Source organism: Coffea eugenioides, chromosome 1, assembly GCF_003713205.1.
Source record: "Coffea eugenioides isolate CCC68of chromosome 1, Ceug_1.0, whole genome shotgun sequence".
Lineage (NCBI taxonomy): Eukaryota > Viridiplantae > Streptophyta > Magnoliopsida > Gentianales > Rubiaceae > Coffea > Coffea eugenioides.
In genome coordinates, this window is record NC_040035.1 from 5,803,866 (window position 1) to 5,875,954 (window position 72,089).

General features: G+C 34.8%; 4 protein-coding genes and 2 pseudogenes across 4 annotated transcripts; all 6 read right to left on the reverse strand.

The window, feature by feature from the left end:
• Nucleotides 1–8,094: 8,094 nt before the first annotated feature.
• LOC113766327 (disease resistance RPP13-like protein 4) lies at nucleotides 8,095–10,527 on the reverse strand. The gene is made up of 3 exons (XM_027310531.1): nucleotides 10,396–10,527; nucleotides 8,571–9,587; nucleotides 8,095–8,376 (listed from the first exon to the last, which is right to left on the reverse strand). Exons 1-3 carry the CDS (start codon nucleotides 10,525–10,527, stop codon nucleotides 8,095–8,097), a joined length of 1,431 nt encoding a protein of 476 aa, XP_027166332.1.
• An 8,066-nt stretch (nucleotides 10,528–18,593) lies between these two features.
• On the reverse strand, nucleotides 18,594–22,340 carry LOC113766334 (putative disease resistance protein RGA3). Its single transcript, XM_027310541.1, has one exon. It carries the CDS (start codon nucleotides 22,338–22,340, stop codon nucleotides 18,594–18,596), a length of 3,747 nt encoding a protein of 1,248 aa, XP_027166342.1.
• A 21,718-nt stretch (nucleotides 22,341–44,058) lies between these two features.
• LOC113766343 lies at nucleotides 44,059–45,090 on the reverse strand (annotated as a pseudogene).
• A 57-nt stretch (nucleotides 45,091–45,147) lies between these two features.
• Nucleotides 45,148–45,600, reverse strand: LOC113766351 (disease resistance protein RGA2-like). Its single transcript, XM_027310553.1, has one exon. The coding sequence runs from the start codon at nucleotides 45,598–45,600 to the stop codon at nucleotides 45,148–45,150; it is 453 nt and encodes a 150-aa protein (XP_027166354.1).
• A 19,455-nt stretch (nucleotides 45,601–65,055) lies between these two features.
• On the reverse strand, nucleotides 65,056–69,163 carry LOC113760095. Its single transcript, XM_027302928.1, has 6 exons — nucleotides 68,890–69,163; nucleotides 68,599–68,739; nucleotides 67,383–67,472; nucleotides 67,005–67,234; nucleotides 66,197–66,244; nucleotides 65,056–65,547 (listed from the first exon to the last, which is right to left on the reverse strand). The coding sequence occupies exons 1-6, from the start codon at nucleotides 68,984–68,986 to the stop codon at nucleotides 65,371–65,373; spliced, it is 783 nt and encodes a 260-aa protein (XP_027158729.1). The 5' UTR covers nucleotides 68,987–69,163; the 3' UTR covers nucleotides 65,056–65,370.
• A 2,375-nt stretch (nucleotides 69,164–71,538) lies between these two features.
• The window catches only part of LOC113766356, a 5,691-nt pseudogene continuing 5,140 nt past the window's right edge, over nucleotides 71,539–72,089 (reverse strand).

The window sequence follows — 72,089 nt, forward strand, 5'->3', positions numbered from 1 at the left end:
TTGATTTCAGAAATTCAGAATGAATTCCAAATTCAATTTTCTGATTTAGAATATGAGTTTTCTGAATGAGAAGATATTACTGATAGTACTCTTTTGGTTTTGCAGGTACCAGAAGAATTTTTTCAATCAAACCTTTATAATCAGCAGATACTTATCCCCAAACACTTGTTCATGTTTTTATGAATAAGTATTCTAAACCTATTCCGGTCATTACTTTCTTTGATTTAGGAGCTGCCATATCCATTTTAAAAAAGGATATTTTACCTGATTCATATTGGATCAAAGAAACCCATGAATTCAAAGCATAAATGGGAAAGTTTTTCAAACAAAATTTGCGACAAAAAACCCCATTATCATCAAAATACTTCCAAACTGTCAAATTCAAACTAGAATTTTGGGAGCAAATTTCACAGGGAAAGATCTCATTCTTGGATTTGATATTTACAGAAAAAATCAGTATCTTTTGACTCCTTCTGGAATTAAGTCCAAAAATTTTTTCAAAAAGTTTAGTAATATTTCCCATATGCACTTGCTTCATGATGCCCAATCCTCTCTTCCAAATTCAATTCTTTCAATTGATGAACAAGTAAAGGAATTTCAAATTCATATCGTTCGTCAATCTTGTGCCCAAAATAATCAAGAGTTCTGGGCCAAATGTGACCATCCTCTCTGGCAAAAATCTGATTTCTTCATTAAACTTCTATTCAAAAGTGTAAACTAAGAAAAAGGGAGAGAAAATACTTTTCTTCATATCTTTGGACTACACAATATACAAATATATATACACAAGTGTAACCTAATTTAGATCCTAAAATCATGCTAATCTAAATCAATCTACTACCTAATTAATATATGATACTATAATCATATGATACCTAATTAATACATGATACTATAATCAAATCTTTCCTAATATTTACAATATCAAATCTTTCCATAATATCAGATCACATATCTTCAACACTCCCCCTTAAGATGGAGCATAGATGTTAATCATGCCCATCTTGCCACAAATGTAATCAATTCTCAGACCATTTAGAGGTTTAGTGAAAATATCAGCTAACTGTTCTCCAGTTCTCACATGACTGGTTGAGATCAAATCTTGCTGAATTTTTTCACGAACAAAGTGGCAATCAACTTCAATATGCTTTGTTCTCTCATGAAAAACTGGATTTGATGCTATATGAAGGACAGCTTGATTGTCACATCATAATTTCATTGGAAGTGAATTATTGATTCCCACCTCACACAATAATTGATGTATCCATATAAGCTCACAAGTGGATTGTGCCATAGACCGGTATTCAGACTCTGCACTAGAGCAAGATACTACACTTTGTTTCTTACTTTTCCATGATACCAAATTACCTCCAACGAAGACACAATATCCAGTTGTAGATTTTTCATCAATTTTAGAACCTGCCCAATCCGTATCTGAGAAGTATTCAACATGAGAATGGCTATGATTACCATATAGTATACCACGTCCTGGAGCTCCTTTAAGATAACATAAATAAGATTTACTCTAAAACTGTCCAATGGGTGGTTCTTGGTGAGAACATAAATTGACTCACAATACTAACCGGATATGCAATATCCGGACGAGTCACGGTAAGATAATTCAACTTCCCCACTAATCTCCGGTATATTTTAGGATCTGAGAATAACTCCCCATCATCTGCTGCAAGTTACATGTTGGGGATCATTGGTGCATTGCATGGTTTAGCACCTAGCTTTCCTGTTGCTTTCAAAAGATCATGAACATACTTCTTTTGGCATAAGAAGATACCTTGTTTACATCTTGTAACCTCAATGCCTAAAAAGTATTTCAACATACCCAAATCTTTTGTCTGAAAGCGCAATTGAAGAAAATTTTTAAGAGGTGCAATACCTGCATTGTTACTACCAGTAATAACAATATCATCAACATAAACCACTAATAGGATAATACGAACTTCAGATTGTTGATAAAAGACAGAATGATCAGAATTACACTTCTTCATGCCAAACTCTTGAACCACCTCACTGAATCTTCCAAACCAAACACAAGGACTCTGTTTTAAACAATATAGTGACTTTTGGAGTCTACAAGCCTTACCAGACTCCCCCTGAGCAACAAATCCAGGTGGTTACTCCACATAAACTTTCTCTTGCAAATTCCCATGAAGGAATGCATTCTTAACATTTAACTAGTACAAAGACCAATTATTAGTAGCAGCAAGGGAAATAAATAATCGAACAGATGTGAGTTTTGCTACGGGAGAAAATGTGTCTGAGTAATCCACCTCATATGTCTGAACATATCCTTTTGCAACAAGGCGAGTTTTGAGGCGAGCAACAGAACCATCAGGATTGACTTTTACAGCAAACACTCATTTACAACCAATAGATTTCTTACCTGTTGATAGATGAACCAAATCCCAGGTACCATTATTATCTAGGGCCATCATTTCTTCCTCCATAGCAGCCCGCCAACCAGGATGTTCCAAAGCCTCAGATAAGCGTTGAGGAAGAGATATTGAATCTAAGGAAGCAGTAAAACAATGCAAGGAGGGAGACAAATGGTCATATGAAACAAATGATAAAACTGGGTAAGTGCACTGTCTTTTACCTTTTCTTAAAACAATAGGCAAATCAAGACTGGAATCTAGAGGCTCAGGAAGCGGTGGATCAGGACTCGGATCTGTAGACAGAGAAGGTGGTGGAGAATGTGAGTCTATGTGTTGAGGGCGATGAGAATACACTTGAGTGATCGGTGGTCTTGTAGAAACAGTTGTTGTAACAGTGTAGACTAGAATATCATCTCCCTCCCCCTGACTACTATAGACATTAGACTCAAGAAAAAATGGATGCACCTCAAAAAATGTAACATCAGCAGAGACTAAATAACGATCTAAACTTGGAAAATAACATCTATACCCTTTTTGAAGACGTGAATAACTCAAAAACACACACTTGAGAGATTTGAGATCTAATTTAGACACCTGAGGATGGGTATCATGAACAAAACAAGTACACCCAAATATGCGTGGCTCAATGGGGAATAAAGATTGGGTTGGAAACAAAATTAAATAAGGAATCTCACCAGCAAGCACAGAAGATGGCATGCGATTAATTAAGAAATAGGCTGTTGAAACCGCATCTACCCAAAATTGCTTAGGAACCTTCATGTGAAATAGAAGGGGCCTAGCAATTTCTAATAAGTGCCTATTTTTCCTTTCAGCAACACCATTTTGTGGTGGTGTGTCAGGACATGAAGATTGGTGAAAGATTCCATTTTCTGACATATATGAATTAAAAGATTTAGAAAAGTACTCTTTTGCATTATCACTTCGCAAAATGTGGACAGACACATTGAATTGTGTTTTTATTTCAGAACAAAAGGAACAAAAGATATTAAATAAATATGAACGACTTCTCATTAAACTAAGAAAAAGGGAGAGAAAATACTCTTCTTCATATCTTTGGACTACACAATATACAAATATATATACACAAGTGTAACTTAATTTAGATCCTAAAATCATGCTAATCTAAATCAATCTACTACCTAATTAATATATGATACTATAATCATATGATACCTAATTAATACATGATACTATAATCAAATCTTTCCTAATATTTACAATAACAAATCTTTCCATAATATCAGATCACATATCTTCAACAAAAAGAAATAAAGATATCAATGAGTCTTGAAAGCTCTAACTTAGCTGAAAAAGAATGCTTTGAACTTCTAAAATTTGATCTAATTTTTAGATTCCCAATGGGCATACCAAGCATTCTATGTGAACAAAAGATCTGAACAAGCATTAGGAAAAATGAGTCTGGTTATAAATTACCAGCCTTTAAATATTTTTCTTCTTGATGATAAATTTTCCATTCCAAATAGGTTCACCCTTTTTGCTCAAATTGCCAAAGCTAAATGGTTTTCAAAATTTGATCTTAAATTAGGTTTCTGGCAATTAGGCAAATGTCCTGAAAATAGGCATAAAATGAAATTTGTATCCCAAATCATCATTTTCAATGGATAGTGAAGCCTTATGGCCTCAAAACAATCCCATCTCTTTTTCATAAAGCCATGATTAAAATTTTTTCAACCCATATTGCATACTACTCTGGTTTACATTGATGACTTTCTTCTTTTTAGTCAGGCATGGGAGGAGCATATCGAATTGCTTTATCAATTCTCTGAAATTGCTAAACAATATGGAATTATGCTTTCTAAGAAAAAAATGATTTTGGCAAAAGAAGAAATTCAATTTCTTGGAATGAAAATTTCTGAAGGAAAATGTACTCCTGAAAATAATGTTGGTTAGTCTCTTACAAATTTCCTTGAAACAAATTTGACCAAACAACAAGTTCAATAGTTTTTGGGAGTCGTCAATTATGTCCGAGAATTCCTTCCTGATGCAATCAAGCTTATTAGTCCTTTGACTAAAATGCTTAAAAGGAAACCTCCTTCATGGGGACAAAGCAATTCAGCAATTGAAGGAACAACTCCTTAACCTCCCAACCTTGCACATTCCATCTGAAGGCAAAAGGATTTTGCAAACAGATGCCAGTGACAAATATTGGAGAGCAGTCCTTTTTGAAGAAGACTCAAAGGGTGAAAGACATTGCTACGGATTTGCTAGTGGCAAATTCAAAAACTATGAACAGCATTATCATTCTTAATTCAAAGAAATTTTGGTTGTTAAAATGGGAATTAAGAAATTCTTTTTCTTTCTAATTGCTCATCATTTTCAGGTCGAAATGGATATGGGTTCTTTTCCAAAGATGCTGCAATTCAAGCAAAAAATCATACCTCACCCACAACTACTCAGATGGTCAGCCTAGTTCTCACAATGTTCCTTTGACATAAAACATATCAAAGGTAAAAACAATGTTGTTGCTGATTTCTTCTCTAGAAAAAAAAATCAATCAAACAAATCTCATCATTTGCCATGTTTTCACCCGTCTTCCAAAATCTTCCTGAAATTATCCTTGGCAAAAAGAGGATATAGAAAGAATTAGAAACACTTATGCACTAGAAGTTTTTGGTTCGCATGGTGGTTCTATTTTGAATCCATTTGGAACCAATCCAAAATATCCTTTTTATCAAATCTTCATAGCCCAACCTCTTGATTTCCCAGAACCTCTCTTATGGTATTTTTGGTGCTTATGCCATCAATAACATATCCCTATGGAATATCAAAACCCATTTTTTTAACCAATCTTTAACACGTAATCTTCAAATTTTCCTGCAATGGTTCAAACCCTTATCTTTCTGGCATAATTTGTTTTCAAAAAATTCAAATGATATTATCTTCCATTTCCATAAACCAAATCATCTATCAGGAAACCAAATCCAAACTCTTCCAAGTGCAGTTGTCTATAGGGAATTTCCCCATACTATTTTAGACATTGATGAAGTGTATGAAGAAACCCAAAGGTACATATTCCAACAAAACCAATGCATCCCACAAGAAATTTGGACAGGACATTAGTGTCCTTGAAACTATTGTACCAATCATCCCCCTTGGAATGCAGTTCAAAAGGCCAAGAAAGAATATCTGGCAATGGTGAATGATAGTGTTATGCAAGACTCACAAGATCTTTTTGATCCAGGAGCAAGTTCCTCTACACCCTCTTTCAAAGAAAGGACAGAAAAACAAAGAAATCTCAATAAAATACGGAATAAAAGAAGACACATGGACCACATTAAGATATACAACATCACTGATCCAGATAGAACTCCATCAGACACACTAGATGATGACATTTACTACCCCACTCATGTCTGAGTCATTTGTCTTTTACTTTTCCAAAGAGTCGTCTTACTGTTTGAAGAGTCGTTTGTTTCTTACTTTTTTGAAAAGTCATTTACTGTTTGAAGGGTTGTACTTTACTTTTTTGAAGTGCCATTTGGCTTTTGTTTTGAATGAAAGGTCATCTAATACCTTTCGAAAGGCTTGAATAGCCGTCTTCCTTATGTATAAAAGTTGGAATGAAATGGAAGAAGGGCAGATGGCAGTTTGAATAAGTCTAGTAGTTTTCCTAAAATCATGAAAGCCTAAAATCATTCCTATTCCCTTTAGACAGGCAATGATCCTTATGAATGAGTAAGCTCTTGGTTGTTTCATAAAAGTCCCTTGAACTGTTTGAAGCCATGATCGTTAAGTGTTGTTCGGGAATACCTTGGAAAATCTTGAGCTGCTCTGAAAGTTTTTTGAAGTTTGAAAAAGGGAAAAAAGAGAATCTCTTGATAAAAATGGTGACATTTGTTGTATACTTGATACTTTTTGTCTTCTATTTGCTCCCTTGTAGTAATCTCATCTCAGGTAGCCTAGTACGAGGAATTGTTTTCTTACTCATCCTGTATATCATGTCAACTGATTGACCTATTATACATTTTTGATAATGTCTATCCACAAAAATAATCCAATGTTCTGTCTTATTACTGAAGAGATGCTGAATTCTCAGGTAGTAGAACTATTACAAGTTCAACAAAGTCAGATCTTTGCACATCTCCATACTGAGTACAAGGTTAGAAATTGTTGCTGATGGTTGCCTAATAATCCTTCAGGAAATGTGTAGTATTCAAAGAGAGAAATGATGATTCATTGGCAAAAACCTAGTTACTAGATACTCATATGACCAAATTAAATGCATAAAATTGACAAAGATGCCAACATACGGTTCTATCATGTTATTGGTCCTTTCTTAATTTTCTATTTACGTTTCATAAAATTGTGGCATTAACAAAAAAATAAAGGTTAAAATTATCCCATTGCGGCAAAGAGAGAGTGGCATATGTTGTAGCCACTTGAGTCAACAAATCACTTTGAACTTGGTGGCCAATGAAATTCACAAGCTTGGCAACAGTCTAAGGAGGATAGCTCAAAATTTTGGGGCCTGACTAAAGATAATTGTCAAAGAAGACAGACCAGCTTCATTGGGAATTTGGTCATTGACACTGTTATTGCAGTGACATATCTTGTTAGCTGCTTGTTTATTTAAGAAATTTGAAATTTTCCCTGTTAATCTATCAAAGAGGTGAGAAGGTAAATCCATTCGCTATCAGGAGATGGATCTCAACTGAATTGGAAAAGGTCAAGAGTGTGCTGTAAATGATACATAAGATTCTAGTTTGGGGCAGATATGTGTAAGACACGGATACAAGTGCCGACAGAAATGCTGAAAAACACCATTTGGAGAGCTTATTCAAGAAATTGCACCTGTGAAATATGGAGACATTGACAGAGGACAGCATTAGATTGAGTGATCTTATATTTTGAAGGGCAATCATCCAATTTAACCACAAAAGATAAAAGGTTTTCAGTTGTAGAAGAAGAGCATCAACTGATTAATGAGTTCTTCTGTTTGACTCTACTATCCTGTTTTTCTTTTCCATCCACACAAAAAATAAAAGATAAAAATTCTTGGGTCAAATTGGCATGTTGAAACAACATGAATACTCTTATTCAAGTAAGAATTTAAAGCAAAAGGAATTTTCCACCAGCAATGTATCTTTCTGCCCACTCTGCAGACCATGCATGTAGGAATAGTTTTGTAAGACCAAATAAAGAATAACAGTTATCACGTCATTTCCACCAGATTATTTCTCTCCTCTACTAATCAATTTTTAGGATATTGTACTTAAGCATATAGATGAGAAGCATCTTGCTCTGATAAAGTGGAGTTTGGAAGCATCATTCTTATGAGATTGAAAGAGGAGATTTCAACACTAACAAGAAAATTTTCAGTTACTTCTTCTGGCAATTCTATGCATAAAAAATTCATTAAAAAAAAGTCCTTGAGACAATAGTAGGGGGAAAAAGGATTCATACAACACCAACTGAAATAGAACACAAATCATGGTCTGAAACAACAAAAAAAATCTGCTTATACTAATCGAGTAATATAACTTGTTTTGTAATGGGAGTTGGACAGAGAAGAGAGACACCAGGAGCTATTAGAATGAAATAGTAAACAAAAAGTAACAGAAAAACTTAGTCAAATTGCTGATACAATTGCTTTCTCATGCTATGTTTTGTTCCATATAATATCTGGATCATATCTGTTTGGACCAATCTTGTTGTAATTGACTTACTCCAAGTACTCCAGCTCAGGAAACATTTCGTGTAATTTTGGCTTGTCAACTTTCAAGTTCTTCAGATACTTCAAAAGTAAAATTTTAACTTTCCACTTTTGTTCATCTTGGAGCTCTAAGCTGCTGAGTTCACCTCCCCTAATGTATAGTTTTTCCAAAGATATCAATCCAACAGGCTCTAGCCAGTTAGGCCTGGTCGTTATGGGTAGACACCTGAGATCAAGTTTCTTAAGATTTGGTGGGACTGAGAAGGACCTCAGAGCAGCTTCTGTACTCAACTGCAAGGAAATTATTCCCCATGATATTACCAGAATTTGAAGGGCCCTTAAGTCTTCAAGTTTGAAAATTCCCCTTCACCTAAAACTTCACTCCCAATTTGTATGCTCAATTTCCTTAAACTTTTCAACCGAGCAAGGTCACTTAGCTTGCACGGATTTCTTCTGACATTTCCTATCACAAAACCCTTAAGTACTTGGAGAGCAGAGAGCTCTTCAATACCCTTTGGCATGCTTTCGAGCAGGTAACACTCTGATACGTCCAAGTGAGTAAGGTTTCTAAGTGCTGATACATCGGAAGGCAGTTTCTCCAGACTATGACATGCTCGTAAATCAAGAATCTCAAGGCTTATCAGGTTAAGCACCGAACGAGGTAGGGCAGTCAATCTGGAAACACCTCTGAGGCTTAGATATCTTAAGGATGTCTGAGTTCCCAAACCATTCAAAGATACGTCATATTCCACTTTCTTTTTCTTCTTCAAGTCGACTACCAAATTTTCATTTTCCACTTCCATATGGTGTTTGACAGAGCTTTGCCAGCGGCCTAATTGAAGAACCTCAACAGTCTTCAATTTGGAGAGCCAGTCAGATTTAAATCCAAGGTATTGCTCAGTTACATTGAAAACTGTAAGAGTATCCTCAGTCATTGCACTATACGAATCACTACTTCCCGCCAATAAAAGTGCACGATGATGGCCAATGCTAGGCTTCCATGTTGCAACCACGATCAACATTCTACGGACCCAAGGATGCACCATACAACTATTTATATTGGGAGAAGAGTTCTCACAAATTGGAATTATGAATCCTTCGTTTATCAAATCTTTAAATACAGATTCTCCAACCTCCTCCGATGTCCTGTTGTTAGTTTTAGTGACCATGCCTTCTCCCATCCACCAGTAAATAAGGGGTCTTTTCTTTATGATGCTGTTCTCTGGGAAAATCGAAAGACACAAGGAGCATGCTTTTAGCTGACAGCTCTCGAGACAGTCGAAACTTTTTCGAAAATTTGACATTGCTTTGCTTGCATATATTTTCTCCTCCACACCAAGTCTCAACCACTCTTCAGATGATGCCTGATCCTCGCCAACAACCTCCCCAAACGGGAATTGCATTCCAGAAAACGACATTGTACGTGCTCTATCCATCAGCTGCCTTTCAACTGCTGAAAAAGCTGTTTTATAGACACCACACTCCCACTGATGTGCTCCAATCTTTCAAGAATCTCATTAACATTATTGTGGTGCTTAAATACATCATCATCATCAATTTCTTGCTCCAAACCTCTGAATTGTTCCACAAGTATTCCTTTCCAATGTTTGATCCTAGGGAATAAATGTTTCATGCTGCCTAGTTCGATCTCAATTTCTTTGAATTTCAAAACTAAAGGGTTGTCAGTGTGGCTTTAGTCCCACATCGCTAATAGCAAAGGAAATTCTTTCCTTTGTTATCTATAAATATGGAGTCCTATGATAGGATTAAGTGCATCAAATCAAGAGAGCATTAGTGGGCTATTTGGGCCTTTGGGTCATTAAGCCTTTTGTTCAGTTAAATATTTTGGACTCTCTTGTGTTTTAGTATTAGGTGTTGTGGGTCTGGGAACACTTTCCTAAGGCATTTTTGTACTCTCTTCTTCATAGTAAAATATTGTTTCTCCTCCGCTCGTGGACGTAAGTCAATTTGACCGAACCATGTAAATTTCTGTGTTCCTGTTTTATTTATTTCTGCTTTGTTATTTGTCTTTTGGGTTGCCAAAAATTCTTTCGTCAATTTCCTGGGGTCAGTCCTAACAAACTGGTATCAGAACTTGAGGTTATTCTGAATATGCTCTGTGGTCGCAGTTAAATCTGATCTTCCACATCGAAAAAGATATCCTTGGACACTGGTCCATTTGTGGGGTCCGCCTGTGGGACCAGTAGGGCCTGTTTGTAGGGTTCGTAGGGTCCACTTGTGGGGTCAGTGGGGTCCTCCTGTAGGACCAGTAGAACCTGTCTGTGAGATCAGCCTGTCGGGTCCACTCACCTTGTGGGGCCTACTCATTGTTGTTCGAAAGCTTTGGATTTTTGTGGCAATAATGACAATAACAAAGATTGTCGTCGAGAAATTCGACAGGAATGTCAACTTCAGGATGTGACAGCTTAAGATGGAGCCCATTTTGGTTCAAGACGGAGTTAATCTAGCGATACACGGAATCGAGAAAAAGTCAGGAAATGTGATAGATGCAAATTTTGCTAAGATAGATAAGAAGGAAAGGCAAATCTCTCTGACGAGGTTTTGCAAGAGGTAGCCATTGAGACTTCGGCAAAGGCCTTGTATATGAAGAAAACAGTTGAGAATTGGCTTTATTTAAAGCAAAGTCTATGTATGCTTCGCATAACTGAAGGTACATCTATACTCTCACATCTTGTTAAATTTGATTCCATTATTATGAATTTGGAGAATATAGATTCAAAAATTGATGATGAGGATCAGGCCCTGTTACTTTTGTGTTCTCTTCCCCAATCTTTTAAATATTTTCATGATACTATGATTTATGGAAAAGAAACAATTTCGTATCAAAAAATTAAATGTGCATTAAAATCTAAGGAGTAGATAGACAGGGATATTATTGAAAAATTTAATGGAGGTTAGGCAGAAAGTCTGGTTGTTAGGGGCAGAAATGACAGAAGAAAATTTGACAAAAATAGATCTAAATCTAAATCCAGACATAGAAATATGAAGTGCAATTATTGTCATAAAATGGGTCACATTAAGGCAGATTGTTTCAAATTGAAAAATAAATTGAAACAAAAGGGAAAACCTGGTGAGAAAAATATTGAGACTGCTGAAACTGGTGTTGCAACTGATGAGAATGAAGGAAATATTTTCTTTGTGACTGATGACAGGACAAGGTCTAAAAATGAATGAATTTTAGATTCCAGGTGCTCTTATCACATGTGTCCCAATAGAGATTTATTTTTCACTTATAAATCTTATAATGGTGAAATTGTTTTGATGGGCAATAATGCCGCTTGCAATATTGTTGGTATGGGTACAATTCGAATTAAAATGCATGATGGTATTGTAAGGATGTTCACTAATGTTAGACGTGTTCTTGATTTGAAAAAGAATCTCATCTCTTTGGACACCCTAGAAGCTCTTGGGTGCAAATACACAGCTAAAAATGGCGTTATGAAGGTTTCTAAAGGTGCTCTCGTTGTAATGAAAGCTTGCAGGTTTGATAGTTTATATGTTTTGCAGGGATCTGCTGTCACAGGCTCGGTTGCAGTTTCGTCATCATCATCATTATCTGATTCTGACATCACCAAATTGTGGCATATGCGTTTGGACATATGAGCGAGAAAGGCTTGGGCATTCTAAGCAAAAAGGGACTTCTTTGTGGTCAGAGTACTGGGTCATTGAAATTCTGTGAACACTGTGTCTTTGGGAAGCAAAAAAGAGTTAGCTTCCGTTCTCCAGCAATCCATAAGACGAAAAGTACTCTTGATTATATTCATTCAAATCTTTGAGATCCATCTCGTGTTCCGTCTAAGGGTGGTGCTAGGTATATGTTGACTTTCATTGATGATTATTCAAGGAAAGTTTGGATTTATTTTCTTAAACATAAGAATGATGTTTGCCTCACTTTCAAGCAATGAAAAGTTTTGATTGAGAAACAAACAGGTAAACAGATCAAGTTGCTTAAAACAGATAATAGCATGAAATTTTGTGAAAGAGAATTTAATGAATTTTGCAAGAATGAAGGAATTGTTCGGCATCACACTATCAGGATGACGCCTCAACAAAATGATGTGGCCGAACGTATGAACAGAACACTTTTGGAGAAAGCAAGGTGCATGATATCTAATGCAGGGTTGACAAAGGATTTTTGGGCAGAGGCAATCTATATGGCTTGTTATATTGTCAATCATGCTCCTTCTGCTGCTATTAATTTCAAAACTCTTGAGGAAGTTTGGTCAGGTACTCCTGCTAATTATTCTGATTTTAAAATTTTTAGGTGTTCAGCATACATGCATGTAAATAATGAAAAATTAGAACCTCGAACTAAAAGGTGTATTTTCCTTGGGTATGCTTCTGGGGTGAAAAGATACAGATTATGGTATCCTGATTCCAAATCTCCAAAATTTATAATCAGTAGAGATGTTACTTTTCATTAATTCTCTATATTATCGTCCAAGAAGGAGTCGTCTAATTCTTGTCAAACAGATGATAATATGCAGAAGCAGGTGGAGCTTGAGATTGGTAGCTCTGATCCTTCTATTCAACAAGTGCCAGTAGATACATCTGAATCTACTGATGAAAATAATTCAGAAAAGGAAAAATATTTCATTGCCAGAGATAGACCAAAGAGGGATATTCGACCACCACAAAGATATGCAAATTTGGTTGCATATGCTTTGTCTGTCAGAAGAAACTGATGTAGTTGATGAGCCTACTATCTATTTAAATGCGATTTCTTGTGATGATTCTACTAAGTGGTTGGTTGCGATAAATGAAGAAATTGAGTTTCTCCATCGAAATGCTACTTGGGTTCTTGTGAAGCCGCCTCCAGATAAGAAAATTGTTGGATGCAAATGGATTTTCAAGAAAAAAGAAGGTATTCCAAGGATTGAAGATGCAAGGTATAAAGCACGATTGGTTGCAAAGGGCTATAGTCAGGTACAAGGTGTTGATTTTAATGAAATATTTTCACTTGTTGTTAAACATAGCTCTATTTGTATTTTGCTTGCTTTAGTTGCCACGAATGATTTGGAATTGGAGCAGCTTGATGTTAAGATAACTTTCTTATATGGTGAACTTGAAGAGAAAATTTATATGAAACAACCTCAGAGATTTGAAGTTGAAGGAAAGGAAGACCATGTTTGTTTGCTAAAGAAATCCTTATATGGATTGAAACAATCTCCAAGACAGTGGTATAAGAGGTTTGACACTTTTATGTTGAGTCATGGTTATTCAAGGAGCATGTATGATAGTTGCGTTTACTTGCGAAAGTTAGATGATGGTTCTTTCATTTATTTGTTGCTTTATGTTGATGACATGCTCATCGCTGCCAAGAATTTGTCAGAAATTCATATTTTGAAGTTGCAGTTAAGTAGTGAGTTTGAAATGAAACATTTGGGAAAAGTTAAGAAAATTCTTGGTATGAAAATCAAAAGAGATCGAGGAGCTGAAAAATTATTCTTGACTCAAGAAAATTATCTTGAGAAGGTCTTGGAGAAGTTTGGTATGAAAGATACTAAACCTGTGACTACTCCTCTTGCTAGTCATTTTAGACTATCTGCAGCTCAGTCACCACAGTCAGTTGAAGAGAAAGAATATAGGCACGGGGTCCTTATTCCAATGCAGTTGGCAGCATTATGTATGCAATGGTTTGTACTCGTCCAAATATTGCACGAGCAGTCAGTGTGGTTAGCAAATATATGTCTTGTTCTGAAAAAACACATTGGCAGGCTGTGAAGTGAATTCTCAGATACTTGCAAGAGACTTCAAATTGCTGTTTGGAGTTTAAGAGAAATTATAACACTTTGGTTGGTTTTGTAGATTTTGACTATGCTGGAGATCTTGACAGGAGAAAATCACTCTCAAGTTATGTATTTTGCATTGGCGGTTGTGCAGTTAGTTGGAAAGCTACTTTATAACCTGTTGTAGCTTTATCTACTACGGAGGCAGAATATATGGCCATAACTGAGGCAATCAAAGAAGCCTTATGATTGAAGAGTCTGTTTGGCGAACTTAGTCTACATCAAGGTATTACCACTATTTACTTTGATAGTCAAAGTGCCATTCATTTGACTAAAGATCAGATGTATTATGAGAGGACGAAGCACATTGATGTGAAATTTCATTTAATTCGAGATACTATTACTAAGGGAAAAGTCCTTGTTTAGAAAATCAGTACCAAGGAGAATCCTGCTGATATGTTCACGAAACCTCTTCTGGTTTATAAGTTCAAGCAATGCTTGAATTGAGTTGGTATTCGTTGTTGGTGATTTAGGCCCATTGGGCTTATATGGAGAAGGTGGAGCAGTTTTTTGCTATTGTCGATATTGGGGACACGCCAATGTAGAGATTTGTTAGTGTGGCTTTAGTCCCACATCGCTAATAGCAAAGGAAATTCTTTCTTTTGTTACCTATAAATATAGGGATCTTATGATAGGATTAAGTGCACCAAACCAAGAGAGCATTAGTGGGCTATTTGGGCCTTTGAGTCATTAGTCTTTTGTTCAGTTAAATATTTTGGACTCTCTTGTGTTTTAGTATTAAGTGTTTTGGATCTAGAAACACTTTCCTAAGGTATTTTTGTACTTTTTTCTTCATAGTAAAATATTGCTCCTCCTCCGCCCTAGGACGTAGGTCAATTTGACCGAACCACGTAAATTTTTGTGTTCCTATTTTATTTATTTCTATTTTGTTATTTGTTTTTTGGAATTGCCAAAAATCCTTTCGCCAATTTGCTGGAGCCAGTCCTAACAAGGGTCCCTCTCATTGCCCTCACCGATTGTTCCTACTGCGTATTTTCTAGCTTTTTCTAGATGAGCCAATAGTATCGGGACAATTTCCTCTGGTCTTCTTTGAAGTGGCATTCTCAACTACAGAGACAAGAATTCCTTACAGCTTAGAAAAAATTTGCACTCAAGTCTTCCAATATAATTTTTTTTATGAATATATAACTTCTATATAGTTAAAACAAAACAAGAATTATATTATACTGCTGATTAATTAAGATTTCTCACAGGGTTACAGAATAGTTGCATCCAATACTTTAGCATTTTCAAATTCTGCGTTTTACCAAATTCTCAAGATTTCTGTGTTACTTATCATCATATTTAAAAAATATGTGATCAATCAATGGATGAATCATGAAGAAATTTCAACTGATCAGAAGAAAATTGAAGTACCTGGGGAGACTGCAGTCTACGAACTTTCTAGTGTACTTCTTCTTCCTCAGTCAATGGGGAGATTGGAATCAAGAGATGTCAATGTTTTTACCTTTCAAGGACCAACGGTCCCAGTACTTGGAGGTTTGTTTCACTTTAGTCCTAATTATCTTATATTCCATGCTTAAGTACTTTAGCTAATTACATGTTACCATATAATAATTGACATCTAATGACTCTAGTAATCCCATAAATGTTGAGATTAATAAAAGCAATATGGTAGCCTATTAAATTTTTTTTGATAAAATATAATAATTTTATTATCATCTATACTAATGGCAGAAATTACATCATTAAATATACACATATACCAAAGAATAGATTTGAAGAAAGGATACTACAAATCTGAAGAACAATAAAAACTACATTATAAAGCTCCAAATTTAAAAAAAAAATGAGATAAAATAATTGTACCTCAACGGACATCTGTGTGTAAAACTCAAATCTAATAGAAGAAAAATGAAGAAAAAATGAGCAAAACTCTCACTAGGAATCCCTAGGAGAGAAGAAAACTCTCACTAAATAACCCTAAGGAGAGAAGAAACTCTCACTAGAAAATTTTAGGAGAGATTTTATTTATATAAATGAAAAGAAACTATAGAGAAGGTTTCTCCCATAGAAAAAGATCAGAAAAATCTGATAAGGAGGAGAGTTTTGTTATGTTGAGATTACTACTATATGAGCAGCGTATAATAATTGACATATAACTCACACCTATTAAATTTAAATCCATTAAATTTTGAGACTTCAATATCAGTTGTTTGCCAACAAATAAATTAATCGTGCATTTCTACTCTTGTATGAACAATATTTAGGTAAATTCCGCTTTGCACCCTTTATTAACACTTTGGTCTCTAAACTTTAAAGTGCAACATTTTAATTTTCAAAGTATAAAATCTGTTCTATTTAAGTAAAATATGTCACATTTTAGGTTCTAAAGTATAATTTTTTTATACTTTAGTCCCTAAAATAGAATATATTTTATACTTAAGTGGAACAAATTCTATACTTTAAGGACTAGAACAGAACACATTTACTTAAATGAGCCATATTTTATCTTTTAGGGATTAAACTATATTACTTTGAAGTGTAGCGACCAAATTAAGAACTCAGATATAGTTGAAGAGTATAAAGCTGAATTAACCGAACTATACTCCTAAATGCTTCTAATTGCCAAGATTTTAGTTTTAATCCTAAGTGCATCTAGCCATGACTCTTCGGTTGCAAGTCCAAATTGGAACTGTTTTTGGTTCTGGATTGACAAGGACCCCATTATAAATTGGCAAAAGTTGTATAACACCGCAGCTTGGACCAACAGCTCAAAAGTTGATCAACATTGTGAATTCTGTGGAATACTCAATCAGCTTTCTTGTGGTTGGATATTTGGAATTGATGCATTTCTTTTCCCAAAGGCTTTATTTTTATGGATCACTGCTTTTGGTAGCACTTTGAATGCTAGGTTGTCCTCCATTGTGCTCACTAATAGGGGGAGATTACCTTTACATAGAAAGGTTACTCTTTAGGTTGTTTCTTGCTTTTTCATTAGCTTTCCTTTGAAAATCTATTTATGCCTATGTTTATATGAACATTTATGTATCCATACTCAGGGAGAGCCTTAAAGTTCTCCTTAGACGTAGGTCAAGAGATTGAATCTCTTAGCCTGTATTCTAATTCCGAATTTCTTGAAAATTTTACCAGCAGGTGCAAAGACATCCGTTTGGTTCGGTGACAGTTCAGTTCCCTCCGGATTCCCTATTGACCCCCTTGGATCCACCTCTTCCCCTTAGTGTAGAGTAGGAGTAGGTGTAAAATAACATTTATCGTGTCCAAAAAAAAAATTATTATTCCTCATCTAAGAGATTCTAATTGCATACAAAATCATATATTTTGTAAATTCTTTTATGTATAAAATCCTATTTTTATGCACTTTGACATTTGACAGCAGCCAACTGAGCATAGAAGTGCTAATTGTTTTATTGTTAAGTAGGAAAAGGTTTAGGAGAAGAGGAGGCTCACCCCATTTCAAGGCCAAAACATGCTATTGGCGCTACTAAGCTCTTACAATGCTGTTCTACATGTACTATACCTCCCATATGCTTCTATATGGTAACCAACGGTTCTGATTTCGCATGAAGATTAGACTGATATATTTCAGGATTAACATATAACTGAAAGTAATAGCATGACAAAATGAAGAAGAAAGAAATACAAAGGACAAGGAAAAAGAGGAAAAAGGCAGAAGATTTTCAGTCCAAACAAACATACCCTGAATTTGTTGAAGATTTTTGGTGATTACATAGAATTTTGTGGAGGATTGAAGAAATTGATTTTGAGTACAGGCAAAGAAATATCCCTGGTAACAAGTAACAAAGGAGGTAGTTCAAACCTCATCAAATATAACAACCTACTATATATGCTAAAGCTAATCAAGCAAGAGTACAAAATCAAACACCTGAATTACACATAACTCCATGATATATTTTCATAAGTGACTCAATCTCAGTGCTTAACCCTCAACCTTTCCATAGCATTGAGAAACTTTTTAGCTAAGCTGCATTGGGCTTACCAATCAAGAGTTCAAATAATACAAACCAAATAATTCACACTCACGAATCACTCATTCAGTACATCAAACTGGCAATGGACAGTCTGAAGAAATTGCTTAGAGTAGAGCTGCAAATGCATAAGCGGTACATCAGACAGAGAATCAGTAGTCCTTCTGCAGTCTCAAAGTCCAAAATTATGAACCTGTGAGAGTAAGAAAGCCAAATTATAATTCAAGCAGTCCTAATTGGTGAGGAAATCAGTTATGTATAGGAAACGAACCTTGACGAATTCAGCATGTACCAGACTACCACTCCTAGTGACAAGTCTGTTTTGAGTGAAAAAAACGTTGCCAACCTGCAATGCAGTTTGTGAAAACTCTGACGTAGAGCACTTTAAATCAAAAAGCAGAGAGTTGAATCAGAAGATCCCATATGGGAATTCAAGTTAGAAGTACTAACGACAATAGCAAATAATATGGAATTTAATTAATAGTTAGAATGCAAGATTCATTTAGAACTCTAGCCATAAAATTGGCCTTTTGTAAACAGATGCAGAAAGTTTCCTGACAGAAGTCCAACTGAACTTTTTTGTTTTGGAAGTTTTGTAGGAGCATAATGTTTAAGACTGAAGCCAAAGTATGTCGCTTAGAAGGCAAAAAGATAGAGCTGATGAAGCGGAACAAAAGCAAACTCAAGTATCTAGTGCATGGTTAAACAGAGAAACTCACATTTCTGCTCAATCTGTATAAAGCTCGAACTTTCTGCTTGACCATCCAGATCCAGGGCCATAATGTCGCAAGCATTTTTTCTTAACTAATGGACAGCCAAATATGGACAGACGCATCAATTTGGTGAGGCTCTTCATGGCTTCATTAGAAGGCATGTCCTTGAGTTTCTTGCACCTGTAAAGACCTAATTCTTCAAGTGAAGAAAGTTTCCCAAGCCAATTGGGCAGAGCTTTTATTCCAAAATCACTCAAGAAGAGTAACCTTAAGGCTTGAAGTTGTTGGAGCTCATGAGGAAGTTTTGTCCATTGTGGCAAGCCATATAATCCCATGGTATGCAACTCTTGTAGGTTAGGAATGCCTTGTCTAATAAATGACTCGAACTGAACCGAATCAGAGAAGCACCCAATACGCAATTCTTTTAGAGAAGAAAAAAGCCTTAGGTCTTCTGGAACACTAAAAAATTGGGGACAGTTTGATATCCAGAGGGATGAGAGAAGAGTCTTATTATCCAAATGCAAAGGCAAACAACACAACTTGGGGCAATGAGAAACCCTTAAGGACCTTAGGTTTATTGCAGATTTGATCATTTGATGGGGCAAATGGCCCAATTCATCACAATAAGCAATCTTCAGGAACCCAAGGAACTTGAGTTGCTCATCTGGTAAGGATTTGAGATCATGGCATTCTTCTATGGACAATGATTCAAGACAAGACAAGTGATTTAGACCTTGTGGTAATTCACTCAGCCTGTTGCATCCGTTAATAGAGAATTGACGAAGAGAAGTGCCAAAATTGTGGAAACTTGGCACAACATGAGTCAAATTGGGGCAGCTAGAAATGCACAAAATCTCAAGCTTCGGATTGGAAGAAAATAAGCTATTAGGCAAGCAAGTTACCTCCGATATGCCATATAAGCAGAGTTCAGTCAGAGTGGTCACACTGGAACATATGTTTGCTAACGGCGTGCTGTTGTGAACAAGAAAAGGAATCTTCAATTCCTTAACAGCAGGGAAATGGTATGGCATAGTTGACAATCGAGGACAATACTGAATAGTCAATTTCTCTAGGCAAGGAAATACTTCAATAGGTGGCCTCACTTGTGCTTCCATCCACTGAATGAGGTTGGGCATGCTGTCCAGTTTCAGTCTTTTAAGTGCTGGAAATACTGTTATTGTGGTTTGCGGTATGCCATTTCTTCTGTTCAGTAGAGCCAAATAATTGGCACCATAGAAAGACTGACCAATGCGGGTTACATTGGCTAGTCCACTAAGCTCAAGATACTGAAGAAATGGCATTTGCCCGAGCATGGGAAGCGCTTCAAGTCTTTTGCAGTTTATCAGTCTGAGCTCCATCAAGTTGTCCAGCTGGAAACTTCGCTTCACTTGCATGTTCACAACCCACCAAGGAAGTTCGTAACCCATGTAGTTTCTTATGGTCAAGCTTTTTAACTCAGGGTGGGGTTGGAGGCCCTCCAGGACAATTCGATCATTTCCAATGCCATTTCTGTTGTCGCTCCAGTGGTATTCCAACTCATAAACTAGTATTTTTCCAAACAAGTCTGCAAACTCTGCTTCTTCTTTACTACTTACTAATTCAAGCTTGCGTATCACAATTTTGCCTCTAAGATTCTTCAGATATCCCAACTCCTTGATTCCCTGACCATTTTCTAGACCCAAATTGTAAAACAATAATGTCCTAAGCGAAGTTAACAGTCCCATCTTTGGTGGCATCTGAAACTCTTCATCATAGTAAAAGTGAAGATGTCTCAAGCTAATCAAATTTGAAATATCCATGGGGAGTACCTTGAGAGAAGGGCATTCGAGTAACCTCAAGGTTTCCAAATTGTAGAGTAGGCAAATCGATTCATGCAGGACTTTGAATCTGTTCCCGGATAGGTCAACATACCTCAAATGTACCAGGTTGCCAATTGAGAATGACAATTCCTCAATATCTGCATAAGACAGATTTAGAACATGCAAGAATTTGAAGTTCAATAGCAAGTCATCAGATATGTTGCTCTTCAAAATTAATGTACTAACATTTAGCATCCTAGATGCTTCAACTCTCTGAATTTTTCCATCCATTGAGTGCACTATAAGGTTGCATTCCCCAGGAATATCATCTTGCTCAATTGACTGTGCCCTAAGATATCTCACCAGAGTATCTTTTCTTGTAGGATTCTCCGAATCAATGCTATCATATCTTGAGTGTGACACTGCAAGTCTGTAAAGAGCATCAGGCACCCTACAATGTGTTACATTTCCATATATGTCCTTCTTCGCAGCTTCCAAGAGGCAATGATGTAATAAAATGTAGAAAAGCTCGTAGCCTTTATCCTCCAAGTCCAGTGCGCTTTCATCCTCTGGTTCAATTAAACCTTCAGCTATCCATAGTTGGACAAGTTGTTCCTTGTCTATTCCATGATCTTTGGGAAAATTTGAACAGTAAGCAAAACATTTCTTAAGAGAAGAAGATGGCATTTGATAGAAAACCAACCTTGAATTTAGTGCCATATCTCCACATGAATCAGTCAGTCGCTTCAAAATCAAAAACCACTGTTTTTGATCTGCCTTCATACACAACAAGCTCCCAAGTAGCTTCGCTGCCAGTGGTATACCTTCGCAAATGTCCAGAATATACCTTCTAATTTCAGGCTGAATCTCTTGCTGTTGCAGAGCTTGTCCTGGGCCTCCAAAGGCATGCTCCTTGAATATGGCCAAACAATTCTCCTCGTCCAAAGGACTCAAATTGATAATTGGGAAATGCCATCTTGGAAAATTGAAATTAGGCAAACATCGACTCATTGGATGATTTCTCAAGCCTGTTGCGTCCCGTGTAGTTATAAGCCACCAATTTCCTTCTCTTGATTCAATTTGAGAAATGTAGTGCACAAAAGAGTCGTAGAAATTGTCATCTAGATACAGGTTGTCTAGAACGAGCAAATATCTTTTTCCTTCCGTTATCCTTTGAAGTTTTTCCACCAGTTCATGCACCCCGTGTACAGAAACAGAATTTTCAGTCAGTTCTTCAAGGATCAGTTTAAAAATTCCCCTGGTTTCAAATTCACCAGCTGCAGAAATCCACCATTTCATGGCAAAGTGCCTGCTGATTTCTGAATGGTTATAGACATGAAAAGCCAGAGTCGTCTTTCCAAGTCCAGCCGGTCCCTCAATGGTAAGCGCAGAAGAACATAGTGTCGTCCTTTGCATTGTCAAGATTCCCACTATTTTTGCCACATCTTCTCCTCTTCCGACTATTCTACCCACCTCTGGTGAATCAGTCACAGTCCTGTCTAGAATGCGGCGAACTTCATCGCCAACGGTGGCAAATTTGATAATACCTTCAAACTTCTTATTTATGTTTCTGAGTTTTTTCTTACATTTTCGACGAGAAACTGTGGGACTCGAAGGTAAGAAGTAGGAGGAGAGTGAGAGTACCTTAATACTCTTCGTTTTCGACTTTTTCTGCTCCGGAATCTCAACCTTCCTTCGCAGGACCTCGTAGTTTAACTCTTCAACTGCGTGATCAGCATCAACTACCAAGTCCTGAAGCTCCATCAGCCATGGTTGACAAAGAAGCCATTCCATCTGATCAGCATCAGCTAAAAATGACAGAATCCTACTCACTGAAACGCGTAGTTTCTTTAGTTCTTCATCCAAGCCCAAGTACTCAAGCTCAGTAGCATCAATATTAGTGCTTGAAAATAATCTTTTCAGCATATTTTCTACTGTGGCAACTGCAATCAGATTCTCCATTTTCTCTTCCTCAAGAACTCTGAAACAAGAGTGCTAGGAACTCAACTGCTCATGTTCGAAACTAAAAGATAAACTATGTTAGTATTCAGAAAATGACAAATTGCTTAAGGACCCGTCAAAAGCAAAAGACTGATGATTGATGACAATAATGTGTAAAAAGCTTCATTACCTTTTTCTCTTTTTTCTTTGTTCTTTTACAGATAATCGACAAATGATAGTGCATTTCAAGCTGTAACAAAGCAACACAGGATTGTTCATAGTGGAACTATATAGAGAAGATTAGTTAATATAATAGTGTTAAAAAAATAAAAAGATATCGAGAAGGTTAGTATGGGCCAGCGCAAGGATGCCATGCACAAAAAAGTGAAAACCAAAAGTTAAAAGACCACGTCATCATGTTTTGAGTGAACACAGCATTGTTTAAGATTAGGGCACATTGCCTTTTACCCTCGTATCATTTGGTGCTTTGCCGCATAATTTTTTATTATTTAAAAATCTATTTGTAACCCTTGATGATTTGGGTTAAAGAATTATTGCTAATTTTTTTATTAAAACTAACTGTCAATAGTAAAAAATCAAAGTCAAACTAATAAATTGACATTATTATTTGTGTAAAAAACATGTGATTAATCAGTACTAGAAAAGAGCATGTGCATTGCACGTGTATATTGTTGAGCAAAATTTGTTTAACTTTTAAATTTCATAATACAACTGGAAGCTAAAAAAATTCAAAACTTATAAATTTCTTAAATTGCCTTTTCAATCAGGCAAGCTCCTTAATGGTTTATTAAAATTTTTTCTTTCATTGTTTCCTATCTTAGTTTCTTTTGGAATTGTTTATATTCTTCTGTAATGTTTATCTTTTTTGTTAGAGTATAGTTTAGTCGTGGATAACATGAGTTAAAGAAAAATATTGCTTTTAATGAGAATATAATGCAATAGTAACCTAATAAATTATTCACTATCCATATGGGAGATAATCAATTAGAACATTTTTTTAGTATAATATGATTCCAAATGTTGCGTGGGAAGCGTAAACTTCTTTTTATCTAATTTGTTTCAACTTCATACTTTTCTTTCTTTCCTTTAGTTTATATTGACAATTAGTTGATGAAACACATTCAAATAATAATAAACTTGATAAAGATGAAGCAATCATGCACATTATGGGTTTGTTTGGATATCTAATTATTTGGAAATAAAATTTTAATTACACCATAAAAATGTTTGTAGATCATATTTTTACCTTTTTAACTACCATTTTCCTTACATATATTACATCAAAAAGTACTATAGTAATAAATGTATGTGACGATGCTATGTTAATAAATGTTGTTCGCATTCATAAATATTTTATTTTGACTTTTAGAAATGCATTTCCCTCTAATTTTGGAATATACACATTTTGATATTTGCTTCAAGTCTTAGTTTGTACTTACAAAAAACTCAAATTCTTTTTTATTTTCATTCCTGTGATACATTGCACGAAGAATGTCTAATGGAAAATTATTTTGTTTCTTTCTACTTGATGTTTAAGTACCTTGACAAAGTTATGCTATTTGCACATGTAGGTTTATTTTTTGTTGTGAATAGTTTCTCATCAATATTTGTGGTTCACTGATCTAGTTCCTAGATTTTCCTCAACCATTTGATCAATGTATACTTTTTGAAAACTCTTTTAGACTAATTAGTTATTCACCATTACAACTAATCATCTATTGTCTTATTATCTTGAAACTAATACATCGTGCGACTCAATTCGAAGAAATGAAGCACTATCTTTGTAGCTCCTACCAGGCTACCAGTTTCTTTTCCTTATTTTTTCTTACTTGACTTTTCCTAGCGGTTGAAATTTGTGCTTTCTATTTTATTATACAGTTTTAGTATTTTCTGTTTCTTCAAAGGAGAATAAGAACACAGTGCATCAACCAATGGTAGATTGTAATGCTTAATAACCCAAGAGATTGATGAACAAAATTCAAGAAGACCTTTCTGTTTAAGTGCAAGTAAAGAAGAGAGAGAAATGCCAAATTTTAAGTTAAGTTCATTCTTTCACCATTTCAATCAAGAATGTTATTTCTAGCCTTCAAAAAGTAAAGATTTACTCACATTGACTAAAATGAAAAAGATTTTTAGTGTCACTAATTTTTATTTTTTATAAATTTGCACTAACTATTGTAATTAAAATTTAATAAGCCTAACAAAAACTCTAAATGCTAGTCATATATAAATCTCCAAAACTGTTGGCCAAGATAGAAATGGTGAGGAGTAAGTCTCAACACTTAAATAATAAGACACGGTAGTATTACTTGAAATCACCTTTATGGAGTTTGGCATATTTATAACACGTTATCTAAGGTATAATAGTAAGACGTAAAATATTTGTTGCTAGAAATCTGAGTCTGTAATCTAGCTAATCCTTATTTTTTGGGACTATTTTATTTAATTTTTTTAGGCTATGCTATTTAATGTTGGTATCCAGCAAATCACTTAATGTTTCTAACTTTCACTAACTTGTACTAATAGTCTTTAGGATTGCTTGCGGTCTTTTCTTCTTTTTTTTTTTTGGTGATTATGAGAAGAATAAGCATTTGACCTCAAATATAACTTAAAATTTTCATCAACACCAGCTTCTTACACTTTTTTCTTCCTTCTTTATCTAAAATGCTTAAAAAGGATGAAAATTTGAAAGTTACCTAACACAAAAGACAACTTGGAAACCTTGATGCTCAAAAAAAAAAAAAAAAAAACCTTTGAAATTTAAATAACTTGCAAACTAATATTAAGTGCATACATTTCAAATCTCTAAAAGTTAAGACAAGGTTTGGAAAGTAAGAAGAAAGTGAATGATTGGTCTAATTTTTACTTTTGCACAGCTAGAGATCCTTACTCATAAAATTAGTCCCAAATATGCATCATAATCAAGAAAGTTCGCACATATAATGAATAATTAGAGAGGATTATTCACCAAGTTTAGAAAATTTTCCATTTATATACATCTTTTAACCTTTAGAATAATAACCAATTAGAATAGGAGACTATCCTCAAAGCATTTAATTTTAGCCACGGTAAGATAGATGACGGTTTGCATCTTCATCTTGGATTGTTCCTTCTTTCTTATTGCTTCTTTGCCTCACATAAGTATTTTGGATTTTACATGCACTTATGCCCACTGCTACAAGTTCTGTTCCATACTCTCAGAATAACTCAAAATCGAGTATATCCATATTTTCACTCTTTGAGATACTAATACTATTTAAAGTTTTCTCATTCTCATATACTCTAGTTCCTCTAGCCAATAGTCATATAGCTTGTTTTAGATAGTTATGATTTTCATTATGCTAAAGTTTAATATATAGGTCACTTACATAAACAAATTAAGAAGTTTGATGAATTATTTGTATCCTACATGTAAAAGGCTTTCATCTTTCATAGATGCGGTTCGTTTTATCAGTTTTAAATCTTGTAGACTTGTTTGCATTAATACATCATCTAGATTACTATGGTTTAAATCATACTCATACATGTATTTAATGTATTTTACAACTTAGTTATAGCTTTTGACAATTTGAAACTTTTGCTATAGACTTTTGTAGTATAGCACAGTGATAGCTATTAATTATACTCTTCAATGAAGTTTTATTATGATTCCTGTTTTCTTCCTTTCTATAGGAAAAAATTATCTAAGAGAAGGAAAATTTGATTCTTGGAATAGAGAAAATTATGTACTAAAAGATGCATTATTCGAGATAAGGAAATGATATCTAAACAAAAACCATCTCAATTAACATGTTAAAGTGAACATTTACTGTAATCATTTGAAAGTAATCTACCATATAATAGTCTCATTTGATATAACAATGTTTTTAGCATGCCAAAATGAAAAAGTAATGTAAATAGACCATATGTTTAGTTACTTTTCCTTGGTTTTGTTGCTTACTGTGATATTTGGAAAAAAATATGATAAGCTTTAGTGCAAAACAAACGTGCACAGCTTATATGCTTTAATTAGATCATGGATTCGTATTTAAAATAGTAAATGGGTACAATTTTATGCAAATCTTGGTAAATGACTTTAATAGTCCCTTAAATCCTATTGAATATATTTCGTTCCTCAATTTCTAAAAGTATTATCACAATAGAAGTATTATCAAACAAAATTCAATTATGTTTCTTTGGTGCCTTCCACATTTATAAAATCATTTAAATCACAATAGAAATTGCACTTGTTTATGAATTTTGGTTTTCACAAAAATTGAACTAACCTTGCAATTTGACAATATTTTTGTCTCAAGCAAAATAGTTCTTGACAAATTAAGCAGTCTTCTTTTATTGAATCCATTTTTCCTGTATTCTCTACTAGGTATCTAACATTCTAAAGTGTTAAAAACCTGATTTAGAACTTTAAAAGTAAGGTGGGCTGGTAAAATTGAAAATTGGCATACATTTTTTATTGGGTAAAAAAGATGCATCATGCATATAGAGAATAGTTTATTAGCTACCAAAAATATTCAAATGTGTCTAAAATAGTTTAGTAACCAGGAATAACCAGTCATAATCCAATCTGGATACCTTTGCTAGTCAAACCATCCCTAAATCTTGGGAACATCAGGGTTCAATATTTCTAATCTAGTTTCTTAGTCTTTGATGTGTCTTTGCAAATATAATTGGCATTAAATAATATGGAAGCGTGTTTATCCAAATCATTACACTAATAGGGACTGATAGAATGAAGATGTTATCCTTTATGCCCTATAGTTCCTGTAAATGTTGACAAAATTTTCTGAATTAATATTCTCTTGAAATTTTAATAATAAACATTCATGTGGCTACTGGCTACGTAGTTATATTGCTAAATACTAAATTCTAATAGTCAAAAAGAGACACAAAAACACATCCCATTGTCCAATTAAACAAAGATTCCAACTAATCATATAAAGGAAAAAATTTCTGCCATGCGACTAACAATGTAAAGAAACAACTTGCAAAGATAAGTTATAAAATATGGGATATCTTTTGACATGCTACATAATAATTAAGTTTTAAATTTAGAGATCTTATTGTACATCGTGTAAGTGTTGCTACCAATATGCATAAACCATCTGTAATCCATCTTGTGTGTGTTGGTAGGGTCTAGAAGGATAAATTGCAAAATAAAGCATTTTGCATAATAATTAAGTTTTAAATTTAGAGATCTTATTGTACATCATGTACGTGTTGTTATCAATATGCATAAACCATCCATAATCCATCTTGTGTGTGTTGGTAGGCACTGGAAGGATAAATTGCAAAATAATGCATTGCCAAAGAAAGCAATAAGTTCAACATCATAAATTAAGAGCTATAACAAATTGTCTCACAGATGATCTTTCAAAATCTAAAACTAAAAAAAAAATTCGTCAACCCTGTAACAATGAGTAGTTCCTGATTCTAGAGCCTAAAGAACCATATAATAATCAGCGTCATCTATTGAATTAAACGTGAACTAATATTTTATATTTTATGTTTTGGCATGTTAGTCTTAGATTATAATAAAGCTCAAATAGGGTAAAGCTCTATGGAAACTTTATAATTTAATGGGTTAAAAACAAAAAAAGTCCCCTGTGGTATACCTAATACACAAAAAAACTTCCCGTGGTTTCAAAATATACAAAATAACACCTCATGTTTTGAACTAAATTGTAAACTAACAGAATTCGTTAAACTTAACAAAAATGACAGTTTTGGCCGTTAAACTTATCGGATTTCGTTAAATTTATCGTTAAATTTACCGAATTCTGTTAAGTTTACCGAATTCCGTTAAGTTTAATGAATTCTATTAGTCTACAATTTAGTTCAAAAGATAAGGTGTCATTTTGTATGTTTCGAAACCACGGGAACTTTTCTGTATATTAGGTATACCATAGGGGGCTTTTTTGTTATTAACCCTAATTTAATAGAAAGGAGATATGAACCTTAATATTGATGATGCTGTGGGGATGAATTCTTTGGAGAGAGACTCAAAGCAGAAGATAACCTAGTTAAAAGACACCAACACAGCACATGAAGAACAATTAAAGTGATTTTCTTAGATGGGACTTTTTCTTTCACTAATTTCTTGATTTTTCTATTTATTTATACTGAAAAAATAGAGAAGCCTTGTATGCTTCACTTTATGCTAGTTGAGGAAGTGAAAGAAATACAGCAAAAGATTTCTTATTGGCAAGATCCCAAAAGATGTTTTTTGTTCAAAAGATGAGAAGTATGAATTTGGTTATTATTGGTGTAATATGTTTTGCTTGTGATATGTTAAAGAAGGATTAGAAAGATCCTAATCATTTGTTTAGGAAGATTAGATTAGAAAGATCATTTTGTGGGACTACACAAAATATACAACATGTAATTATAATCTCTTTCAATCATTTTTTTTTGGGAAGATTGTAATCATGTAGGACTCAAACAAAAGCATTAGAAAGATTAGATTAGATGAGCATTATGAGGAAGGGCATTTTAGGCATTACCAAAAAGGAAAAAAAGGCTATTATATAATATAGTAATAGATAATAGATAATAGATAGAAGATAGATCAAAAGATAAGAAGTATGAATTTGGTTATTATTGGTGTAACATGCTTTGGAAGATTGGATTAGAAAGATTGTTTTGTGGGACTACACAAAACATCGGACACATAATTATAATCTCTTTCAATCATTTGTTTAGGAAAATTGTTATCATATAGGACTCAAATAGAAACATTAGAAAGATTAGATTATATGAGCATTATGAGGAAGGGTATTTTAGATATTATAAAAAAAGAAACAAACACAATTATATAATATAGTAATAGATAGATAGATAGATAGATTATGCCCACCAAATTATATAAATAGTTAGTCTAAAATAAAATTAGTCTAGATTAGATTGGATGCAAAGTGATTGATGGATAAACTTGATAAGTTAGGTTGAGCATAAATCAAGGGAAAAATCACAACCATTACTTGAGGGATCTTTCACGGAGATTCGAGAGATGAGGCATCCAGTTAATGCTTTTAATGTTTTGCCATCCTGGATAAAATTCCAGAAGAGACTTTTGATGATAATTTGCAGTTGAAATTCAAACATAATTTTTTACTGCAATTTATTTTTATATAGTATATGGATATTTTATTGCATATTATTTTATTGACTCACTACCCAATTTCTGATTTTCTTCTTTTTAAGTCACACGATAAAGTCATCATATTTCAGTTCCAATATTAAACAATAATTACTAATTACTTTCAACCACAAGCATCAAACTCTTGTGTATCGCGCGGGCTGTTCCTCCCTAATTGTAAACATAATAAGAACCCTTCTTTGCGTAATTTCTAGTCCTATTGCTAGTTCAGTCTTTTTGGTGACAGCAGAATGAATTCATCTGCTTCATTTGGCTCACTTTGCTTTTTATATATCCAACTATTATGAAATATGAACACTAGGGAAAAACTTGCGAGAAGTGGCTTATAATTAGTCCAAATTTAACATGATATTGATTTTTAAAAAAAAAATCTCAAGATTTGAAAGGTCTTGGATTTGCACCGGTAACCTTCTCGGCTGCCGCCATGAAAGGTTCAGATTTGCTCCACCAACCATCCAAAACTTGTGCATCAAAACCCACGCCCCAAAATCTGAATTTGTTCCCAATTGGCACCCCCAACCATCGTCACAATCTGAATTTGTTCCCAATTGGCACCCGCAACCATCGTCACAATATCGACCATCGCACTCAACCAACGCATCGGAGAAGTTGGAAGAAATTCAGATCAATAACCCCTGTGGCCAATTCCCGAGATGTCTCACTTGTAAATCTTTCTGGAACTCTTGGATGGTGAAGCTAAGAGGTTTGCTAAAGCTGCGCTTAAACTTGGTATGGAACGTGCCAAAGAGGATTGCATGGGAAGGTTTAATATGGATGAATTCTGGAGTTTGGTGCAAATGCCACACGCTAATCTTGAAGAACTGCAAGAAATAGCATCTGATACATTTAGCACTGTTCATCTGGAAAGAGGAAGGGAGCAGCTGTTGCCATAATCCAAGAGTTTTGGAATTCTCTCTAAATAGACAAAAGCTGCTTTGCAGCACTGTAGTTAATGTTACAAAGGTAATCATAGAACTTGTAGAAACTGAAGGCAGTTGTTTAAGTAATAATTTCTGGTAAATTATCATGAACAACAATGACAAAACAAATTATTTGGTTTTAAACCAATCTCATGAAAACAATTTGGCTTTTAAAATCAGTTGTCTCATACGTTGGAGGTTGTTTCCGGAGCCATCATCAATAGGAGTATGTTGTTTACGTTTAGCAACGTGTTTATTGCACATATCTCCCTTGGGTTTATTCTCAGTTTCTCACGATGAAGTAATGCTTAGGAACCCATGGATGGAGCATGAATTTCATCACCCGTTATGTAGTCAACACTCAATCTGCATAAAAGCTGAATTCGTGGAATTGAGAATGCAACTGGAATTCTTGACATTGCCGGTTTAAACAAAGTTATTTCTTAATGTTCTGACTTAAAGCAAGTACATTCTAAAAATTGAACTTTGCCCATATTAGTTTGCAACGCTTCATGCTACGCGCAGATAAAGTACAGGGCATTGGTCATAATCTGCTTTAGCTTTTGCAGTCATGAAATGAGGTATATCACTCATATTGCGTAAAATTTTGTATTACTTCTGCTTATTTCTGTCGATTGTTTCGAGTTCTCATGAGCTGTTTGCAGAAAAATGTCACCACATGATTTGTTGGCTGACGTTTCAAGTGCCTAAGACTTTGGAGCTTAGGTTTAACCATGAAAACCTCCTCATGTCACGGATTCAATTTGTGATCTATTAAGAGCTTTCATACACCGCAGAGCTCATGGCATCCTGATTCATTAGATCTTCGTAGAATAAATTCTTTACAGTCTGGTAAGGGAAGGCAAAGCATCTTCCAGAATTCCATAAGCAAATGACGAAACAAGAACTGATGTAAGGAGGAAACGTTCTCAAAGTGATCAAAAGAGGAAGAAGAAAAAGAATTGCAAAACACTTCGCAGGGGCCTGATGCAGTTATTGAGCTGTCACAGCACATTCCCTTGTTTTTCTGCTAACCAAACGCGAACTAAACTGAGAACTGATGTAATCTGAGTTCAAAAAGCAAATGCAGAGTTATTTTTCCATAACAACATGAATAATAGATCATGCCAACTCTAAAAATGCTCATATTGAATTCTGGCTGTTTGAGCTTCGAAAGGATATGAAGCAAATGATGAGGCATCATCCAAGATATGCGGCATTGAACTGCAAAGCAGAAAAACTGAGAACTCAGGAAAAATTGTTGTTGGCAGTAATGCAAAGTACTACTTCAGGCAACTCCACATTTTGTAACAGTGCACCATACAGAAACAGAGAATTTGTTTTCAGTTGCTGCAATAATACTGAAAAGATTGAGCCAATAATAATAAGGAATACTTTGTCTATACACCAATCCAGTGAGAATAAATACTGCAGCTTAAGTCAAAATTCTTTAAAGCTGTGTTTCTCTTGTAAGAGCTCTATTGCCAATCTAATTCCCAATCAGAAGGTCACTGAAATATAGGTTCAAGAAAAGAAATCTCACAGAGTCGAGCCAACACCCCTCCTCTCCCCCCCCCCCCCTTTTTCTCCCAAACCCCTAACCAAAAAAGGCAAAAAAAAAAAAATCTTAAACTAGGTAAAGCACATATGAGAAATAGTGAAGAAAAGAAGAAATTTCAGGTATCTGATGGCATTATTTTGTTATGTCTATTGCAGAAAGCTCATATCTGTCCTTTTTATTTTCTCTCCTAAAATTTTGAGACTATGTTTTAAATTTAGTCTACGAATACAACCACCTAAATACAATGTTATACTTTGTATCCATGCACTGCCAAATTGGCATCAACAATTACTACTTTGTAGCTACATGGAGCTGAAAAGGTCTAAGGATAATACTAGTCCAACATGAATTCACCCAAGCAGGATATACCAAAATCAACCTGGCAGATACTGGGAAAACCACCAAGGATTTCCAAGTGAGACAAGACAATTACCTTTTTAACATAAATCTCCTAATTGTAGTCCAGCTTCAATGCAATTTGAAGATCTCTTGCTGCCTTTTCCCATAAACCCACACTTAGGCCTTTGCTATTCCTCGTTTTTTATAACCTTTGGCTGATCAGGGTTGATCTTGAAGGAATTTTTTTCAGAACAGTAGTCAGGTCTTCAAATACTAAATACAATTTCCCAAATTCAATGGTCACAACAATGTTCACCTCAAAATCAGCTTTACCAGGTCTCCAAAAACTTCTCTCCGTTTGGAACATATTGACAATGCATCATCGGCAATAGTCTTCAACTATTCCTTTGCCCTGAAAAGGAAAATAATAACATGTTGATTTAGCCTCAACAGGTTTGGAAAATAGCACCCGTGCAATGGGATGGCATCCAGAATCTAACAGGATGTTTCAAACAGTGGTGGGCAACATTAGTGCAAGCCAAATGTAGGAACGAAGGAAAGCAACACATAGCTCTGACTGCAAATATACTCTGGCAACTGTGGAAGGATAGGAATGAGCTGGAATTTGAAGGAAAGGATAGAGAAGGAGTAAGAATTGTACAGAAGGCTAACACAGAGTGGATGGAGTTTGAGGAGGCTAGCAAAGGAAAGGAAGATAGAAGCACATCAGAAACAGATGCAGCAACTGTGAGTTTGGAGGAGGAAAGGATGGAGGATAATGAATTGATAGAAGTCCAGATTGTTACAAAGGAAGCAGGGGAGGGCCATAAGCTAGGAATAGGCATCGTGGCTAAACAGGCTGGAGGAAGAATCAAAGCTGAATGGGCACTAGTAGACAGGAGCTCGTCAGTGAACATTCAGGATGAAGCTATAGGGGTAAGGTTGGCACTAATGAAAGCAAGACAGCTGCGATGGCAAAGGATCAAAGTCATAAATGCAAACAAACGTCTCACAGCTTTGCTAAACTCTGGGACAGGAGACAATCCAAACATGGTCACGTTGGTGGAAGACATTCTGGCACTAGCTAATCTGTTTCAAATGTGCTCCTTTGCTGTAAGGAATATTAGTAGTATGACTCTATGTAATCAGATTAGTCTTTATGCTCTAAGCATATGTATGGATGAGGAGAGAACTTTAGTTACTCCTTAAGTGTCATGGTACACTTGGTACAGTTGGTTGAGCCGTTGCTCAAATATTGTAAAGTTTCGAATATATATGATATACCACCTATCGTTTCCGGAAAAAAAAAAAAAAGATTTAGCCAACATCCGATTATATAAAAGTCAAAACAAACAAATCCAAGGCCATATACATAAAATCTATACTATACCACATATAAGGACTTCAAAGGATAAAGCGGATTAGAAGTGTTAAACCACCAAATCCACACCAATGTAATAGCAAAAGAGGGTTCCATCCAGAATTTTTCACTTCAACCAGGATTCTTTAAACAAGGATGCATATCATTTTGACCAGCGGTACTTTAGTCAACAAGAGCCACATAGATTTTAACTTCAGATTAGATTAGTGTCAAGTAGAATACTCAGATTCAGGGAAGCATGTGGTAATGCACAGGAAAATTTAGGCCTTACGAAATTTATTTGAGTGCTGCTAGTCTAAGAGAAAACTGGAATTCATAACAAGCTACAAGATCTAAGAATGAATCAAGCAATTCGTAAAAGCACACTTCGTATAGGTTTTAACCAATTCCTAGTTTTTTTGCTCACGCAAAGCAAAAGCTATTAGTTGCACGTGTACATAGTTAAAGCTATGAGATAATCATCCGAGACAAGAAGGTCCACTAGTACCAGGTGTGGTCTTATTCAAATGTAAACCAAGAAGTGCATTTTTAATAGGTGAAATTTACAGCAACCAAGGCAACGTGAAGTTTAAAGAGCTCGAGCTGATTTTAGTTTTCATTACAGTTCGAGATACCAGACTGATGGGATGAATTATGAATAAAATTGAACTGTAAAGAAGAAAAGAAGCATAACCGGAGTTGAATAGTTAATCATCCAACAAGCTGTTTCTTAATTTGCTTTGGTGATTGAAGAAAACAGGGTACATTAGAACTAAAAGTGAAGACAGGCAATGAAAAGGTGATGCAATAGAGAATGGTTTTGCTGCCTATATTAGTAGGCTGCTAACCAATCTAGATTCTCAGTATGCAAATGCATCTAATCATAACACAATAGAGCAAAAAAAAACATAGTATCGTTCAGGAACTGGGACATGACACTGTAAATCTCCCAATATAAATTCTGAGATATCTGGCTGTTCGGGATTTCCAGAGAAACATAAGGCAGAAAAAAAAATCATGTTGCAGTAAAGAGAACTCTTTAACTCAGGAAAGCATGTCGCCACTAATAAGAATAAGAAATGACTTCAGGCAGTTCCATGACTTTTTTGCTCTATAAATGCAGTAGAAGTGAGGATTTCTTTCCGTTGCTTTTGCACAGAAATAATGAGAAGGTCGTAAGAATTGATACCATATTTGCAGTTGCTAAGTTTTTTGAGAGAGATGTCAAAAAGGAAAGAAACTCCGTAGTGCTTTATGAAATAAAAGGGAGGTTCTGCCCTACCCTCAGTCCCCTTTCATGGAACAGTTGTGAATTTCTAGAGAGGGAACTGAGGGAACAGAATACACAAAACAAAAAAAAAAGGCTTAGTAATTGCAGAAGCCAGATAACAAACGTTAAGCAATCATGATACACTCCACATTTTTCATTCAACCAATATACTAGCTGCTTGAAAAAAGAGCAGTCCGGTGGACTTAAGCAAATTTTGAGTTAAAAAAAAAGTAAATCAATACCTGATTAATGGCGGCAAAAGCTTGAGTTGATTGAAAGTGTCAAAGTACAAAAACCACTTATGGCTATCTAAACACAGAGAACCTAGGGGGAGTGCCATTTCCAGAAGTATCGAATTCTGATTATATGTATCAAAAAGGATGCATGGGATATTCACAGGTTCAGCCTCCATACTTGAGGAGTAAGAGCCAGCAACATATCCAGTTGCGCTTTGACCCTCTGACCACTGAAAATCAAAACTCTCAAACTCAGGACAGCATGGGTTGAACAATAAAGTTTAAAGTTTGTAATTGCATCTAATCATATACTAAACAATTACAGATTGTGAACTCAGACATAAAGATGGGTAATCTGTAGCTCAAGCAAAGCAAGAGACCGCAAAATAACAAAATCTCATGTTACCAGCAAGAGACCACAAAATCACATTGCACTCACAAAAGCTGGAAAATGGACCAAGGCCACGAGTTGCTGGCCTCACTATATAATAAAGGAAAATTACCTGTGCCAACTGCCATGTCATATGATTTCTGAATGACTGATGCATTTACAAGAGGTGTCCGACTATCCAGAGTCTCAAGTTTATGATTATGTCAATCATAAAAGAATTGCAGAAATTTATGGTAGTAGATCAACTTCCGAAATCTGGTAATCAATGTCATGCTACAAACGAGACAAACATACATGTTTTAAATCTCTCATATTAGTGCCTATTTAAACCTTGGAAAAAATTTTGAGCACAAGTCTTTCCAGTTTATGGCTTCTAATAGTCAGTTTATTAACCATAAATCATCGGAATGTCATTGTGACAATGGCTTTTGAGAGAGATAAAGTCAGGAGGAAGAAATTCTGTAGTAACTAAGAGTATATCCTTCTCAATCACTTAGCAAACCCACCCCGCCCCATGGCATTGAGAGTTGTTAACTACCTCGCCTAACATTAAAAGAATAATAAATAAACAGGCAAGGACCATGGAGACACCTGCTAACATCGAAATCACAACATGTGCCAACATTTCTCCACGACTAAAGATCGACTCACATAACTATCAAAAAAATCTTTACAAAGAAGCAAAACAAAGTCGTTTTGTGCTTAGTAACAGGAATGTACCTCATATCATGGATACCAAGAGCCAGAGCTGATTAGAAGTGTGAAGGCATCAAAGCCACAGCAAAGATCTAAGACTTATCGACACAAAAGAAAAGCAGATGGCAGTCAAGAACTTTTCAGTCCAACAGCAACAGGATTTTTTCCAAATAGGACTCATACCACCTAAAAAGACAATTGCATATTGATTTTAGTCAGCAAGATCCACTACAGATTTGATTACTGCAGAACAGAATACTTAAACTCAGGGCATCATGTAGCACATAATAATATCATTATCATTATCATTATCATTACTATATAAAAAGTATGAATGTTGGCTTTAGGGAGTGCAAGTGTAAGCACTTTTTTATCTTAGTTTTTGTTATCCCTAAATTACCCTCATGTCTTTTAATTAGAATTATTGCATTTTAATATGGCACTAATTAAAAGAAATAAAACACTCCAATTGATTACATTTTAATAGTATTGGTAATTAGAATTAAAAATTGCTCATTAAAAACTATTTATCTACCCTTGGACTCCATCTCAAATTATTATACGTATCAAAATTTTTTGATTGAAGTATGAAAAATTCCTCATTAGTCATTAGTTGAGATTCTTAAAAAAAAATCAATTTTAAAAAAATAAATACTCTCTAGAAAATGGAGAAACAAGGACAAGAAAATCCTTATTCATATGTATATCTTCATACAAATATCGCGAGTAAATTTTAAAACTATGTACTTTTTACCAATATCAAGAATTTTTCATGTTACACCCAATTGAAATTCAATATACAAAAAATGATGACACCTTTATAACTGAAATAGCATTATTAAACTAGAAAAAAGAAATCTGAAATAGCACCATACGAATCACTGTTATCATTAATAGCAACCGATCGAAACAAGAAAAATTGAAAAAAATTTGAAAACTATTTATAAAATGACATAAAGTAAATATCAAATGAATTAAAAAGCTAAAATACAATTCAAATAATACCAAGGATAACATCCATATCACTGATATCCAAGAGAAGACAAACATTGTTATTTACAATAATATGGTAATGCTTCATTTGTATTGGTTTGAGCAAATCAAATCCATTCATCAAGTCAGAAACTATTTCCAATGATAAAATAAGAATTATTATAAGAGTAAATTTAAAATGGAGAATGATAAACTCAAAATGATATCCAAATTTGTTTGTAGTGATGTCCAAAATACCCTTATTTTTCTAATGATTAGATATATTTATTGTATTGCAATATTAGTGAATAATGGAAGCGGTTATGAAATGAAAACTTTAAAATTAATTAAATTTCATTTATGATGACAATTGTAATTAGATAGATTTAGTACATTCCAATAATTGATAATAATGATAGCAGTTATGGATTAAAAGTTGGCAATTAAAAACTAAAACACTGCAATATACAAAAAACTTAATATTAAAATTATTAATTGACCACAATTCTCATTCTAATTCCATGATCATCAAAAAAATAATACTAAAATAAAAAATATTGTGCTCATATGAAAAAAGTAGACTTGTTGCTTTTGTTTCGCATTGTATTGTGCTAAAAACATGAATAAAAGAAAAGGAAAATAAAAAAGTTTCAACTATCTCTATCTATAAATTTCCAATTGTTAGAATATATAAGCCAAAAAAACTTTACATGATGGAACATTTATACTCCATTATTGATAGAAATAGAATTGACATAATACAAAGAATTCAAATTACATGTATGTCTATTTATATTCTTCGCTTGTAAAAATTGTGATGATTGTGGTTTATATGCAATAGAATCATGAATATACAATAATTTTGGTAAAACATGATGATATTTGCTATGTTAGAGTTCAAGCTATAAATCAAAAAGTGTTTGATTCATGATTTCAAATTTAATTCTAAGGGATATGTCAACTACATTGGAATATTTTCTGTCTCTTTTCATTTAATAAAAATTTTAAAAGTAACTAGCTTAAAAAAATAAATAATATAAAAATACTATATTATGATGTTAGTGATCAAAATTTCATAAAATTTTTTTAGTATCTAAAGAATAATATATTTTAAGATATTATAATCACGTGCAAAGCACGTAAACTATTACTAGTAAATAAAAGTGTTTGCATAAAGGCACACAAATACACCACATAAGATGCTGCAACAGGTTGTATCGAAGGATTAACCAATCAGTCATTCAGGAACTCACACTTAATGTAGTCCTTAGGTAGTTCCTTGCTTACAGTAATAACAATAGTATTAAAATCTGAGAATTTAAAACTGCATGCATTGAAGCATTCAAAGTGCTACAGTGAGAAGAAAAGTAGCATTCTTAGTCCAAGACCAAAAGGGTTACAATCAGGTGCATATCAGATCAGATGTAAACTAAAAAATGCACTTTCAAGAGATGAAAATACACAGCAATTTTAGTCATCCCCTGTACCCCCTCAGATGTATGGTGCATGAGATGATCTTAGCAATTATATACAATCTAAAATGGCAAATAGATGCGGTGGATAAAGCTAAATGGCAGAGAAGAAAGGGAACATTAATCAGTTGAATTACCAATAACATTATCAGATGTTTCTTCATTTTTCCCTGGTGACAAATACAATGCAGCAATGAAACAATAGAGGTTAAAGGTCAAATAATAATAAAGCACTTTAGTAATTTAATAATGTTGTCGATTTTAGTTTCTCAGGTGTAAGAAATACTAGCTTCTAAAGATTTTTCATGATAAAAATCAAAGAAAGAGATTAACTAGAATAGTCATAAAGAATCTCTTCAAATTTAGAAGGGAACAAAAAAGTACGCAACTTCAAAATTATTTCAGCAAATTAAGAAGAAGAAAGAGATGGTCGAGTTTCAAATCAAATGAAAGTTAAAATAATCTCTAAGTTCATCACATTCCATTGTCTCAATATGAGAAATCTTGGACCACTCTGAGTCAGGGCCGCAATGAGGATTGCATCGTTCCTTTAACAGAGGACAACCACATATACATAGTAAGCTTAATTTGGTGAGGCGCTTCATGGCAGCTTCTGAAGCGAGATACCGAAGCTTTTCACAATCATATAAAGATAAGTATGCGAGAGATGCAAGGTTCCCAATCCAATCTGGTAATGCTTCCATTCCTCCAAATCCATGTAGATGTAAACGAATCAAACTAGTCAAGTATTGGACTTGAGCTGGCAAAAACTCTGCATAAGGCATCCCAGATAAATAGAGCGTTCACAATTGTGATGAAGATTTTAACCCTAACCAATCAAATTCATTGTTGGTTGAAGAATCATCTGAAAAGGGACCGACCTCCAACTCCCGTAAGCAAGTAAGAGAAGCAAATGCTTTGGGTGTAGTCATTAATTTGGGACAATTCCTTAAACAGACCCGTTCTAGATTAGGACTCTCATGCAAGCTGACAGGCGTCAAACCTGTGCAATAATAAATACCTGCTTAAATAAAATACAAATTCTGTATATAGCGGTAAGCAGGGTCGAATCCACAGGGACTGGGAATAATTTAATTTCTTCTCAAGTTCCAGATATGGGGGGTTTTGAAAATGATAGTAACTAAATTACTTGGAATAAATTAATTAAAATAAAATAACTACAACTCAAATAACTAATTATCACAATAAAAATAATAATGGACGAACTCTAGCCAAGAGACAACTTCGGAGATGGTTCACTTAATTCGATCACAGATGCAAGGATTATTCCAGTTACTATCTGATAAATTAGTTATAGGTGTCATACACGCGATAAACAACCAACTCTTCCTCAATTTGTCGATAGCCAAGGTACGACCGTTGACTATTTCTCTAATAAGGAAATAACCCTAGGTACGACCATAGAAGTTCAATTCCCTAATTGCATGAATAATTAGAAGAGCCTAATTCTAACCAATCAACACGCTACGAGGGTCTCTTTAAGTTAGCATGCCTATCTCCCTGACACAAACCCAATCATGCCAGTTGCCACCAGTTTAGAATAATTAAACAATTACGGATTTAACTACCCTAATTGGCTTCAAGTTATTGAATTAATCTAGAATCCGGGCCCTGGATAATCGAATAATAAAACAACCATATGAACATAAAGCAGAAGATAGACAAATACCAGTGAATAATGGGAATAAATAAAAACTAATTCGATCTCACAAATTTAGTAGAACCAAATCCTCCGTTGCTCTTGACTAGACAAACTTAGCCACGCCTCATGAGAAAATCTTCAAGTAATTCCACTGAGGTCCAGGCCATCAAAAGAGCCAAGAAAGAAACGAAAAAACTAAAAACTATCCTAAAGCTTCGATAAGAACTAAAGATAAAAAGTATTCATCCCAAAACCTTCTCTACGCTTTTCTTTTTAGGGAAAAATGCACTTTTCATCCTCAAAGTTTGGGTCGTTGACCATTTTCATCCTCAAAGTTTCACTCAAAACACATTTCATCCTCAAAGTAACGTAATTTTGGCCAATTAAGGACAATTGACGGGAATTGGCAAATTTATCGTTAAACCCAACAAAAATGGGTAAAACCGAAGGACCAAAATTAGTTAGCTAAATTAAAGCTCTACTATTAAAGCTCGGAATATCACATGGTTCATCAACCTGAAAAACCCATGGTTTGATAACCAAGTCATTTATTAACCGATCCCGTTCCCCACCAATAGCTGCGTGTGAATTCCACAGATAAACCACGCACCTCAGAATCATTCCACAGTCTTTCTCAGCTCAATTTCAATTTTCAGCAAAGAAGAGAAATCGAAAAACTACGCATTTCATTGTTATCCTGTCCATCTGAGATAGCAATAAAACCCAAAAAATGGGGCTGGGTTTACTCGCCTCCCGGACTCTCCTGCGATTCGGAAAACTCCAGCCAGGAAACTTCACTCCTCTTCTCCGCCGCTCCATCATCTCCACTAGTGAGCTCCAAAATGCTGAAGCAGCCCAAGCCCAGCCCGATTCTCCCCCCCAGATCTTCCCAAGAGAACTCCCGTCGGCGGGGCCCGAGTCCACTTCCCCAACCCGGAAGACGCTACCGAAGTCTTCATAGATGGATATCCAGTTAAAATCCCTAAGGGTATGACGGTCCTTCAAGCCTGCGAGATCGCCAGCGTCGACATTCCTCGTTTTTGCTACCATAGCCGCCTCTCTATTGCCGGAAATTGCCGTATGTGCCTCGTTGAAGTTGAAAAGTCCGCCAAGCCTATCGCCTCTTGCGCTATGCTGGCTCTCCTGGTAAACTAAACTAGTTGATAATTGAATTAATTTTTTGTTGACTTTATTGCTAAAATGGATTTATTACGAACAAAAAATTTAGATTTTTTGCTACTTAATATGAGAAAAATGTGGACTTTAGGGTTTAATGTTAATGTGTGAGGATTGGTGCTTTATAATTTAAGAAAAGAAAAAGAAAAAATTGTTTGCTTACGTTGAGCTTGAGCTGGATGTTGCATTCTTTGAGAAACTAATTGCTTAATTTTGAGGCATGGACTATTCTGTTATGGAGAGTTATACTTTTTAGCTGTGATTAAATTTTCTTCGGCAGTTGCCAAGGACAAAGGAGAGGGGGAAAAAACATTTTGTTTGGTTGCCTGTTGGTTGTGTATTGATTTTGATGATCCGTTAGATTGCCCGATTTGTGATCAAGGTGGGGAATGTGGCCCCATTTGGTTTTACCCATTTTTTGTTGGGTTTACAGTTGGTTCTAACGATAAATTTGCCGATTCCCGTCAATTGTCCTTAATTGGCCAAAATTACGTAACTTTGAGGATTGAATGTGTTTTGAGTGAAACTTTGAGGATGAAAATGGTCAACAACCCAAATTTTGAGGATGAAAAGTGCATTTTTCCCTTCTTTTTAAAGCCAAAGGGAACAATGACATAATGCTTCCTACTCCGTGCTCCCCACCAAAATTGAAAGCCAAGGAAAGAATACAAAAGCTGCGGCTCAATTTTCTTTTTGTTTCCTCGGTTCCTAGGGCTCTCATAGCCCTTTCTTCATCAGCTCAATAAGGGCCAAAGGGAAATCCATTTGTTTCCTCTCTTGTGGGCCACGTTGAGTGAGCCTTGCAGAAGACTCCCATGTGTGCAGTAAATTGCTCAGAAAGTCCTTCCTTTTTTGTAGTTTCTGTTCCATTTCCTGAAATTAAATCCAAATACCAAATATAAGTAAATATTAATAATTAAAACAATATTTGGCAAGGACAAAGGGGAAATTAATAATAAAATAACCAACAATTAACACCCTATCACAAGCGTTCAACCATTGGAAAGGAGACCAAATTAGGGCAGTCATTCACACAAAGATGACTCAGAGACAGACACGCCTCGAGCATAATGCTTATCAACCCTTCACAATCAGTAATAGTCAACTTACGAAGAGACATGGTGGCCTCTAGCATGATGCTTATCAACCCTTCACAATCAGTAATAGTCAACTTATAAAGAGACGGGAAGGCACTGCAATGATTGGATTGTACCGAGAGATTCCGGCAGTTTCCTCAAACTGTCACAATCAGTTATTGTCAAAGACTCAAGAGAAGTGCCGCAACCCTTAAAACTTGTAAAATTGGGACATTTCACCAATGTAAGAGATGTTAAATTTTTAAGCTGATGATGATTGTGAGTCACATCCATGAGACATGTCAGTCCAGCCACACCAGTTAGAGTAAATATTTTAAGCTGTGAGGGATTTGTTACTTTAGTAAGAATCTTTTTTACCACGGAAACATGATCATTTTGCTCTATTGTTAAATTTCGTAGGCTTGGAAACTGACTTGGAACATTGGCCAGTTGAGGGCAACCCGTAATGAATAATTTCTCAAGCATAGGAAACACATCAACAGCAACTCCTTCTGGTTCCATCCATTCTTCCAATTTCCCCATGTCCTCTAGGTGGAGAGTGTTAAGCACCGGAAACAATCTTCTAGATGACATTGCTATTGGTTATTCACCACTAGTAATCTCATAGAATGAAGGCCCAATAGCTTTTACATTTGGTAGTCCCACGAACTTGAGATTTTGGAGGAATGGCAGTTGCCCTAGTGCATCAGGTACTTCTCTGCATCTTTTGCAATTTATTAGCCTCAAGTCTACTAACTTGTTGACAGTTGTTGATAAATTCATCAAACATTGTGAAAATTTATCACCCATGAATAGAATAACTTCTAACTCTTTCAGATTTGAGCGAGGTTGGAGGCCTTCCAATACATCTTCATCACAGTTGGCACCTTCTCTGTTCCTGCTATTCCATTTCAATTTCAACTCCAACAGATTTGGCTTCCCATATAAATTTGCTCCTTTAGCTGCTTCTTTACCATTTACAAGTTCAAGATTCCTTGTCACCAGTTCGCCTTTCAGGTCTTTTAAGTGCTGAAGCTCTTCAATTTGACGACCTTTCTCTTCACCTACATTAAAGAACTTCAGCGTTTGAAGACAAGTCAATCGTCCCATCTCCAATGGCATTTGGATAGCTTCACGATTAAAGTACAGATGTCTCAAGCTAATTAGATTGCTCACTCCTTTTGGAAGGTCCTTTATATTTTCAACTCTCAAAGTTTGCAAACAATAAAGCTTGCAAACTGATTCTGGCAAAGTTTTAATTCCAATGCAGGTTAGAAGAAATCGTAAGTGGATTAGTTCACCAATGGATGTAGGTAGCTCCTTGAGGTAAGCACCATCCAAATTTAGAACATACAAGTTCTTGAACTTGGGTAACATGTCAAAAGATTTGTCCTTTAGAAACAGTGTGCGAACTGAGATTGACATCTCTCTCACAATCTTTACAGTCATCCCATCGTATGAGTTCAATGCAAGGTAGCGGACTTGATTATGATTGTCCATTTCACCATTTTCCAGCTTAGATGTTGAGATTATTTCTGCTAGGTCATGTACCAGATCATGCATTTTATGATGTGCGTCCCCATGATATTTTCCTTCTTCTAATAAGGAAGCTTGCAAGAAAATTCTGATATACTGATCGCCTATGTCCTCCATTGTTGACTGATCATTAAGACACGGTTGGAGAAAACCCTCAGCCATCCAAAGTTCAATTAGGAGATTCTTTTGCATTGTAGCATCCTTAGGAAATACAGAACAATATGCAAAACATGTTTTAATGGAAGAAGTTGGCAAATTGTCGAAGCTCAACTTAAGTATTTGCTGGACACTGTTTCCATCTTCCTTTATAGTCAAAAGCTTTTTCTTGACAATTGAAAGCCATTCATCTTCTCTTGTTACGCGTAGCAAACCTCCTAGCACGCTTGCAGCTAGTGGTAGACCACTGCATCTTCTCAAAATTTGTTGTTTCATGACAATCAATTCTTGGGATAGTTCTCCATTCTTACTTGCTTTTCTTGTCAGGATAGACCAGCAATCATCATCGGATAACTTTCCTAACTGATAGTGACTTGTTCTGAACAAGTAGTTACAAGACATCTACTTCCATTTGTGGGGATAAGTCCCACCAAAGAATCAAAAAAGTCATCCCACAATGTTTCGTTTTCGTTCCACACATCATCAAGAACTAGCAAGCATATTTTCCCCTCTAGTACTCTCTGAATTTCTTGAACAATGGCGTCCCTACTAGACAATTGAATTGTTGTTCCCGTCATTGATTCTAAAATGAGTTTGAACAACTCAATCACTTCAAATTTGTCAGAGACACAAACCCAAAGTTTTTTGTCAAAATGCTCATCGATTTTTGGATTGTTGTAGATTAATTTGGCTAGAGTAGTTTTACCTAGCCCTCCCATGCCAACAATGGGAGTAACAGGAACAACATATTCAGATGAGCTCAGCAACATCTGCACTATCCTTGATTCATCATTGGTTCTTCCAACAACATATGGAGGCACAATAGATTAAGTCTGTCGATTTGTTGTAATTCTAGATGCAGTTGGTGGGAGGGCTGCATCAATTTGGTGCCTGGTGTTTAGCCCAAAATCTTGTGCTCCTTTGTTGATCTTTTTGAATTTCATGTTGATGTCCCTGACCATGGAAGCCATTCTCCATTGAAAAACTATTCTAGTGTAAGAGAAGGAGAAGAAGAAGCAGACCTTACTCCCCTTAACTTGTTGGTTTCTGTACTTCACCACCTTGTGACGAAGAGTTTCATAGTGGAGCTCGTCCAACATATGATCAGCATCAAAAGCCACTCCCTCAAGCCTCCTGAGCCAAAGTTGCACTGCCTTGTTATGGCTTTGTTTATTATCAGCATCAGCCAAGAGCGCTTGGATCATGACTATAGATTCTCTCATGCTTTCTAACTCATCCTTGAAACCAAACACCAAACCAATCCTATCAGTGGCAAGCATGGTTCAAAGTCGCGGTCGCGGTCATGGTCGCGGCCCGGAACGTTCCACATCGGTCTCGGCATATCGGTCACGGTCTCGGTGAGACGCAAATTTTAAAGTATTTAATATTCTAAAAATTGTTAATAATATAAAAAAAAGTATGCTAAACAAAAATAATAAAAAATAGCAAAAGAAATGGCCAAGTCAATCCGTCACGGTGTAACTCGGCCGATTTCTCATCTTGACTCAGGATAACTCGGAGTGATTCGGTGTGACTCGGCCGAGTCAATCCGTCGCAGTGACGTCTCGGCCGATTTCTCGGCGAGTCAAGTATCTCGGTATCGTTTCGTCACGGTATCGTATCGGTAGGGGCCGAGACGGTGACGACTCGGCCGAGTCGTCTCGGTCTCGGCCGAGACTTCGAACCATGGTGGCAAGGGAAAGTGCCTTCTCCAAGAGAACCTGGACCGTAGCACCAACAATAGCATCGCCATTTTTGTTGCTTGAATATGGATATAGTCTGCTGACTCAAGATGGATTTTGTTAAGTAGACAAAGAAGGAGAGGTTTTAGAGCTAAAAATTAGTCCTTTCTAGGAAGCTAGTAGTGCAAATGCTAGTGAAGAATGAAGAAGATGATTCAGATTTGGTCCACCAATAAAGTTTAACCAGAAAGTTCAATGCTTTTTTTTCTTTCCACAGAAATTGTTTTCCATTTTCACTTGAAATTTCTCAATCAATGCTGGGGCTTGTGGTGCTGGAAATTATCTTGATGGTCGGGTCTCTTTGTTCAAATGGAGTGAATGACACAAGGGAATGCTGGCTTTTGACATTTTATTTATGGGAAATGCAACAAAATAGTTTTTACCCGGTATTATAAGTTGTCATACTTTTAACGACCGTTTGATTACCTGTTAGATCCATACACTTGAACAAGATCATGCCTAAAAATTTGGGAAATAATCTTTACAGTTGTCACACTTTTAGCAACTATTTGATTATCTATTCAACTTATCCACCTAAATAAAATAATGCCTCAAAATTTTGGTATAAAGGTTCTCATCTAAAATAATAAGTTAATGTAATAAAACTTTTATGTCTCAAAAAGTAAATTGAGATATGAAACTTACTTCTTTTTAGGAATAAATTACTACTTTATGTCCCCAACTTACTTTTTAGAAAGTAAGTTTAGTTCAAATAATAGCAAGTTTCTATAGATATAGTAAATCTTGTTGATAACATAGTAAATGTGATTAATGATCAAAACTTACTAGTTTATGGCACGAATTTACTATTTTATTTTAAAAAATTATAGCAAACTAGTATTAGGAAGTTTATTTGAAATAATACTAAGATTTTTTTTATTAATGATTGAAACTTAGTATTACATTTAGTAAGCACTCATAATATACCTGTATACTACACGATTGTGCCTATCATTTAAAAATCTTGTGTGTTTTATACACTTTAAAATTAGTATAAATTTTTTTTATTTTTCATGTAACTTCATAAAATATGTAAAAAAATTGTGTCGCATTATAAAGGTTAATCACAAAATCTCCCCCTAAGGTATAGCCACTTTTGCTCTTTATTTCCTAAAGTTATTTTTTCTTATTTGATCCCCTAAACCATTAGTCAATTTTAACATTGTGTAATAGTGATGTCAAAAATATATTAATACCCCTAAGAGTTAACTAATTTATTCTATTACTTAGATTAAATATATATGTCTAGATAAAGTAATGCTAATGGAACTTCAATTACTATTAATGACACTAATTTTACATTGATAAAAGTTGGTCTTGACAATAAAGTGTAAATGACAACAATTGCTAAATATAGCATTTTTTTAATTTGGAGAAAATCAAAAACTAAGTTCCCAAAATACTTCACTTTTATTTAAAAAAAAAATCTCAACTTGTTAATTAAATTCAAGATGATTGTATTATAAAAAATATGCCTCCTCAAATCAACATTATTGAGTAGATGTGAGATACAACATGGTAAAATAAGTAGAATTGCACTGCTTGTCCCTCACATATCATCGATGTGAAAATCTAGTCCCTCAAAATAAAAATGATCAATTTTAATCCCTAACAAATAAAAATGATCCCTTTTAGTCTCCGGTCACTTTTCCATTCAATTTTGGGTTAATTACATTTACCTCCCCTAAGGTTAGGCCAAACTACCAATCAATCCCTGCAGTCTCAAAAAATAACTGATACCCCCTTCAAATTTATTACTGTTTAACAAAAGCCACCCTACCGTCTAAAACTGTTAGGGATTCTACTAGTGCCAGCCAAAAATTAAAGTGAAAGCCCAAAAATGTCCTTCAAGACCCACATGCTATTATCTGTCTATACTTTTATTCCGAAAATAGCCTTTTTCATCCGGATGAAGATTAAACAATGAAAACACTCTAAAAAAACCCATCTGAATTTGGTCTCTTCTAGTCATGCTTCGGCATAGATGGTTTAGGAAAATGATCAATTGTGTTTTTCCAAGTGATTGAACACTTAATTTATCCTTTGAATCTTTTTTTTTTATTGAAGTTTAAATCAATCAAAATTTGCAAAATTTTAGTATTATAATGCACATCTCTATACCTGGAGATTAGTCATTACCATAGTTTGCCAAACATGAGAAACTTACTCCAGAACAGCCAAACATAGCATCAACATTGGGAACTAATCTTCCAAATTCTCCAAAAATTACTTCAAATGAAATACTCAAGCATCTATCTTAATGCTAGATCTGCACCAAAATGCATATTTTTTTGCAAATAAATATTACGAGAAAACATGCAAATGCTCTTCATCAGAATGCATAGTTTTGTTACATCATCAGCAATACTAGATTAATAGCTACTGATAGGACTTATGAAACATTGCATAAGATCCAGACAGCTATCCAATTACTACTGATGCCACAAAAGACTTGGTAAAAGCATTAAGTCAACCAAGTTTGCAACCAAAATAAAGTACTGGGAACATAGGACTCAATGCATAACATATTAAGATGTAAAAGATTTTCCAACAACTGGTGCAACAGATGAGGTAGAAGGGCTGCTATTAGAATGTGCAAACGTCGCTTCTCCATTAGAATTTGCGGCTGGTCTTGTTCCTGCCATATAGTTGAAGCCTCTGCAGTAGCTAATGAATTAGGAGCAACATTCAATGCTGAGGTTTTGGTAGCTTTTGCCTTCAACACCTTTCTCGCAAGATCATTACCCATTAGCATGGATGCACGTGAACTTCCAAACATCTTTTCTAGGATACGGGGCAGGGACGGTCATTCTGATGACCGTCCCTGAACGGTCCCCTCACAAACACAACCGTGAGGACTAGAAATAACCACGTCAGGAAGGCTAAAAAATGATGGGTGCTTCAAAAAAAAATTTGCACTAGCCCAAACGGTAACAGACGGAGCAAACGGAAGAGTTGAAATTTTGAAATAGCTGCACAAAACAAAATCGACCGAAAAGGGTGCTCACCGAGTCCCTAATAGCAGAAGCAAACAACTGAACCAAGGAAGCAAACGACTGGAGAGTGGTTGCCCGACTGAACTGTTTGCTAACAGAGGAAGCAAAGAGAGAGGAAACTGAAGCAAACTTAGTTGAAAGTGAAGGTCGTGAAGCAAACTATTATGAAGCAATCTGAAGGTCGTGAAGCAAAGTATTATGAAACAAACTGAAGCAAACTATTAGAAGCAAACAGGAAGCAAAGTGAAGGTAGAAGCAAACAGAGGAAATTTATCATCTGACGAACTTGGTTCAGTCATGCAACTTAATAGCAGAAGTAACTACGCTCTCCGAGTTTGGTGAAACATAAAGCGTATTAGCATACCAAGGTAGCGTGACTGAACCATCGTCTTCAATTGTGGCCAATCATTTGTCACCCAATGCACATCGGTTTAGGGTTTAGGGATGAAATTAGAGCCACTAAAAACATAATATTGGTTGTGAAGAATAGTGAATTTGTACCATATGTGTGTGCGTGTGAGCATTCAACTTTTTAGTGATGGACTATAATGAGATAGTAGTTATCCGAAAATCCAGGGGTATGTATTGAAGTAAAACATCAAGCGGAATTGGGGAAAGATGAGAGAAACAAAGTCACATGTAACAAGTGAATGAATGTACATCTTGTTGTAAATAAGTTACAGGTTATAGCCACCATATTACAATTGGTATGAATCATTGTGCATCTAGTAGTTGGTCCATGCTCATTATACAATCTTAGTTTGCCCTTCTCCAGACCATGCAGTGTGTATAAAATAGAGGTATAGAGTTGAATGAGGTGAAACAGAGAAAAAGAGGCAAATAGATGTGAATAACAAATGGGTGTACCTAGTGTTGTAAATAAATTACATGATGTAAAAAATATATTACAATAAGTAGAAAATACTTGTTTGGCTCTCAAAATGTAGAAATAGTATAAAATGCGGAGTTGGCTTAGACGTATATAATTAATGAATGACATAAGGTCCAGTGAGTTAAGGAACATAGAATCTAAATATAATCACCAAAGTGGATGTACATACAGTTAAAAAAAACTTACATCGTGTGACCAACATATTACAGTCCGTATAACTTAGTGTACATGGAGTTGTATTTGTACATAAATAATGCCGTTGTCTTAGAGTCAAAGTAAAGTGGTGTGAATCATTAATCATATTCATAAGCATAATAATAGGATTTGGTATACGAGTAATGTGTGATTTATAACACATTATGAATGGTAATATACATTTATGCTGTTGTTTATGTACATACTATTCATGAAGTATTGCAAATTAGGGTATTTGATACATAATTGGTAGGAGCAGAAGTAATGGATTGCAACAAATTGGCAGAAGATAGGACCCTTGAGTTAGGAATAGAGTTCAACGGTGAAGAAGATACGTACAAGTTTTACAACAAATATGCCTCTAAAATGGATTTTAGTGTACGCAAAAACTATTTAAATAAAGACAAAGACGGAGTGACCACGTCTAGGAGATATAGTTGCTGCAAGAAGGTGTGAAGCGCAAGTACGAAGGTGATGTGATGCCAAAGAGGGCGCGAGCGCCGATGAAAACAGGGTGTGGAGCTAAAATGGTTATCGTATTGTTTAGAGGGACAATGAAGTACCGTGTGCATGACCTTGTCTTAGAGCATAACCATGAGTTGCACATTGAAACTGGATCACGACCTTGTGTAGTTGTTTAAACATTTCAATCGAGTGGTTGATGGTAAGAGACATAATGAACTCATCGCAGAATATGAAATAAGGCAAAAACTATCCGTGATTGGGTTGAGGCAAACACCTATACTTGTGCATGCAGCAGAGACGTATTCACTAACAGTATTTGATGCATTCCAAAATGAATATGGCGAGTCAACAACTAAGATTATATTAAGACAACAAGATACAGGAATGTTTGTGTATTTTGTGGTCATGAGGTATGATGGAGAACCTGAAAGAATAGTGGTATTCAATCGGAATGATCTAAATATACACTGTAGTTGCAAAAAATATTAGAATAAAGGAATTTTGTATAGGCACGCGTTGAAGGTGTTTGATACCGTGGGCATAAAGACAATTTCTTTTGAATATGTTAAGAGGTGATGGCCATGGCTTTAGCTTTTATTTAAATGTTTCTAACGATATAATTAGTTACATGGATGTTACATTATGTGATAATTTTGTTACGCCTGACATACCTATTTGGTCTGTCTTATACAATGTAGGAGCCATTCAAAACTTGTAGACGCATTCAAGGAGCCAATCAGTGAATAACCCTCCAAACGCCGTTGCTCCCGAAATCGAAAAAAGTGAAATGGTATGCATACATTTAGTTGAAAAAATAAAGATGTTGTTGTTCATATCGTAAAACTACTTTTCTGATTATTGTAATGGTGGACACCTGAACGCTTCAACGCATGTATATTATGTAGTTAACGTATACTCGCTTCTATGACATATTATTTTGTATTATCCGAAGGTTCACCGTTTGGTTAATCAGGAGCCTCCTGCGACAGTCCCTACAGAATGGATGCACCCAAATTTTCTATTTTTTTCAAATATAAATCCGTCAGAGATATCTTAATGGTTTGATATATAATTTTTTTTTTATAATGTCTAGTCCAATTTAGCTTTTGAAGTGAGCAATATAGGCACTGGTAATGATTTATTGACAGTTAAATAGTTATATTATTAATGTAGGAGGAGCGTGCGACAATTTCAACACGCTATGATATTGATGCATATCATGTATTTTCACCATCACCGCGGGTGACAAACTTTTATCAATTGTTCTATAATGGGTTGTATAAAGTTGTTAAGAAATTATAAAATTGACTGAAAATTAACATTTTTACAATACCATTGAACGTGCTTCTTTATGATTATGGTATTTTTCATAGAATACCACAACAAATGACTGTCGTGATATATGCATTTGTGATATGTCGTGATATACCTCAAAATGGTCCTGCTTGCTTCAACAAAAAAAGGGTATGCGTTTGTAATAAAAGTAATATTTAGAAGCAAATATTATGTAAAGAAAGTTGTTGTATTAAAAGAGTAGGTGTCCTAAAATCTAAACTTAAATTTTGGACGGAGTTACCACGTAATTGTAAACATTCACCAAACATTCAACTTAATTGGCTTCAACGTTTGGGGTAATGGTCATGGTAAAAGGTCAATTTAGAAACAAATAACAACTATAATTACTCAGTTTGCATTAAAAAGTAGTCATGGACTTTTTTATAACAAATCATGGCCATTCATTCATGGCCACTCTATTTTCTCGAGTAGTAATATGCGGCGTTAGAAGATGTAAACTAGCAACTAATATTGGCTATGAAAATGAGTACGTATGAAATCCCAAATGATTTTGTTGTTAAAGATACAGAAATGCCAATGTAATTAAGGCCGCATATGTTTTGATCTCTACTATGATAATAATGCAAACGAATTTTACAGAGCTATGTTTGTTAGTTGACATGTTCGGGTCGATGTTGTATAACAATGCACGTGTACTAACTTTATATGTGCTCTGTGTAACAAATTTTGAACTACGAAAACTATTCTTGGGTCCAAACGTGACATGTATGGACCCCATACTGGGTCCAAATTTATATGTGGTCTGCTATATGGACCCCATACTTTATATGTGTTCTGTTGTATGGATTACACTGTAACTGCTAAAATAACTATTTTGTAACAGTTTTCAAACACACTGTGACTTTTTAATAACTATTTTGTAACAACCTACAAACACACTGTAACATGCAATCATCAAATATGGAGGTTTGTATTAATTTTCAATCTCTAACTTCCCAATTAAGTATTTTGTAACAGTCTTCAATAACATTCAACTTTTCAATAACTATTTTGTAACAACTTACAAACACTTCGTAACTAACAGTTTTCAAATATGGAGTTTTGTATTAATTTTCAAACTGTAACATCCCAGATAACTATTTTGTAATAGTTTTCGAACACACTGTAACTTTCTAATAACTATTTTGTATCAACCTACAAACACACTGTCAACAAATAGTCAAATACGGAGTTTTGTATTAATTTTTAATCTGTAACTTTCCAAATAATTTTTTTGGTAACAGTTTTCAAACACACTGTAACTTTTCAATAACTATTTTGTAACAGTTTCTAAACACAATGTAACTAACAATTTTTCAAACACACTGTAACTTTCCAATTGGCTTAATATGACATTAGGCTTATCTGGACGTAACTTGAATAAAGTCACACTTAATTATTATACTCAATTCAGTTTGTCAGGTCCGCTTCATATGCAGCTGACATTGGTGTGTTATGACAGTATGCCTACTAACAGCAATGTTATACAACTCATTTAGCTCAGCCTGCAGTTACATGACGACATTACCAATCCATAAATGAGCCACATGCTCTCCAGAATGGAATACAATACACACATATACAATAGTACATCTAAATGAAAGTTATAAATTTAACATTTGTACTGTTGACATAGGTTCTATAACTGTAAGTTCTATGGCAATAAATAAAATGGTCACCGCGAAAATTGAATTTTCATTTATTTATAATATGATTATCCAAAAGATCACTACATTTATGTATTTACATGCATGTGATTTAATTCAAGATAACTTATTTGTTCAATGTAATATTGGGATTGGTTTCATATATTAACTGTAACTGTATGTAGTTACAAGTTGATAGACCTATCAATGACCTATAATGTTGGCAATAATATACAGTAATTACGTCAAACCAAATAATAAATTTCGTTAACCATGGAACAGGCTCATTTACACCGATATCGGCATGCCCGCTGTTCATCATCATCCCTACCAAATCAGGGGGTAGTTCAGTATGCCACGCACCATATTATTCTCGTCCGGATCATGTCGTCCAACCTTTAACATCAAATTAAACTAATCATTTCAATAGCAAAACCACGTAATACATACACCAATACTTTTTATATGAAATGAGGTAAACAATAAATAACATGTTACCAACTTTCCTTTTCCATAAGCCCCAAGATTCTTAATCTCCAATGCATCCCTTTCAGAGATCAGAGCATCTGTCCATTTAAACTGGAGTTTTACACAGACAATTGCACTTCAGTTCCATTATGCTTTCCCCATTTATTCTTAATGCATTACAAAGTACTAACATAAATAATATATCACTTTCAAATCTTAGTAACAATAGTTATGAAAACTTGTAACTTATTTTTCACACTCTGATTGTCAAAATTAACAATAGGTTAATTATTCTGTCTCACCAATTCCACTTACAATCTACTCTCACTCATTTGTCAAGTTTGATGGGATTAACTTCTTCTTCTATTTCTTGTCCTACTCTATAAATATGAGTTAATGTAACAATCCGGAGGTACCAATTTCATAGTTATATTCATGAAATTTTACAAAGCAGTTCTTATAGTGTAATTGCTAACTCACTGTATGTTACAGTTATTCAACTTCATGTCCACGCACACTAGCAAAGTAAAACTTGTAACCTTTTTCCACATTGAGTGTGCGAAGTTAAAAACTATGTTATTCATTCTGTCTACCCTGTTCAGATTGTCGTCTGCTGCCCTAACTATCAAGTTTCAAACAATTAACCTCTTCTTCTATTTATCCTGTGATTATGCAAATACGAGTTAGCTAACAAATAATAGGTAGCAATTTTACAGTATGCTTACGCAATATTACATATCAGTTCTTCTACTATAATTGTTGACTAACTGCATGTAACAGTTATTCAACATGGTGTCCAACCCCACTAGGTAAAAAAACTTATAACTTTTTTCTCTGCAATGCGTCTACCAATCTGAGTGTCATGTTATTTTATTCCGCATAATAATTTTACTCCGCATCATTATTTATTCATGTGAAATGTCTCTTATATAACATGCTGTCAGAGGCATTTTTAAGGAAATTATCTTTGTAATGCTTTTTCTTTCGCTTTGTATGTTGCCATAAATAGTATGTACAAACCACACATAAAGTATAATCTGCACGCAGGCACTGCTAATCAACAAAATCTATAAGAAATTCATAAAAACAACTAGTACCCTTGTTATATTATTACCCAAGCAATTTTTCATCCCATTCACACGATTTTACAAACAGTTGGCGCACAAAATTTTCCTCACCTATCCTCCTCTATGTTGGCCACCAAAATACCTACATTCTTCTACTCGAGACTAGTGAACAGTCTGTTCCACCAAAACCATTAAAAATCAATTGACCAATTCATTCACAACATTGTCCAACAATGACAACTACTCACATCGCTCCATGACCTTGTCAAATTTCGAAAGTTATGTGATACCATTATTGTTTTGTTACCTGGATGTTTCCTGCTTTATCTCTTCTCCGGATGTGAAACTCTGCTCTTCTGTCGCTACTTCTTCCTTTTTCTTGCTGTAATATACGTTAGTGCAATTGTATTTTCCCTGCTTTCCCTTATACCTAGTCTGCCTTCAACCACTTTCTTATTTTGCCTCCAGCTACTTTCTTGTATTCTTTGTTTGCTTCCATTTTCTGGTGTTATGGATGAATGAAAATTGGCAATTATTATGGAGGGAAAGCAAATGAACTTTTTGTTTGATGATTCATTTGAGCGGGATTTTGTGGAACGGAGCTAATGCTTCATGACGAGGTCCGTCAGAAGCGTCAAATTTTTTTTCCATTACTAATTTATGTGACGTTATTTTTTCACCTTCCCAAAACTAGTCGACGTGGTTATTTTTAGTCCTCACGGTTGTGTTTGTGAGGGGACCGTTCAGGGACGGTCATTGCCCCGTATCCTCTTTTCTAATGTTCTAGTATTGGTACCACTTATGTAATCTATTGACCCCTGAAGTATGAAAGCCTTTAAATAAATTAGTGAAAAGTCCATTTACTGTTCACATAATTCTTTAGAGAGTAAGTAATAACCTAAGAAGCCTGAACAGATTCCTGTGTTCCTTCAAAAGGCATGTTATCCACAATTGACACCTGTGTTCCTCCATGAAATAGTCCACATGCAGCAGCTGTTGTTGCCTCAGATTGTTGTCCAGACATTTTAGAGCACATTTCATTTTTATCTAGATCCAGCTTCAGGGAAAATGAAATGCTAAAGTGAGTAAATATTAATGAGTTTAAAGATATACCATCCTTCCAAGTTCTCGTCACTTCAACAAGCCAAACAATACTACTACAATCTTCTGTTTTGTTTTGGTTATCAACGGGATTAGAAAGTAAAATATTTGAATAAACAAGAAGGAGTAGAATGATCAAAGTTTAAAGATCAAAGCTTTGAACCATGCAGAGGAGAAAGGGTTAATATAGGAGGAGAGAGAGTGTAGGAGTATGATGATAAATAGGATGATTGCTAGAATAGTGGCTGGAGTAGTGGCAAATATATAGGAGACCTCAATAGCTTTTCCCGTCAAAAGGCTATATGTGTAATTTTAAAATAAATTTTTTTTTGTTTTAGAAATTGATAGACATGTTGAAGGGCATTTAGTCTTTTTCCTTACTTCCGTTAATCACAAGTGACGGAAGTTATTGTGAGGAGGTATCTGTTATGTTTTTAAATCACGGGGATTGATTAGTAGTTTGGCCTAATTTGGAGAGAGGTAAATGTAATTAACCCTTCAATTTTTAGCCAGAATTACTCAAGGGCCCATTACATGACTAGTTTTTAAAGGGTAAAAATGGCAAATCACTTTTATTGATGTATGCACTTAAGCATTGAGAAACTGAATAGTATTGTCCTATCTTATTTCCCCTTTAGTAATTTCATAAAATCTCATTTGGAGTAAGTGAAAGTAGCTAATTTGAGTAAATTAATTTTTTCCATGTAAACGTTTAAATTCTGGCTTAGAAATGAACCATCAAAATGGGTTGTTTAAATTCTTGAAATGAAGTATCAAGAAGGGTTGTTTGTTTGTATTGAAATCATCGGCACTATAATTCTAGAGAGGGGCAGCAACCCATTCCAAAAGCTCTCAACCTCCCTGCCCTGTGTCAATCAAAGGACCTGTGGTTCAAAGAATCGGTCGAATTTGAGTCATCACCGGAACTCCAGCTTCCGTTCTGCAATATCCGGGAGAGCATAGAACCGGTTGAAACGCATTCAAACTTAGAAGATTAAAGCCGATTCGACCCCAGGACTCAAAAGAACAGCCGAGTCTATCGAGTCAACGCATATTGACTCATTAGATATCCATGGATGCAGGCTTTCACCATTTGAGGGTATAAATAAATTAAAAAAATGTTGGTCCCATACATTTGATGAACAGTGAAGCGATTTGCCATTTTTATTCTTTAAAAATTGATGATGTGAAGGATCCGTGACCAATTCCAGCAAAAATTTGAACAGAAAAGTGACCAGAGATTAAAATTGATCAATTTTTATTTAATAAGGACTAAAATTTATCATTTTCACTTTGAAAGACTAAATTTTCACATTGATGATATGTGAGGGACAATTATTGCAATTCTTCCGGTAAAATATCTCTGTACACATGTCATGGATATTTGAGAATTTCGGTAAAAAAAAATTTTTTGTTGTTAATATAACATAGTATTATAGTGTGCTAATTATTTTAGAATTGTTTTGTACATGAAATGAATTTAATTTAAATTACATAGTAGATTATATGTGTGCATATGATTTTTCATTTTGCAGTTAGAACTCATCTTTATGAACATTCTCCCGAGAAAAAAAAATCCAGATCTCCTTTCAAAGTATTTTTATACTAATTGTTATTCGGAGGTCATTAATGTCATTTTATTAAACCGTTAATGTTGTCTGTTAATTAAGAGAGGAAGTTGTAACAAAAAATAAAATTAGGGAAAAAGCACAAATTCATCATAAAAATTTTAGCCAAGATAATTGAGAGAGTAGAATAGGAGGAAGACAGTCTATGAGAGCAATAGCTCGAGTACGCTTCATAATGTAAGGAAACAGGCAATTTTTACTTAAAGGTGCAATATTTTTCCTTTTACTATTAGTAAGTTTAATTTAAAGAAAAATAAATTTTGTCAAATAATAAGTAAATTTAATTACTCAAAGCAAAAACTTCTATTTTGTGAAAAAAAAAACTTGCTGTTTAAGAGATATAGATTCCAATCTTAATGAAAAACTTACTAACACTAATATTAACTATTCTAATATAATATTAGAAAAGACGCTAAAAAGCCTAATATGTCACTAAAGTCAATATAAACTTGTAACAGTAGATTTCCTCAGTATCGTTACCATAACTGTTAGCACTATAGCATTGTCCTTGATTTATGGCGATCAGAATAAAGGAATGTTGATTTTTGACATTGTTCACATTTCAATAGCAAAAATTTAATCTCAGCTAACGAAGTGAAGAAGGCAAAGATGAAAAGTTGAGGTCTGGTCCACTGTTAAAGGTTGCACGATAGAATTTTTCCCATACGAACTCGCTTTTGGCATTTCGATGGGGCCTATTAGGGAAAATTGCTGTTTTTGTTCCCAAAGTTTAGAACAAGAGCTATTCTTTTTTTTTTTTCGAAAACAATAGATGAATTTTATAGCAAACCAAGCTTTACAATATTTGAGCAACGGCTCAACCATCTATACAAAGTGTACTATTAGAACAAGAGCTATTCCAATCCCCAAAGTTTGACGCAAAGCAAATCTGGTCCGTAATGTTTCTAGTTTAAAGCACATTCAGGACCATTTAGCTATTTTTTTAATGTTCACTAGGATGGAGTCACTTGACCCTTGTCAAAAATTTTGATCTTACATCTTTTAAAGGAGGAGGGACAAACTAATGAAGTCAAGATCGAAACTAATTTTGGAACGCTGGATATATATATATATATATATACACACATGTGTGTGTGTGTGTACTTTTAGTCCTTTCTTTTTTTCCTTTTTGTTACACACGTATGGTTATGTGAGTAAGTAATCCTTAGTATCATGATTTATTTTCTTTTTTACTTTTAGGCAAGGTCATGTAACTACATGTGGCTCCATCCTGACAGAAATTGATAAAAATCAATCAATCCTAAATGTGTTTCAAATTTGAAACATTAGGAACTGATTTGCTTAGGTCCAAATTTTGGGTACTAAAATTTCTCTTATATCAAATTTTAGGGATCAAAACTGCATTTTTTCAAATTAGATACCGTTGAGTTAGGGGAAATTGAATGTCGTTAATGTATTTTGTTCGTAATTTGGTGTACGCTGACAAATGTAGTTGTGTTTGTGCTTGAGTTGGTCATGAATAAAATTTATGGGTACAATAATACTACATGAAAAAGTACACTAAATTACGTAGAAAATACAATAATTAGATAATTGTACCGAAATTCCAAGTGTACTTGTCCCTACTCTGCAACTTTTTGAGTTGGTATCTAATGTGTAAAATTTTCTTGAACTTGGTAGAAAACGTTGAAAATATATTGTTACGGTAATATTATATACCTATTATGAAGGTATTATTTGATTTTGGCTCCGTTCCTTCTCATATCGTAAGTGAAACTTATACTTAATCTGTCAGAGATCTCCTTTACCAACATTTGGAAATTAAAAACATCTTAGAATTAGAATTTTGCTATACATCAAGATTAATTGTAGTACCGATTATTTAATCGAAATGGCTCTTTTTTTTTTTGGGTAAGGACCAATTAAGCTATATGAGATAACCACTAGAGTTGATCCACTAGTAAGGGGATGACTCCTAGAGATCTTTTCACTATCAACTTAGGATTCAAATCTTAAATCTGACGACTGGGGGTGAAAAAGGTGCGGAGAGGGTGGGAGGTTAGGAAAAAAAATAATAATAAAGAGGCTATATGAGATAAATGGCATATTGTACTTCATATGTGTTTGACCAGAAAAAAAACTTGATTATTACTAGTTCCACAGAAGCTTTGATTTTTCAGTTTATTACTTCTACTTTCCTTTTTTTTTTCCTCTCCCTCTCCTCATTCTTGATTTTTCTGTCTTTTGGATTGGCAGCAGAAGAGTTGGCAATTTTTGTTGCCAAGAAGCAAAACGTCACTTCTAAATCAGAACTCTGTATGTTGCCTATATTATTCTTAATGGCTTTTGTCAAGTCCATTAGTAAGTCCACAGTATTTCAACTGAATTCCCAGATTCCCTCTTCCTGCACTACTAAGAATATGTTAGCACTGATAATGTACATGAATTCGTTAAGTCTTGCGCTGAAGGCAAGAAAACAAATGAAATGACAAAATTGTTTCAGATCAACTGGTTCAACCAATGCAGATCCTGAGGCATATTAACCTTCGTATTACGTACTCGTTTCTTCCAGAATTTTTACACTAACATTCATGTTCTTTAGTTGCCTCTAACAATTGCGTCCTACGTTGTTTCAAAAGCAGGATCCTAACAGGTGTCGAACCTGTGCAATAATAATTACTAAAAAGTCCTAATTACCACCACAGTTAATTATAGAACAAATCCGAGTACTGGAGCAGGGACACTAGATGTGCAATGGGTTACTTGATTCACCCTATTTCCGAAGAGTTTGCTTGGTCCGATATACCAGAATTGTCTATAAAAATATTAAGTTTGCATACAATGGCAAGTAAGGTCGATTCTACAGAGAACGGGTAGGAAATTGTTTCTTTCCAAGTCAATAGAATAAAATTGGGGGATGATTAATGGGATGAAAATGAAAATAAAATAAATAAAATTCAAAAGATAACCCCACAAGTACAATTTACTAACAATAGTAATTAATAAAATTCTACCCAAAGGATCAACTGTTCAGATACGGTCCAATTAAATGATCATCGATGCAAAGATATTTTATTCATCCGTCACTAGGTTGGTTATAGTTATTAACAAGCTCTGACAACCAGTTCTTCCTTACTTTTTCGATAGTCAAGGTACGACCATTGACTGCTTCTCTAACCAGAAAACAACCCTAGATACGACCGTAGGAATTTAATTATCCAGTTGCATTAAAGCTAGAAGAACCCAACCCTAATCAATAAACATGCTAAGAGGGTTTATTTAAACTAGATCTTACGTTTCCCCAATATAAAACCAATTATGGTGATTGCCACTAGTTATTAACTAAACGAACAATTACGGATTCAATTTAATTAACGTGGCAATAGGCTATTAGATTAAATCAAATACCCGGCCGTTGATACTCAATTAATAAAATACCCATGAACAATTAATCCAAGAAACGCACGAATAGCAACTAATTGAAAGAAATAATGAAGATTCGATTAGATCTCACAGATATTATGGACCGCACCCTCGCGTCGACCTTTAGATAGAGGAGAAATCTAGCCGCTCCTCATTGTGTCACTTTCGCTTGATTTGGTTGATAACATCCCCGCAATTACCAAAGAATTAATTGCCAAAGAATTGGGGAAAGTGAATTAATCGAAGAAACAACAAAGAAAAACCTGCCTTCGTCTTCGTATTGGAGCCGCAAGCGCAAGAACAAAAGCTAACACAAATTGTCCAGAGCCAGAGTAAAAGCCGAAAGAGGCTTTACCATACAAAGTCCAAAGAGCCAGAGAAAAGTCTCTCCCGTTTGACCGACTTATATAGCACTTTCCTCCTTCGCAAATGTATAGATTTCCCTGACTCTAAGAAATCATTTGCTCCGAAACCGCACCCCATCAGCACAATGGGCAGCAAGGCGTTGGCTTTCTTAGGACTCGACTTCCCATAGTCTTTGTCCGTATATCAATTTACTATCTTGAGTAAGCGAGTTACTGCCAGGGCACGAGGACCTCTAATGAGCTGATTCAACTGCCACAGATAGATCTAAGGAGATAGACGAGTACGGGCACTACTCCAGTACAGCTGGCCACTATGAAGCTTCCTACTATAGTATGGAGAGTTAGAAAAAGTTCATTGGTTTCAATTCAAACTAACATAGATAAAAGAGAGCTTACCCAAACATGAGCTTTTTCGAACATCTTCTAAACAAATATAAGTTATGAGTTATGAGTTCGAGCTATTTATTATAACAACATGGGACTTAAAAAGAGAAAAGAGTCCTTCTTTCTCTTAGAGTTGATTAAGGAGCTCTTTCTTTTCCCCCCGTGGGGGCAAGAGGAAACTAAAGCCAATCTAATTGATCACCGTGAATCTGGCTTTTCTAATTGCTGTTGAAAAGAAAAAGGAAAAGCGTCTGACTCAATAATGAAACCTAAAGCTAATCTACCCTTTAGACGTAAATCTGGCCTTTTCTTATATCTTCAGTAGCCGCCCGTAGAAGCCAAAACGTCAGGGAGCTTTTTCCTAGGGGTTGTAATCCCGTGCCTCTGGTTCACGTAGACCTGGCGTCCTAGTTGGCCATGCTGCTGCCAATCTCTCGGGCCCGATTTTGGGTATCCTCTACAATTTCTGGCGTGGGCACGCTTGAGATGAGAAGTCTTCTGAAAATTTGTCTCACGAGATTACTTTTAACGCCAACCACCTACAATTTACACAAATATGAAATATGAACAAAATCTCATTACTTAGCACAGTAAGTAGCCAAAATTATGATAAAATAGCAGTGCAAAAGGTGCCCAAAAGTTACTCTATCAGATCCTCTGTTAATATGAAGATGGCAAAAAAACCTGCGAACGCCTAGTTAGATGAGCACCAAACACTAGCAAAGTCAGAATTCACTTTTACTTTCTGATGACTTGCTAAGAACCTTAAAACTGGATATAAAGCTAATGTTGAATATCTTGACTGAATTCCTAACTATAAAGCTTATTCTGCTTGCAAGATAAAGCCATGTTTAGGAATAGGATTAGAGGCATTCCAACTGGTGCTGGAGATGAGCATTAGTGACCAACATCTTCAATGATGTTCACATCTCTTGACAGGGAATTGGCACCATTACTTGGGTCCATCTTTATCATCAGTGACACGAAGTGTCAAACTCCTTTTCTTACTATTCTTTCAGTAAATTGAGACTTGCGTACAAGTATAATTGAATCTACATCTTTTAAATTATTCATACTCTGAACAAAAATCTCAGCCATAACGAAAACAAGGTTTTAGCAAAGCCATTTTCTTTTTTCAGTTTATATTATCTGATAACCTTTCTGAGTGGTAACTATGGTGCCCTCTTCTCAGAATGAAAATTCTGATAATATGTCTGTCAAGATAAACAGTATTGCTACTGCTATCTCGTACTAGTGTTGGTTTAAGAAACTGACAAATTTGTAAAGGACCCGCCAAAAGCTAAAGATTGATGATTGATGGCAAATTAGTGCCCAGAAAGCTTTTGCTTTTCCTCTTCTTATGTCTTTTTTCTTGCAGAGATAGTGCATTCAAGCTGGATAAAACAGCAAAGCATTATGAACATGCTTACAAATGTCTTTCTTTGTTGGAATTTCTTTTCTCCTTTTGCAACTATTGATGATTCCTTTGACATCATTCGTGAATGATATGTATTTAGAAAACTATGCACTGAAGAAACTAGACTGGTAGGATAAATCAAACTGAGAGTGTCATGTATCTGTTCTCATATATTATTTTCCCTTGTTAGAAGCACATCTTAAGGGAGATCATGTGAATCAAATTCAACAATTGACGGAAGAAAGAAAATGAAGAAAACCCTATGCCTATTTTTAGCTGAATCGGATAGAACCAATGTGTATTATTGAGCTATGATCAAAAGTCAGAAAGAAATTAACCTGTCTTTTGGCATTATAGCATATCCAAATGAATTCTTCACTTCTTTTTTCGCTTTTATGGTTACCAACTTACCATAATGATTCTATAGCATTAACAGTAGAAAGATATTTTGTGAAAAAGAGGGAAAATAATAACTATTACTAAGTAACTACTATACTAAAATTCATCAATATGTCCAAGGAATTTTAAAAAAATTACGTAGCCCCTAACCCTTACTGATTATGTGAGCAATTATGATTGCTGAATGAATGCTAAGAGGTCCATTTACTACAAGATATAAAAATTGTTTTCTAATTCATAATAAGCCTGACAATTCTCATGGAATTCCCAACTGATTCAGCAAAGAGAGAGTTAATTTTAGTAGGGAAAATCGTTCAAAATGTCCCTCATATTTTGTAAAATGATTTTTTTATATCTCACTTTTAAAAGAGTAATTTTACGTCTCTTACAAATTTACATTGATCAAATTTGATCCATATCTAGATTTCTGACTAATTTTTGGTCGAAATCCATCACGCGCCTTGCACGTGATCATTTTTTAGGAACAAAATTGTCAATTCACATTTCACATCATTTAATCCATAGTCATTTCACAAAATGAATTTTTTTGTCCCTCACATTTCACAAAATAAATGTTTTCATTTTTCACATTTCACAAAATAAAAATTTTCATCCCTTATTGATCATGTGTATGAATAGTTTTTTCTTATTTTTGAAAACCCGTGTATATGTATATTTAATTTCACCTGAACAAGTTAATTGTAGTTATAAGTGAAATCAAATAGAAATATATTACATATTATTTATATTACTGAGGTGAAATCAAATAAATATATACATGATTTTTTTTTAAAAAAAAAAAATCTATTCATACATATGATCAATGAGGGATGAAACAATTTATTTGTGAAATGTAAGGAATAGGAAAATTCATTTTGTAAATTGTGAGGAATGAAAAAATTTATTTTGTGAAATGTGAAAAAACTAATCAGAAACTTAAGTAACAACCAAATTTGACCAATATAAATTTATAAAAAGCATAAAATTACACTTTTAAAAGTGAGAGACCAAAAAAATCAATTTACAAAATGTGAAAAACATTTTGAATGATTTGTCCATTTTAGTACAAGAATTTGAAATCAATTTTGCTAGCCGGCTGAATCCAGAGGAATATATAATTTTCAAGTTAAATGTCCCAAGCCAAACTGAACGTGAAATAGTGCTCCATTATGTCATTAACATTGGTTTGATAGAAGAATCCAACTTGCATTGCATCTTGATTAAACTCTTAGAGAGTATGACTGCGAATGGAATTGCAAAAAGAAACTGCACATTATCCATGTCTTTAAGGGATGTACAATTGACTATATATTTCATTAGGTTTATGGAGAATATACAAAAAGGCATATGAAAGATGCACTCTCTTCAACTGATCTGCAGTTTCTTCACGTAGCAAGTGTTAATACTAATGCTGGCGGATCTCCAGAAACTTATTCGCCGTTATTCAGCAGATTTACCCTGATATCTGATAGTATTAGGAATACCTAAGGAAGAACCTATAGATAATCTGCAGTTGAATGTCTTAACGATCTTTTGCAGGAACAAAACACAAGATCGCCTTGTGGATCAGCTGATCAGAAAACTGTTCCTCAACATTGAAAAAGCTTCCTGCCATGATGATGGGGGCAAAACCCACCAACTACCAAGAATTCCAAGAAGAGTGAGATTCTGATCATTCAATTCAACCCTAGCCAAACACAGAAACATGTAGTCTTCAACTTCGACCTTCTTCGCATAACATGGCTGCAGAGCAACAGACAAAATTAGAAGGATTAAAACCATAAACTTGACACAAGACTTTGTCAAAATCATAAGTGAATGAAATTTTGTGAAGCAGAAAAATCTAGCTCTTATAAATGCTTCCAAATTGTCCATTAACTTCCTTGAAGTACAGTCACTTGAACTTTCCCAAAGTGTTATTTACTTAAGAAAGTCTCAATACAATACAAGCATGACAAACAAGAAGAAGGCAGTTTCGTGTTGTCTCTGTTATTTGTTTCTCCCATAAAAAAGGAACCTAGCCCAACATAAGTTCTTTAATACATATCTTCTCATCCAACTAAGTTTTTTATCTTCAAAACCTTACATGCCTCATGATAAAGGTTAAGTACACATGACACTCATATGAGAGATACTTGTAAATATACCAAAACCCCATTTATGACCATCAACACAAAGCACTGAATAGGACGAAATCCAAACTAACACTTCAAGAACATGTTAAACATGGACAACATGGGTGAATGAAACTAATAAAGCATCGCTCCTGATGGCTCTGACACTTCACATATATAAACCAGTGAATCTCCAATATTGCATATAAAATTATTTGATAACATAACTAAAGTAGGGGTTTCATAATATAATTATTCAACAGGAGGAATAAACTGACCATAATTTTGTAGATGAAGGGGTGTTGGCGTATAGCTTGATGTCGTAACTGAGATCGATAAAGGTAAGTCAATATACAAATCCATAATGTAAAAGATAAAATATAGATATTAACAGCAAGCTTCAAAGTCATATATAGGCTTTTCAGAGACTGACAAATTGTCTTTGAATGGCTTCTCGAACCTTTGCAGATTAAAATCACCAAATTTTGATTCCAATGCCAGTAAGATACAATCAATTGAGGTCTAAAGCTGTATACCTCAAAACTTCCTTTCATTTTGTGCTGTTGCCTATCCAAATACAGGTGGCTAGTGTGCAATTTCATTTTTGTCATTTAATTCAAAAGTACTTCCCCAATACAAAATCTTGAAATCAATGAGTTAAAAATCTGTTTCTTTCAACCATAATAATTTTCCCTGTTCAGAATATGATTCCAGCATCAAGGATCTAGAAATAAACGTATGTTTAATTTGTTCAAGTTGAAGAGAGCTGGTTGTAACAGCATAAAAGTTGCCCAACTTCAACTGCTGTGTTAAGATCGGCTAATCATGTAACAGAACCTTACATCAAATTGGGTTCATACTTCAGTTCAATCTATTATAGGTATTAAGCTACCAGCCTATTAATCTGCACACAAGAATTTGAAACTTTTACAAGTAGTAATTGTAGCATCCATCCCCAAGTGAATGAATTAGAGGGTTATAGATATTGTAACCACAGAATAGGAAGTGGGACAGCTTTAACTTCAACCCAACATGAAAAATGAAAGAATCCTATCTAAAACATATTAAGAAAGATTATGTGCAAACCTGTTCGACAAAAAGATAAACAGAGAAAGGGCTAGGCTTTGTAGTATACAGAATAAGAGTGACTTTTGCAGCAATTACACCAGGATGGCCCCAGTTCATCAAAACAGTTAATAAGAAGAAAACAGGCACCATCAGTCTTCTTAGAATGGTCAATAAAGCGCGACGATCTTCGTCAGAATCTGAAGAATCTAACTTGTCAAACTCATGATCATCCACCGAAAACTCAAAACCTGAATTGGATTGCAGTATTACAAACTTTTTCGACTAAGAAAATGGTAAATAAGATCCTTAGCATCTGCTACTTGCTAAATTTGAAATAAACAACCGGTTGAATTTTACAGTATATTTGTTTTCACTTTTAGGAAATATGGTTCTCACCATCTGTACAATACGCAATGCGTGGCCAAATGCTGATTGATCCAACTACCAGTGACAATCCAAAGATAGTACGCACAGTAAATTTACCCCCTGAAAAGAAGCAAGAAGGAAATTAAACTTTTGTTGAAACACATATACTTGACACAAAGAGGAGGCAGTTCACTTGATCAATAAACTCAAGCACAAAATTTACAAACCAAAGCTAGAAATAATAATAGTAATACAGACTACAAGAAAGTCATGTTGCTCTGACATTTTTGTTGTGAAATTTAATACTTTGGTTGAAAATTACCATGTCACTCGCTATCACACAGAATGCTCAGATTGTGCCCATCTTCTCAAATCCAGTAAAAATCAAAAAAGATAAATTACAGACATTTTAGCAGGTAACAAGTTTGCCTTAATTGCACACCAACATCATACCATCAGTATTGTACTATGCTAATTCTTGTCTAATATTTGTTGAGAGAGGACATAAAGTCTAAAAACATGTGCAACCTAACACAATATTCTGACTTAACCCCGTGCAAATGCTCCAACAAATGAAGCTCAAAGAACCACTTATATACTGGGAAAATCTAAGTGATACTTCTTGCCAATTCAAAAATTTTGAATTTTGAGACGAAAAAGATACACACTTGAAGAATCACAACATTTCCAGACCAACAGTATATATTGACGTCATATTAACTTCTCTTTAGTCCCCTTATCCTTATACACGACCAAACGTAATCATTCCAAAAAGACTGGTTTACATTGCAATGTAGTCGAGCTAAACATGAGAAGATAGAGAACAATATGCTCATATGTCCCTGAAGGGAACTTTTTAATGAACAATAATGCAGAAATGACAAGGGCAAGACTCCCGCTCCTGGGCAGCTCGCTTGGTCACGTCCACTCCTTATGGTACGTTGTCCAGCACCCCGCAAGGGTTCGAGTCTTAGGATTTATGTGCCCGGGGGATGGGGCCTCTCCTCTCAGGCCGCAGGGGATTAGTCGGGCCGAAGGCCCGGATACCCTAAGTCCGGGAAAAAAAAAAGACAAGGGCAAGACTCAAATATAGTGACAACATATATCACTTGACTATGGCATTAAAATCACTTCACAAGTTTCTTTCAGGCAAAAAACCAAACAGATAGCGTGCGTACATTATCAAAATGCATATTTAACAACCCAAAATGCTAGAAAAACATAAATACAAGCCATAAATTCGGACCTGTATTGCAGTAATCCCCGAAATTATGCTTATATTTCCGAAAAATCAAATTCCAGTAAGGACTGGGCACAGTCCTATGCACCTTGGCTTTGATAGCATTCAACCATTTCTGTAAATTTCCATGATCCCCACGCATTACCGCTGTCAAGAACACAACAAAAAAATCAAAATAAAAAATAAACCCATTAAAAAGTTATTGCAGCCCTTTGTCATACTCTACATTACCACACCAAAAAATTTTTAAAAAAAAATTCTTGAATTTATGAACAGGGTTTTGTTCTGCAAACTTACCCGGGAAGTTGGGATGGTAGAGGTACGAGTAAGGAGATTTAACGGAGGCGAGAGAACCCCTAAGAATCGGCTGCATTAGGAATCTTGCTGTATACATTTCTGCTTCTGCCTAGTTAACCAGTAATATCAATCCTAGTGCAAGAATTTCGATTCTTCGGCCAGTCTCCGCCGTGGACAGAGAGCTTTTCCTGCGCCGCCGGCGGCTCAACTTACTTGCCGCTTAAAAGGATTATTTCATTTCGGGATTTTTTTTGTTTAATTTTATTTGCTGTGGTTTTTTGGCCCACCTCAAGCAGACTTGGGGAGTCTGTACTTCTTGTAACTTTCCTCAACCCAAATGATGAAATCGTGGGCCTAGGTCCACGTATTTGAGCAGCATCTTTAGAAGGCGTGCTTACATTTGACCAGTAGTTCTTGGAGGCGGCGCACTTGCCAGTGTAATCACTTACGCCTTTGTGTTGTGCCACCTTCGGAGAGGAGGGCTTCCTTATTATAAGAAACTAGGAGGTATAAAACGCGCGATGCGCGTAGGTAATTAAAGACAATATGCCCTGCCAAATTTGCTAAAATATGCGTGGGTAATAGTGCTTTGTGTTCCCAATCGAATTTAAAAAAAATGTTGAAATTATAAGTTTGATTACACTAATCGTTAGAAGATGAACATGGAGTGTGCAAAGCATACATTATTTAAGAGACTGGAATAATCTGTCAAATATGTAGATTAAGGGAGCAATTAAATTTCGGTGCATTGTTCTTTTATCCAGCATGGTATGCAAATTTTTTTTTTTTTTTTTATCTAAATTTAGAGTTAAAAGAGAAAATCAATTTACTTGATATTCAAATTGAGAACGGTTGAATAAGAGTTCATTTAAGAGGATCACTAACTAATGAAACCGAAATGAATAACATTTTGAGTGTGTAAATTTTTAAGTTCAACCCAATCTTATGCTAATTTCAGATTTGCGTAAAAAATGTCAAGCTACTTAAGTTTGAATTAATAAAATTATATTTGAGTTTGATTCAATAATGAATAAGCTTAATTTTAAAAGCTTTAGCAAATTGAATTATTCCTCAAATAATGACGTTGGTAAGATAAGAAACTCCTTAGACTGGATTCAAATGGATTAGATCCAAGAGTTTATAGTGCAATATGTTCAAAATTGAAATTTAAGATGGAAAATTAGAATCGAGTATACGTTATTAGGCGAATGCACAACGGAATTAGTCCTTTAAATTTGAATCAATACTCAAAGTCTTAAGGGTTTGTATAACATTTATTGGCAAGATTTGAAATGAATGTGCTTAGATTTTTTACCCTTGTCAAAAACAAAAATCATAGAGGGATAACAAAGTCAAAGTTGGACCTTGTTAAATTTTTTTGGCTTGAATTCTATAACTAATCCAAGCTTGAAGATAAGCTCACTTACTGATTCAATATCAGTTAATAAGGTTTAAAAATACTTTTTTTTTGTTTATAATTCTTTGGGAACAAAGTACTTCAGTATTTCTAATTATTGCTTTAGCTGTAAAATTTGGAAAAGAACACTGATTTTTTGGTGCGGATAATCAAAAAAATTACTGTTTCCAAAGTGCTATAAACTTCAAGGTAATGCAAAGACTTCAAATCCATTACGTTACATGAACAGGGCAACGATTCTGATAATGTAACTGGCTAGTGAACTGGATACGAAAAGCAAAAACTATAAACAGAAACTTAGTAGCTTGCAGGCTGAAGCTTTATAAGCTGATGCTATACCTTTTTGGATTCATAACCTCTGCCTTCTGATGAACTTGCAAAAAGTAAATGAAAGCAATTAAAATTAATCCATTGCCACAGAAATAGTTGTAGCAAAGATAGATACATTTTTTGAAGAAGATACTACTGGGGAAAATAGAGCATAATCTTACATTGCATATGAACAGAAGCATTAAAACATCGAAAAGTACTGATATATTAAAATGCCAGATCATTGATACATTACAGAAATGCGTGTGATTAATTATGGCCTAATTGAGCTGAAGCTGAAAGTTAAAATGCCATGGATACATTTTTTCGATGCCTTTTCGATTGAATACAACAACAACAAAGGATGGTCAGCCCAAAGATTGGCAAATGCTCTTAGAATGCATTAACTTGAGTAGATATCACAATGTAAAATATTCATGCGATTACAATCTTCCATTCATTAATTCGACCAAAAAAGGAAGAAAAAGAAAAGGACCTAACAGTCCTGTTCATAAAAGAATTGGAACTTAAAAGTAAATGATATACAACAAAATATCCTACTACAGAAAATTTTGACCAAAAGAGAGAACACTCAGATAATTTTTCATCAGAGATACTGCAGTAGTTTACAACAACAAAGACAGACATGGATCTAGATAGCCTAGCATCCCAGCCCATCAGCAACTCAAAACAATATCAAATTGTAACTAAAAATGGCAAATCTCATGTAACTGAACCGGGGTAACAAGCAACTGCTAGTATGATTAAACAAAAGAATTAGTTGCAAAATTGAATTTCTGGCTACAGTGTACAATTTACTGTTTAAGTTTAGCGTACACTATATAGAAAAATGATAAAAGCTTCCTGAAATGTGACATAAGAGAAAGCATCACTTAGAAACAATATTTGGCAGTAGTCTGCAATTTTACCATGATCAATACAAAAGTATGGAGAAACAAACCTAAGAGACTTATTTAAATATGTAAGAATAACAAAAGACAAATCCTGAAACAGCTACAGCTGATGGGTTTACACGCTTTTGTGAATGCAAAGGGCATAACATTCTATCTGGAGGCAGTGGAATTCCCTCCTTTGCAACCTGTTTCAAAATGAAGCAATAATCTGTGTGTGAATATCAAATGGCTATAGAAACACAAAGTTCATAAAGTCCTTTATATTTTTTCATCCCTATCATTTTCTTTCATTTTTTTTCAATTTGTGTAAGAAACCTTACCATTATACCATTTCTGCACCTATAATTGTTATTTTTTTTTCATTTATTACCATCAATGGTGCTCCCATGCAAAAAATTTCCAAGACTTGGCAATGAGTGAGCCATATGTGTCAGATAGGAATAACTAAAATATGGAAACTATTCATATGAAACATAACAATTACCATGACTTTCTCACAAGTCACAAAAGAATATCCTACATGCTAGAAAATATACAAAAGAATATCCCACATGCAAGAA

What these genes read in the sequence shown, in the direction of transcription:
- LOC113766327 (XM_027310531.1), bottom strand. Translation starts at nt 10,527, where the DNA reads ATGGGCTCCATCTTAAGCTGTCACATCCTGAAGTTGACATTCCTGTCG. An exon ending in CAATGAGTAGGCCCCACAAG is followed by an intron (nt 9,588 to 10,395) that starts GTGAGTGGACCC and finishes GATTCTTGAAAG; the next exon opens with ATTGGAGCACATCAGTGGGA. An exon ending in AAGAGCTCTCTGCTCTCCAA is followed by an intron (nt 8,377 to 8,570) that starts GTACTTAAGGGT and finishes ATTTCCTTGCAG; the next exon opens with TTGAGTACAGAAGCTGCTCT.
- LOC113766334 (XM_027310541.1), bottom strand. Translation starts at nt 22,340, where the DNA reads ATGGAGAATCTGATTGCAGTTGCCACAGTAGAAAATATGCTGAAAAGA.
- LOC113766351 (XM_027310553.1), bottom strand. Translation starts at nt 45,600, where the DNA reads ATGCTTGCCACTGATAGGATTGGTTTGGTGTTTGGTTTCAAGGATGAG.
- LOC113760095 (XM_027302928.1), bottom strand. Translation starts at nt 68,986, where the DNA reads ATGTATACAGCAAGATTCCTAATGCAGCCGATTCTTAGGGGTTCTCTC. An exon ending in CGGGGATTACTGCAATACAG is followed by an intron (nt 67,473 to 68,598) that starts GTCCGAATTTAT and finishes GCTTCTTTTCAG; the next exon opens with GGGGTAAATTTACTGTGCGT. An exon ending in CCTTCATCTACAAAATTATG is followed by an intron (nt 65,548 to 66,196) that starts GTCAGTTTATTC and finishes GTTGCTCTGCAG; the next exon opens with CCATGTTATGCGAAGAAGGT.